This window comes from Eumetopias jubatus, unplaced genomic scaffold, assembly GCF_037043125.1.
Source record: "Eumetopias jubatus isolate StellerSeaLion01/CBP00866 unplaced genomic scaffold, mEumJub1_p1.0 scaffold_12, whole genome shotgun sequence".
Classification (NCBI taxonomy): Eukaryota; Metazoa; Chordata; class Mammalia; order Carnivora; family Otariidae; genus Eumetopias; species Eumetopias jubatus.
The window spans coordinates 27,547,377-27,605,433 of NW_028274818.1; the positions used below are offsets into that span (position 1 = coordinate 27,547,377).

General features: G+C 44.2%; 3 protein-coding genes across 6 annotated transcripts; all 3 read left to right on the forward strand.

The window, feature by feature from the left end:
• Positions 1–1,360: 1,360 nt before the first annotated feature.
• Positions 1,361–31,264, forward strand: KLHL12 (kelch like family member 12). 4 transcript variants are annotated; one of them, XM_028120258.2, is made up of 13 exons: positions 1,437–1,520; positions 2,788–2,795; positions 4,040–4,274; positions 8,734–8,887; positions 9,968–10,185; positions 16,522–16,671; positions 18,119–18,233; positions 25,723–25,829; positions 26,932–27,127; positions 28,217–28,375; positions 28,902–29,000; positions 29,348–29,534; positions 29,717–31,264. In XM_028120258.2, exons 1-13 carry the CDS (start codon positions 1,452–1,454, stop codon positions 29,841–29,843), a joined length of 1,824 nt encoding a protein of 607 aa, XP_027976059.1. In that variant the 5' UTR covers positions 1,437–1,451; the 3' UTR covers positions 29,844–31,264. The 4 variants fall into 4 exon arrangements, with proteins under 4 accessions (XP_027976056.1, XP_027976058.1, XP_027976059.1 ...); XM_028120255.2 differs by lacking the exons at positions 1,437–1,520; positions 2,788–2,795 and adding an exon at positions 1,361–1,381; XM_028120256.2 differs by lacking the exons at positions 1,437–1,520; positions 2,788–2,795 and adding an exon at positions 2,036–2,209.
• Positions 31,265–33,722: 2,458 nt separating this feature from the next.
• RABIF (RAB interacting factor) lies at positions 33,723–42,218 on the forward strand. Its single transcript, XM_028120278.2, has 2 exons — positions 33,723–33,907; positions 41,803–42,218. Exons 1-2 carry the CDS (start codon positions 33,782–33,784, stop codon positions 42,046–42,048), a joined length of 372 nt encoding a protein of 123 aa, XP_027976079.2. The 5' UTR covers positions 33,723–33,781; the 3' UTR covers positions 42,049–42,218.
• Positions 42,219–49,192: 6,974 nt separating this feature from the next.
• Positions 49,193–56,820, forward strand: LOC114222003 (tubulin alpha-1C chain). Its single transcript, XM_028120326.1, has 5 exons — positions 49,193–49,283; positions 50,973–51,195; positions 52,338–52,486; positions 54,274–54,954; positions 56,428–56,820. Exons 1-5 carry the CDS (start codon positions 49,281–49,283, stop codon positions 56,719–56,721), a joined length of 1,350 nt encoding a protein of 449 aa, XP_027976127.1. The 5' UTR covers positions 49,193–49,280; the 3' UTR covers positions 56,722–56,820.
• Positions 56,821–58,057: the final 1,237 nt, after the last annotated feature.

Here is a 58,057-nt window from a genome sequence, read left to right on the forward strand (position 1 = left end):
ACTTCATGATATTGTATTGTATGGATGTTCCACACTTCCTGAAGCAGTTCCCTACTAATGGACGTTAAGTTTGTTTTCAATCTAATCTACAGACAACCTGGTGCACACATCATTTTACATGTGCGTGAGTATATATAAGGGATAAATTTATGAAAATCACTCAGTTAAAGTTATCTTCAGTCATCATTTTGGTTCACTTTTCCCAAATACCCCCAATAGAACTTGTGTCAATCCCGCTTGCCCACACAATGCGTAAATCAGGGATACTTTAAGATCATTTATTTGTGAGACAGCATGTGCACTCAAGCAAGAAGCAGCAGGGGTGGGGGGGGAGGGGCTTGGCAGATGGAGAGAATCTTCAGGCAGGCTCCCTGCTGAGCACCAAACCCGAGGTGGAGCTCATTCTCACGATTCATGAGATCACTACTTAAGCCAAAACCAAGAGTTGGATGCTTAACTGACTGAGCCACCCAGGTGGCCCAATCAGGGATACTTTTAGATCAGAGAAAGATGATATGAAAGATGGAAACACTATGTAAAATTAGATTGCTACCCACTTGGTTATCATTTTATTATCCATAAATCAAAGGTCCTGCAAAGGAAAACATTACAGTGGTTCTCCCTTCTCCACAATTTCAGTTAGCAGTAGTCATTGCTGTCTGGAACCAGATGATCCCCGGACACATTGCCAGGCCAGTTGGTAGCCTAACACTGTCATAGTGTCTACATCATTCCCTTCACTTCATCCCATCATGTAGGCATGTTATCATCTCACATCATCAGGAGAAGGGTGGATACAGTACAATAATTTTAGAGAGAGAGAGAGAGAGACCACATTCACACAACTTTTATTTTAGTGTATTGGTATAGTCTGTTTTATTATTGTTGATTTCCTACTATGCCTAACTTAACGATTAAACTTCATGATACGTATGTATAGGAAAAAAAACATAGCATAAATAGGGTATTCAGTATTACTCATTTATCCATGGTTTCAGGCATCCCCTGGAGGCCTTGGAACATATCCCCCCTGGATAAGGGGGAAGTACTGTATCATCAAAAATAGTTTGGACATTCACGGAAGTTGATAGTTCCTCATTCCCCTCTGAACCACTAAGATAAGTGTGCCAAAATCAATTAGAAGCACAATTCCTAAACTTAACACTCAGCACCCGCGAGCTGGTGAAAAGTCAGCAGAAGAGAAAGAGGGGAAATGATGACTACTGGGACTTCCCATACGATCCTTCGCAATTTCCTTCACAGCGTCCAACTTCTAGTGACCACAAGTTCCTTCCACTACATTGTCCTGCACGGCAAGAAGTAGAGGAGTAACCACCTCAAGGGTGATGATGGGCCCCATTATGATGCACAGAATGCTGAGGTCAGTGGATCGCAGGGCTCAGAGGATTCTCCCCACAGCCATGGTCCGCGGGAAAAGGCCGTTGTGGACAATGGACGTAAAGAAATTTGAAGCCCCCATGGGCTTTCTCGATGAGAGAGGGTTCCTGAATACTCGCCAGGTAAAACATACTTCCTGCAACCAGCTCCTTAGTTTAGAAATATGGAATCCAGGGCGCCTGGGTGGCTCAGTTGGTTAAGCGACTGCCTTCGGCTCAGGTCATGATCCCGGAGTCCGGGGATCGAGTCCCACATCGGGCTCCCTGCTCGGTAGGGAGTCTGCATCTCCCTCTGACCCTCCCCCCTCTCATGTGCTCTCTTTCTTTCATTCTTTCTCTCAAATAAATAAATTAAAAAAAAAATCTTAAAAAAAAAAAGGTGGAATCCGGTCAATCTGCTGGATCTCGGGAGACTGGGGCAGAATCTGGTCTCAGCCAATCACGCGGCAAGAGAACTGTACACCCCGCCCCTCCCTGCCGGACCCCACTGTGCCCCACCTTTTCCCTCTACCTTTCTCTAAGTGGGCGGAAGCCCGGCACCCCGGTACCTGTAGGTCACGTGACGCCTCCTCCCCACGTGACGCAGCTCGCGGCAGGGAGGAGGGCGGGCCTCGAGTTGCATTACGTCATCACGTCGCGCGGCCCAGGAGGCGAGATCCTGGAAGACCACGGTGACGGCTCCAAAGCCTTCGGGTCGGGGCGGCGGCGGCGGCGCTTGGGCTCCTCCTGAGCCGCCTGCTGGCCCCGCGCCCCACCCAGTTCCCACGGGCGGGGAACAGGCCCGGCGTGGCTGAGTGGGCCCGCGAGCGGAGGTGAGTCGCAGGAGGCGGTGGCAGGCAGCTCTGCTCTTTCCTTCCTAGCTCCCGACTCCCGGTTACGGCCCTTCCCCCATCCATCGACTCCCTCTGGTGTGGAACGCAGAGACGCCGGTGAGCGGAGGGAGGCTTGCGGGGCCGGGGGCGCTCCTGGCCTGGAGCGCCCTCCTCTCATCCCCTCTCTGATTGCGCCCCTCCAGGATCTCCACCTGGAGCTGCCCGCGCTGTTCCCGGTGTTGTCAGGAGGGGAGACTGTCTTTCCTTCTCCCACCTGGAATTTAGTCTTTCTAGAATTTGACACCTTTCCGCTCTCGCCCCCTCCCTGAATCTTCCGTGGTGGAACCCCTCTGCTCAGATGTTAACGGAAGTTCCAAAAATGTGAGAGTGAAAGATAGGGCTGAGATTTTGCTTTATGAGGCAGGAGTCCCCAAGGAGGAAGACTACACTGAATTAAGGTTACTGTCGGTTTTGACACTGAAACTGTAAAACCCAGCCCTAGGCTCAGCCCTGTGGTAACTCCTCAGAAAATCTTCACAGTAAATGGGCATCTGTTCAGACTTTTCTTACATCTTCAGAATTGGAAGTAAATAGACTTAAGGAAAATCTTTTTGAAAAACGTCATATGCTTTGGTGAATCACCTATTCTGTAAAATGGATCTTGCCGGTTGTTGGAAAGATTATATCTAGAGTGCTTATAAAATAATAATGCTAACTGTATATAGAAGTAGATGAGAATTTAGGATCTCGTTTGTGCTCTTCAAAAATTCCGGTTGTGAGTTGTGGACTCTTGAAGATCATTGTTTGATTTTTTTCCCCCTTAGATTATTTCAGAAAGTTATAGATTCCAAATAAGACTTTCTTAATAACCATCCCATTTCATTCCCCAGAAGTTGTCCTTGAAACAAACAAAAAAACACTAAAGCCTGTCAATAATCAAGAGAGTAAAAAGTACATTGGGTTTTTTTAATATGTAATGTATTACTGAGTTTTTTTAATTGATGCATACAAGTGAACTTAGCAAGTGACTGGCTATGGCAGTAAAATCAGTAGTGGAGTTTTAATAGGTTTCTATCCTCATAATCAGGCTCTTGGTTTCAGTGTAGAAGAATTACTACTGGATGTTTGCTACTAATGTAGAGTAGGAAGACCCTTAAAGAGCTTCAATAACTTAATCATAGGTAAGCTTGCAGTGTTTCCATTATTCAGGGTAGGTATCGGGTCCTCATTTGAAATGTCATTTTTAAGAAGAAATCCAGATATATTTGGAAGTCATAATAATTATTTGCTTACTTGTTTAGAAAAAAGTTCATTTTCACTGACTCTGGCCTTTATTGCTCTAAGTTGAATACACAATTTTTCTTTTCTTACATTTGATTTCTAAACATTTAAGGTACACCTGCTAGGATAGGAAAAAATACATAAAACAGAATCCTATCCTCTAAATACCTACTTAATCTACTTATGGATATTAAGTAATAGTGATGTCACACCTTTAGGAAATTTTGTCTTTTCATTTTATCATTTGAGACTGTGACAGCGTTGTGAACATATGCAAGGTATGTATGGGTTTTTTTCTATTTACAGTACAGTTGAGTATTGATTATAATAAATGTCAAGTGGCAGGGGCACTCGATATTGGAATTTGGAGGAAGAGATTGTTTTTACTTGGGTTTGTGGTTAGATTGTTGTGGTTAAGACCAGTAATAGGAGTACTCTCTACTTGGGTTTGGGTCTGAGGAAGCCTCCTTATTTGTGTAGGTAATTGAATATGTTTAATTTTCCTCGTCCTTCAGGTGTGCTCTGGGTTTTTTTCTCTTGTACTTGCAGAATCCAAGGACCCCTTTTCATTCTTTCTCCATATTGCTTGATGGGAGGCATTATGGCCCCCAAAGACATAATGACAAATACTCACGCTAAATCCATCCTCAATTCAATGAACTCTCTCCGGAAGAGCAATACCCTCTGTGATGTGACTTTGAGAGTAGAGCAGAAAGACTTCCCTGCCCATCGGATTGTGCTAGCTGCCTGTAGCGATTACTTCTGCGCCATGTTCACCAGTGAGGTAAGTGGTAATTTAATGCCTCACAAATGAAATTCACACTTGTAACCTTGTAGTTGTCTCATTTCATTGAATAAAATAGTAAAAGTTTGATGTAATGGTGAATTTCTATAGTACGGTGGTTCAGCGGACAGACTCTGGTCAAAATCTGCCTTTAGACTATGTCTTAGTTTCCTCATCTCTAAATTAGGGGTACTAGCAATTGCAGTCACATATGGTTATTGTGACAGTTATTTGAGAAAATCACATGTGAAGTGTTTAGAACAGTGTCTGGCCTGTGGTAAAACACAAATGTCAGCTACTGGATTTACTTATTTTTAAAATTTGTTTTCCTGTTTTGTTTTTTTTCCTTCTAAAGTTTAAGATTTTAAAGTGAATTCTAGGAGGATAAGGGGGAGAGAAGGAAAGGAGAGTAGGATTCAGTCCTCATCCAACTCCACCTAATAATATATGAAGAAAATCAACATTCATTCTGCCAGTGTAGATTTAGAGTAATTTCAAATGAGAGGAGGAGGACTTAATAAATGACTTCGTGACTGTATAGGTATATGCAGTATAACTTGGAAAAAGATGCTGACTGTGGAGTATAAGCAGTTAAAGGGAATAAGGAAAAGGTTGACTTGACAAGAAAAAAGGTGCATATAGGTATTAAGAAAGACTGCTTGAGGGGCGCCTGGGTGGCTCAGTCGTTAAGCGTCTGCCTTCGGCTCAGGTCGTGATCCCAGGGTCCTGGGATCGAGCCCCGCATCGGGCTCCCGGCTCAGCGGGGAGCCTGCTTCTCCCTCTGCCTCTTCCCTACCTCTCCTTGTGCGGCTCTCTCTCCCCCTCTCTCTTTCTCTGTCAAATATATAAGTAAAATATTTTAGAAAGAGAGAGAAGAATGAAAGAGACTCCTTTAGGGGCGCTTGGGTGGCTCAGCTGGTTGTGTCCAACTCTTGGTTTCAGCTCAGGTTGTGATATCATGGGTGTGAGATGGAGTCGGCCTCCCCTCCTGCTCTTCTCCACTCAGCCGGGAGTCTGCTTGAAGAATCTCTCCTTCTGCCCCTCCCCTCCTCAAATAAATAAATAAATAAATCTTTTTTTAAAAGACTGCTTTAGTAATTGGCAGAATACTTAAAATGAAGAGTAAGGCTGTTGAATGTATTGTGAAGTGCTCTTAGAAAGCCAAACAGCAGAGAGCACTGCAGCTTTTTTATTTTTCAAAAATCTCAAGTCTGATTTTTAAAATTTAAATCAATTATCTTGAATTTTTTTTCAAGGTTTGGTTATTTTAGAGTGAAAGAGTGCAAGAGCAGGGTGCAGGGGGCAGGTAAAGGTAGAGGGAGAAGGGAAGCCTGAGCATGGAGCCTGTCACAGGGCTCGATCTCACAACCCTGAGATCATGACCTGAGCCAAAATCAAGAAATCAGGAGTTGGATGCTTAACCTATGAGCCACCCAGGCTCTTGAATTTTTTTAAGCTTGAGTGAGAGTACACCAATGTGTATTATATCATGTATCTCTGCTTATACATATGCCTGAAATATCTCATTATGTTAACGTTATTTTTAAAAAACGCTATTTTCAAAAAAAATTTTTTAAGAGAGCACACAAGCAGGGATGGGGGAGGGGGCAGAGGGACGGAGAGAGAGAATCTTAAGCAGGCTACATGTCTAGCGGGGAGGCCGACACAGGGCTCAATCTCACGGCCCTGAGATCATGACCTGAGCCGAAATCAATAGTCGTAGGCTTAACTGACTGAGTCACCCAGGCGCTCCTTTAAAAATTAGAAAGGGGGGGGGTACCTGGGTGGCTCAGTCGGTTAAGTGTCTGCCTTAGGCTCAGGTCATGATCCCAGGGTCCTGGGATCGAGCCCTACGTCAGGCTCCCTGCCCTGAGGGGAGCCTGCTTCTCCCTCTCCCCGCTGCTCATGCGCACGCTCTTTCTCTCAATAAAATCTTAAAAAAAATTTTTTTTTAACCATCAGTATTTAGTTAATCTCATCACCTTAGTGAAGATTTTGCCATTGGATCTGAATAGGAGAGTGATGGCTGTATGTCCTTCACCGTAGGGTTAGATGTTACCATCTCATTTTACAAATGAAGAAACAAAGTCTCAGATGTTAAATGACTCGCCTTAGGTCACATGGCTTATAAATGCTAAAGATGGGGTTTATTCCTAAATTTTCTGACTCTAAACCTGAACAATATATGCCATATTTGAAAATCTATGAATATATGCTGTATTGCTTTATACAAATCTTACTTGCTTTATACAAATTTAATTAACTGTGCTTCTTCAGCCTCTGATATGTAGATTTTTTATATTCTATAATTTCAAAGCCAAAATAGTTTATGATGCTCTGAGCCAATGCTCGGTCACATGGCTGGTAGGAAAAACATGGAAACCTGACAGATCATTCCTGCTAATTCAGGCTAATTTTAAAATGCTCTTGTGTAATATAACATCACAGATCATGTCCTATATCGTCCTCCAGAAAAAGTATCTGCCCAAGAGCATCAGAAGCAGTTGGCATTTAACTGGGTAAGGAAGGTTCTCTCAGCAGCTGCTGAGCATGAAGTACTAATGGATCAGGACTGCTGACTACTAATTATATATTGTACATCCTGTTCTTTGTCAGCTTGAGGAAAATTAGTCTGTCTTTACTCTCTCTGCACATTGAAATTGGTATAGAGTTCTATAAAAGAATTCTTTTTTCTCATCAGGGATTATGTTATAGTCTTTCTTTAAAAACTGGTATTAGGCAAGAAAATGCCAGATGGTTTTGTCTTTATTTTTAAGAGTAATTGATACAAAGGAGAGGGTCCAGAGATCTGGGTCCTAGGCTCAGTTCTCTTAGCAATGCTGCATGAACCATGACAACCATCTAACTTCACTGGGTTGATCTTTAAAATAAAGTAGTTGAACTACATGGTTTCATTATTTTCTTCTGGCCCTGAAACGCTCCTCGAATGTGGTCCAACGGAAAGATCATTTGAGTGAGACGAAAGGACCTGAGTTTTAGCTAGTACCTGAGGTTTAACTAGTACCTTGGTTAGGTCGCATAACTTCTTTGAATGGGAATAATGCCAGACCTCTAAATCCTTACCAGATTGCTGTGAGAATTAGGTGAAATAATAGTAGATAAGAAGCACTTGGAAAAATTGTAAAGCAAATATAAATGTGAAATGATACTATAAATTGCTCTGAGTCAATAAATAGTGAAATATTTTCATATTTAAAAAATAGTTATTTGATGAGAATATGGTTTGTTGAATAAGAAATTTCTGGAATAGATGTACTTATATATTTCTGTTTGCAAATATTTTTACTATGTGCAATGTTAATAAAACACTTTTCCAAAATGATGTACTAGTGACATTTTTAATGTTAGGGATTGATTTTGTTATTGGCCTTGGTAGAGAATACTTTTTTATTATTATTTTGGGCTGATGGAGAAATCAAAACTGATAAAGACATTTAGTTTATAATGAAAGTGCACTGGAGTTTTGTGAATAATTTGAATTTCTAACTAAGGTTCAGATGTAATAAAATTTTCATAAGGCAGTCAATTTTCAGGTAGTTTACTGTCCTGTAAAACTGAAGATTTCTACTCTTAGTCAACAGTTTTCTATGATTGTCTGGCCTCTTCGATACCCATTACTCTAAGGATATATTCTGGACTAAGTAGGCCACTAACAATTCAGTAATCCCGAAATAGACTCGATCCATTATTTTGAAAAAGTATCAAACAGAGGTGCCTGGGTGGCTCAGTCATTAAGTGTCTGCCTTCGGTTCAGGTCGCGATCTTACAGTCCTGGGATCAAGCCCCGCATCGGGCTCCCTGATCGGCGGGAACCCTGCTTCTCCCTCTCTCACTCCTCCTGCTTGTGTTCCCTCTCTCAGTGTCTCTCTCTGTCAAATAAATAAATAAAATCTTAAAAAAAAAAAGTATCAAACTAGTTATGTTCAGTGTCACAGTAGAAGGCCCCTTAAGATGACTTGCATGTTTTCGTCGTTACCAAATGTAGTCTAAGGACAAATAGAACAATACTGAGTAATCTTGGAGGGTCTGGAGCTGTAAGCCATAGGGTCCTCTACAAGCATGAAATTTCGTTGAAATTTTGTGTTTTATCTTAAAAGCTGAGGGACACCAGCAGCATGTTCACGGAATTTTTGCATTTATTCTGTAATAGATCTGTGTTTTATTATGAAAGCAGAGTTTTAAATTATTCACTGGTACCATTGATATTCCAAGGTGTCACCTCATTGTGTGCTCTTGGGTTACATACGGCTGCCCCCAATTTGAAAAGCTACAAATATATGCCATATTTGCTTTATACAAATCAAACAAATTAGACCATAATTTTTTAAAGCTGTGTATTCAGTTAATATTAACATCCCTTCAAGCTCTTGGATATGAGATTCTGCCTTCATCTCGTGGAATTATAACCACCATTATTTCATACCCTTTGAATTTTCAGCTTTCAGAGAAGGGGAAACCTTATGTTGATATTCAAGGTTTAACTGCTTCTACCATGGAAATTCTGTTGGACTTTGTGTACACTGAAACCGTACATGTGACAGTGGAGAACGTGCAGGAACTGCTCCCTGCAGCCTGTCTGCTCCAGCTGAAAGGTACGGATGTTAAAGTTGCTGTCGTGCCAAGGTAGCCTTGGAAGTGTTTAAAATTAATGATGTAAACTTAATCCTAAAAATTATGGAGACAGACCATGGGCACTCACGTTTACTGCTTGTGGCACAGAAGATCAGATTTCAATCACAGTATCAAAGAGCCTCTCCACATGTGAGTGTTTGGCTCTTCAGAAGAGAGCATTTGCACCTTTTATGTTTTTTAAAAAATGGAAGAGGGGATTATAGACGCATTTTCTTACATATATGTACACTGTAACTCTACAGGGAAACACAGGAGACTGATATTATTCATAGGCTACATGGAAAGGAACTAGATGGCCAGGTGGATAGGGAGGCTGGGGGATTATCCATGGCAAACCCTTTTGTACTTTTAATTTTTCAGCCATGTAAATTATCTGTTGAAAATTTAAATTGACATACAAAAATGAAAGTATATAATGTTTTCACGAGATTAAATATTGCTGTTCCCAGCCCGTCTTTCTTAACTTGCTCTGATGTTTCTATGATTTTCAGTTTTTCGAAACACATGGTTGAAAATTTTCACTTTTTAATACATGATTGAAAACAGTGTGAAGCTTTTGCATTAGTGCACAGCTGTAACATTAGATTCATACTCTGAACTTGTCAATTAGAGAAATAAGAGATTGGTGTTAGTGTCTTTTACTTTTCCTTCATAGGAGTCTTTCAGTAAGTTTGCATATGGAGTAGAAATTAGGTACATTATGTTAAATTGTGATTGATTTTATAAAAGCTTGATTCCCAAGAGTTTTATAGGCATTTTTGTTTAATTGTGCCAGTGTCCATCGAAACAATTTGTCTTGCTATACTTATTTTAAAGCTGAAACAGAGACATAGTTGTAAAGGCCTTCTTTGAAGGTCACATAGCACATAAGACAGAAATTGCATTTGAATTCCTTAAGCATAAAATTTCTAATCTGATCACCAGCTGTTGAGCCAGGATTCCTCTGTTACCGTGTAGAGAAGACATCTTGATCCAAGAATGTAGACCAGTTCACACCTGGTCAAGTACTCTGAAGTGTTCATTGTCTGTGTTTGTCCTAGGTGTGAAGCAAGCCTGCTGTGAGTTCTTAGAAAGTCAGTTGGACCCCTCCAATTGCCTGGGTATCAGGGATTTTGCTGAAACTCACAATTGTGTTGACCTGATGCAAGCAGCTGAGGTTTTTAGCCAGAAGCATTTTCCTGAAGTGGTACAGCATGAAGAATTCATTCTTCTAAGTCAAGGAGAGGTGGAAAAGTTAATCAAGTGTGATGAAATTCAGGTACAAATTTGGCTTGGTATTCGGGTTTCTTTAAGACTGGGCCATTACAGAACCTGGGAAAAACAAGGTGGAATTACTGTCTTTTTGTAGCAGGGCATCTTAATCAAGTGTCAGTATTGGCTCCAAAGGTTTCACTCAGTGCCCTGAAATTATATGCCAAATTTATTTGCACTTTTATGGGAGGGAGTTAGCCACCTTCCTCAGTGTATGATCGCAAAGGTTAAGAGTCACTTTTTTTTTTTTTATGTTTCTCTGATGTCTTACAACTATTTTTTTTTAAAGATTTTATTTATTTATTTGCCAGAGAGAGAGAGAGAGAGAGAGAGCAAAAGCAGGGGGAGCAGCAGGCAAAGGGAGAAGCAGGTTCCCCGCTGAGCAGGGAGCCTCATGTGGGACTCGATCCCAGGACCCTGGGATCACAACCCAAGCCAAAGGCAGATGCTTAACCAGCTGAGCCACCCAGGTGTCACAAGAGTCACTATTAAAGAGAGTGTGGAATAAGCAGAAATTGGAAATAAAGTAGATTTCTGTAGAACACTTCTCTATTACTCATTCACTCATTTTACAAACATTTATTGAGAATTTCTACTATACAGCAGTAGATATTCTCAATGAACTATATGTACCAGATGCTATGGACCCAAAAGTGAGTAAGATACATTTGTTTTCAGTAATTCACAGTGTGTAGTGGTAGAGACAGACAAAAAGACAAAACTTAAGAGAGTATAATGAGAATAATGAACTTATTCAAAGTGAAGAAATTAGAAAAAAGAATTAAACCTTTTAAGTTAAAATTAGATCAAAAAGGAAGTGGATCAGAAAGGAAGTGGAAAAAAACGGTGGCGATCATAAGCAGGAGGCAGATGGTAAGTGCCTAATGGGGTTATGAGGGAGTGGGAAGAAGGGACATACGAACTCCCCTTGAGGGAGTTGTTTTTCACCTAGCAGAGGGGAAACTACCGGTGGGCGGGCAAGGGTTCAGTGACTTACCCCAGCAAGAAGGATCTTAGTCAATCCTAATGCTAAATCATAGTGCCAATAGTTTAGCAGAGTTTTTATTGAATAGAAATCTGTAGTTAGGCTGACAATTGGAGTGAGAAGTCCAATATGGGGGTATAGATGTCTTTGAAGCCCAAGGCATTAATTTCCAGTGGTCGAATTCTCTGGTTAGTAGCTCCTAGAAAATACCTAGCAGAGCCAAGTGGTAGGATAAAAGTCCATCTGTTAGGTTTTGTTTCCTCGAGTCAGGAGAAATCCGATTCTCTAGGAAGGCTAAGAGTTCATTTTTTCCTCTCACCCTCCTTAGATAATAATAAAAAATGAGGGCGCCTGGGTGGCTCAGTTGGTTAAAGCGACTGCCTTCGGCTCGGGTCATGATCCTGGAGTCCTGGGATTGAGTCCCAGGGAGCCTGCTTCTCCCTCTGACCCTCTTCCCTCTCGTGCTCTCTATCTCTCATTCTCTCTCTCTCAAATAAATAAATAAAATCTTTAAAAAAAAAAAATGAACTTTGAATTAGTGGATTCCCAGAAGTTAATGGCACCTCATTTTAATATTAAAAAGAATCAAAGTCTGATGAATTTTCTAAGTGCTATAGAAGGAATTTGCTAAAGAAATCCTATAATACACATTTGTAAATGCAATGATAACTAATTTATTTTATTAAAACTAGGATTTTTATGCAATACAGTCTTCAGAATGTTTATCAAAATTTTAGCCAACTTTTTCTTTTTGTCTTTCCCTACTGACTTTTTTTTTTTTGAAGATTTTTATTTATTTGACACACAGAAAGAGAGATAACAAGCAGGCAGGCAGGCAGAGGGAGAAGCAGGCTCCCTGCTAAGCATGGAGCCCGATGTGGGGCTGGATCCCAAGACACTGGGATCATGACCTGAGCTGAAGGTAGACGCTTAACTGGCTGAGCCACCCAGGTACCCCTCCCTACTGACTTTCTGAGGGAAAATTGATTAGGGCACCTTGGTGACGTTGTTTCCAACTAAAGAGGAATCATTTTACAGTTTGACATGGTGTCATGTTAGTACAGAGAAGCTGCTGTTACAAATGTTACTGAGCCAAGTATTTGCTAACGTTTTGTTCTCACTCTTGCTGTGGTAGGACATTGTGTCCATGCACTGGAATGCCAGGTATAGACAAATGGCACATTCCTCAGACTTGGGAAACTGGTAACTTGCTAGAATATCTTGATTTTTCTTGATTTATCCATACATTAGAAAATATAGTAAATAGAATGAGTACTATAGATTTGAAGTTCACTGCACATAATAATAAAAGAGGTAAAACTCAGCATTTACTGTTGGTTTCTTTATTAAATATTTATTGGGCGCTTAATGGTGTGTCCAGAACAGTTCCATGTACCAGCAATCCGATTGTAGACAAAAAAGATAAAAATCCCTGTACCCTGGACTTCTCATTTTAATTGTACTATTCTTGGTATATCTTATCTAATGTAGTTCTCAAAAGTGTCTCCATTTTTTCAGAGGAAGAAACTGAGGCTTTGAGGATACCCATCATACCAGAGCTAGTAAGTGGTAGAACCAGGCCTCATATCTGGGCCAACTGGCTCCAGATTGTTCTGTTCCAAGAAACTATGAGCAGGTTGCCTAGTTAGTTTTTCATTGACCAAATCAGCAAGCAGTTACAGCAATCATTTATTTTAGAACTATGTAAACTTTGGAATAAAATTAAATGGAACAGGGAGAGCAAAAGACTAACTTTTTTATTCAGAAACTGAGACGACAAGAGTTTAAGAACTCTTTTGTCTTCCTTCAGCCTCTGTCAAGACTTGTCTTTTTTTCTGGAAAGACAGCAAATGGCACATTTTTTTCCTCTTCCGTATACCAGCCAGAAAGAGGAACCAGATGTTTGACTCCCCAACTAATACTTCCTCTGAATTATATAAAACGATAGTATTTAACACAATGGGAAACAGTATATTGTACTGGTTAAAACAACATGGGCCTTAGGGGCACCTCGGTGGCTCGGTTGGTTAAGCGGCTGCCTTCGGCTCAGGTCGTGATCCCAGGGTCCTGGGATCAAGCCCCACGTCCGGCTCCCTGCTCAGTGGAGAGCCTGCTTCTCCCTCTCCCTCTGCCTGCCACTCTGCCTACTTGTGCTCTCTATGTCTCTGTCAAATAAATAAATAAAATCATAAAAAACAAACAAACATGGGCTTTAGAATCATCCTGGGATTTATTTTGGCCGTGTGACACATGTTAACCTGACCACTAATCTTTGGTTTCCTCTTCTGTAGATAATAGTCATGCTTAGTGCATAGGGCCATTCTGCTCATTAAATTATCAGTGCCTGATACATGAAATAGTTCTCTGTGAAAATTTATTAGGGGGAAATTTTTCTCCATAGTGAAGCATTAATGTAGGGCTTTTTTCCTCCCAGTTTAGCTGTTTCTCTGCAGTGCTAATTTATTCTGTCTTCAGTAAGATCAGGGATCTCTGCTCATCATTGAAAAACCCCGTTATAAATTGATAAATCTAATTTAAACCTAAAATATATCAGAGCCTAGCGTGTAGCTGTTTACAACTATGAGCTTGTCATTCTTATCTTTAAAAAAAATTTTTTTAAATTGTGGACAGCCTTCTGCACACTCCTCTGCATCTAATCCATCAGTAGGCTGGGTTAGTGTGACCTCCCGTAAAATTTGTTGCATAAATTTCTGTCACCACTGCCATAGTCTAAGCACCCATCGCTTTTTTTTTTTTTTTTTTAATTTTATTTACTTGACAGAGAGAAAGAGAGCACAAGCAGGGGGAGTGGGAGAAGCAGACTCCCCGCTGAGCAGGGAGCCTGATGCAGGGCCTGATCCCAGGACCCTGGGGATCACGATCTAAGCCGAAGGCAGACGCCCAATCAACTGAGCCACCCAGGCGCCCCGAAGCACCCATCACCTTTGGCCTAATGTACCAGAGGAGCCTCTAACTGGTATCCCAGCTCTTGGTCCTTCTACACTGTTCTACCCATGGTAGTCAGGGTAATCTTTAAAACATCAGTATGATCATATCACAAGCTTGGTTGAAACCTTTTAGTGGTTTCCCATTGCTGTTAGAGTAAATTCCAGTCTTCTAATGCTCTCTCTGAGCTGGCCCTTGGTTACCTCTTCAGCTTGATCTTTTACCATTCTTCCCCTTTCTCATTCATTCTACTACACCAGCCTGTAGTCTGTTCGTTTTTGCTCTAGGACAGTGCTGTCCAGTAGACCATCATGTGAAGATGGGGAGGATTGATAGTTATGCCGTCCGGTTTGCTAATCACCTGCTTTGTGTGGCTGTTGAGCACTTGAAATGTGGCTAGTGTGACTGAGAAGCTGAGTTTTTAATTTCACTTAATTTTAATTAATGTAAACATACATAGCCATACATGGCTAGTGGCTACCATATTGGACAATACAGCTCTAGGGTTTTTTCATGTGCTCTTTTTGCCTTGGAGTACTTTGTCACTCTTCCTGGCTAAGTGCTACTCATCCATCAGATTGAAATGTATTTCTTCTACAGGGAGGCCTTTTCTGACCCATCAATCTGAATTAGAACATCTCATGTTATTCTGTCTCATAGCCCCTGTACTTTTCCTACATGGTATATAATGACAAAGTGGGATTGTTCATTTTACTGTTATCTCCCCACATAAAAGCAAAGTTCATGTCTAATTTGTTACCAGTGTATAACCAGCTTCCAGCCCTGGGCCTGGCACTTAGTAGGTGTTTGGTAAATCCAATGAATGAATGTTCTGAAACATTTTCTCTATTTTCAGTTCTTGGGAAAAGTTCACAGAATGATGTCTTTATCTAGGCACTGTCACATTCTGAAAGGTATCTCAGAACAGATACACTCCCCAAATGATTAATTATATATATTGTCTCAAAGCACAGTGCCTGATAAATGGTAATTGTTCAGATGCTAATTAACAATTATTTGGAAACTGCAGTATTATAGCATAATGATGTAAGAGAAGTTCCTGCCTCACAGGCTTGGATGGAGGAGTTGGGGAGCAATCCTGGAGGTCATTAGACAGCACTTAATGAACACAAGTTATTTTTTTTATTTTTTACTTTTTTTGCTTTGCTAATAATAAAATTTTTAATTAATTAATTTGTTTTATTATGTTAGTCACCATACAGTACATGATTAGTTTTTGATGTAGTGTTCCATGATTCATTGTTTACATATAACACCCAGCGTTATATGCAATACACGCCCTCCTTAATACTTATCACCGGGCAAGCCCATCCCCCCACCCCCCCTCCCCTCTAAAACCCTCAGTTTGTTTCTCAGAGTCCATAGTCTCTCATGGTTCGTCTCCTCCAATTTCCACCCCCCCTTCATTTTTCCCTTCCTTCTCCTAATGTCCTCCGTGCTATCCCTTATGTTCCACAAATAAGTGAAACCATATGATAATTGACTTTCTCTGCTTGACTTATTTCACTTAGCATAATCTCCTCCAGTCCCATCCATGTTGGCACAAAAGTTGGGTATTCATCCTTTCTGAATGGCTGAGTAATATTCCATTGAATGTATGGACCACATCTTCTTTATCCATTCATCTGTTGAAGGGCATCTCGGCTCCTTCCACAGTTTGGCTATTGTGGACATTGCTGCTATGAACACTGGGGTGCATGTGGCCCTTCTTTTCACTACATCTGTATCTTTGGGGTAAATGCCCAGTAGTGCAATTGCTGGGTCATAGGGTAGCTCTGTTTTTAACTTTTTGAGGAACCTCCGCAGTGTTTTCCAAAGTAGCTGTACCAACTTGCATTCTCACCAACAGTGTAAGAGGGTTCCCCTTTCTCCACGTTCTCTCCAACATTTGTTGTTTCTTTCCTTGAACACAAGTTATTTTTAGAGCCAATTTTGGGGGTGCCTGCCTGGTTCAGTTGGTAGAGCAAGCAACTCTCGATCTCAGGGTCGTGAGTTCATGCCCCACATTGAGCATAGAGCTTACTTGAAAAAAAAAAAAAAGCCAGTTTTGAATAGGGCAACGGATTCCTCCTCCCCCTGTAAAGTTTCAGAAATGGCCAGAAAAAAAATTCAGGAATGGAAAAACTTCTGAAGTAAAAGCCAACTTGTGACTAATGGTTTATTAGGCACTATCTCAGATTTTTTACCCAATTTTACTGCAGCTCTTTGGCTGGTCTTAGTGAGTTGTGTGGGCAAGGGTTGTTTTCCCAAGAGCTTAGCTATTTCTGGAAGGGAGGAAATAATCGTGTAGGGGATGGGGAACAGGGAGGAGAAAGTAAGCACAGTTACTTTCTGAGATTGTGAGATAATTGGAAAAGCAGAGTTCCATGCTGTGTAATTATACACTTATAGGTGGATTCTGAAGAACCCGTCTTTGAAGCTGTCATCAACTGGGTGAAGCATGCCAAGAAGGAACGAGAAGAATCCTTGCCTGACCTGCTACAGTACGTCCGGATGCCCCTGCTGACCCCCAGGTACATCACAGACGTAATAGATGCTGAGGTAAGGCATGCAAAACACACAGGATCCAAAACCTTGAATATCTCTTGGAACTTAGTATTGTGTACTCAAAATTGGTTATTTTAATATAGGCACAGAGCCTCCCAAGTTAGCCTGTCTAGGAATGCCAGAGAGGAGAGAGGGTGGTGCTAGGTAGTCTCCACACAATTGCTTGGCAAGTCAGCCTTCTGGAAATGGAAATCTGTGGTTTAATTTTCTGTTTTCTTGTCTTGTTGTTTTATATGCCCCTATGTGTTTTACATAAGCAACATGAGATGATAAATGTCCCCTTCTCCATCAAACATAAGTTGTTCCAGATTGCCCTGAAAAAGATGCTTTGCTTATCAAGTCTATTTTTGACCTCTCGTGATATCAATGTGAAAGTAGTTTGATGCATTTTAATACCAATTTGGGTTATACTGTGTTTATTTATAAAAGTGTTTTTCCAACCCAGGTTCTTTGTGTGTGGTATGTTTTCATAATTTTTACCATGTATATCACCGATTCACCCTGACCATACTTTGGGCGAATACTGCTGTTTAACGTATAGGTAAAGCCCAGGTCAGTGAATGCATTCCTTCTTTTGACCCAGTCCCAGACCTCTTGGGGAGTTAACTACATACAGTTTTCCAGGTCATATTAGAAAAGTTGCAGGCTGGTTAGTGTCACGTGTCAAACTTTTTCTCATATTTGTAATTTCTAACAACTCATACAGCCATCGTGTCTGTTCTTTATGTTGTGATTCATAATGCAGACTCTGGGGTCCAACCCAGGAGACTGAAATCCCAAATTCACCACTCACCCTGCAGTGAGGGAGTCTGGCCTCACTCGCCTTCTCCCTCTGAGCTCTTCTGGAGGTCCTCATTGGTTGAGCCCAGCCAGAAGCCAGAGAGCCTAGGGACCCTACGACATACTTCGTGTAGGCCAGTCTCCTAAGCCAGCGAGCGGAGTGGAGAAAGATGGGGAGTGAATCTAGGGATGTGATGGAGAGCTGCCCAGTACAGAGTTCCCTCAGGAGGAGACAGAGGCATCGTGACAGTGCTGTGAACCTTGGGGGAATTATTTCAGACAAAACTTACTTCTTCCTATCATCCCAGGAATTAACAGAAGCCTTTTGGTTTTCCCTTAAAATTTTTATTAGCTATTTCCTACTTGTGTTTGTGTAATCACTGGAAGGATGTACAAACAAAAATAGTTAATGCCTAGTGCTGAGGTGGATAGAGAATACTTCTCAGTATATCTTTTTATGTCATTTGATTTTTGAACCATGTAATATTGTCTATTAAAAAATTGTTTTCTTAATTTGTGGAAACCCACTGCATAGTTATTACCAGCAGCCCTTCTGGAACTGGTTTTCTAGATCAAAAAGTTCCTTCTTACGTGTGCCATTTATACTCGTATATTAAAGACATGGCCCCTGTGGCTCACTCTGCTCTCTGCTGTGTTTCAGCCTTTCATCCGCTGTAGTTTACAGTGCAGGGATCTAGTTGATGAAGCAAAGAAGTTTCATCTGAGGCCTGAACTGCGAAGTCAGATGCAGGGACCCAGGACGAGGGCTCGTCTAGGTAAGCTGGCATCTCGGCAGAAGGAAGGGATGTATGTCAACTTCCCCTTGCTAGGTGGCATGATGTAGTTGAAAAGAACATTCTGTAAGTACAAAGACCCGTTTCAGACCTGTTTTTAATCTTTTAGTAATAGTGCCATCTTGGACAAGTCACTTCACCACCCTGAGCTCTCCTACAAACCAAGGATACCTTCCCTATCTATTTCACATAACTGTTTAGAGGATTAAATGGAATAGAGTATGTAAAAACACATTCTAAATTGTCAAGTATTAGGCAGTGTAAGTTATAATTTTATTTTACTGGGGCGCCTGGGTGGCTCAGTCCTTAAGCGTCTGCCTTCGGCTCAGGTCATGATCCCAGGGTCTGGGATCGAGCCCCCCATTGGGCTCCCTGCTCTGCGGGAGGCCTGCTTCTCCCCTGCTTCTCCCTCTCCCCCTGCTTGTGTTCCCTCTCTCGCCGTGTCTCTCTCTGTCAAATAAATAAAATCTTAAAAATGAAATGAAATAAAATGAGGATACTAATGTCTTATTTCAGTCGGTTGCTGTGGAGATTAAATGGCATGGTACGTATAAGATGCCTGGTGCTGTGGCTGACAGGTAGTAAGTACACAGATACTCCCTCACTTCCGTTTCCTGCCCTCCCTATTCCACTATTGTAGGTTATAAATGATCTATGGGGTGCTGTTTTCTTTTTGTTATTGTCTGCTTTTATCTAACTGTGGACTCATGTATATGAAGGTGTTGATAATTAAGCTGTTTACTGATCGCTTTAAGTAGAATGATGATTTGTCCCCTGTTACATTTTTTTAATGGCGTAAGTACTATATGTCAATGTACGTCAGTGTAGAAATGCTAGAAATACAGAGAAGATCTCGAGAGATTAGAATATGATTCTACATTCCCTTAGAGTTGTGAGATTATTTTTCAGAAGTTCCAGTAAAAGAAATCCTGAAGCTGTCTCCAACTAGATTCTTATTTTAGCATCTCCTTGTCAGTGCCTTAGAAGTAAATTGTTCCTACCATCATGTCTTCTACCATTTCTCTTCACAGAGATTGCTAAACCAGCTACCAGGATAATGATTCTTCTGCATACAGCATTAGACAATTAAATTTACAGCTACATAAAAATAGCATGCCAAATAATGGGTGGGGATTCTTAGTTATTTACCTTTTACCCATTACTTTTTCACAGAAGATATAGTGGAAATTGCCATTTCTAATTTGTCACAGTCTCCTTTTCTGAGCTAAAGATCAATACATGTGGAAATGTAGTCTCTGAAACCTGTGGTGTTAGCAGTCCTGCAGGCTGTCTGCTATAGTCCTCTAACAGCACACCACAGTCCACACGCACTCCTCCCCCCAGTAATGACAATGGCATTGTCAAGATGCCTCGGTTCTACTAATGTGGTTTTTCGTACTGTTTTTTTCAGGTGTTTTGACTGACATACTTTCTTTATGATAAAGAGAAAACCTAACTTAACAAGTTCCCCCCCGCCCCCAATTCATTGGCAGAGAACAAACAGGTTTCCTTCTAGTCATTCCTTTCACTAGCTCTTTTCACATTAGTTTGTTAGAGTAGTGGTCCCCAACTTAGGGTCTGAAGACATTGAAACATTTAGGAGTTCTCCCAGGAGAGGAACACTTTCTAGGCACAAAGTAATAGAAGAAATCACAAAGGAAAAGGTCAGTGTATTTGACCAAATAAAAATCATGCATAACATCGTAAGACAAATAGGAAAGTAGATTTGCTACAGCCACGGCAAAGAGTTAAACTCATTTGTATATAAGGAGCTCATAATAAAAATACATGAGAGACACTGAAGACTTGAGTGTATAGTTTACGGAGGAGGGAGTACAATTGACTACTAAATATAAAGGGAAATTCAACCTAATTACTAATAGTCTTATTAGTAATAAAGTAAGAATTAAAACAATGAATACAATTTTTTGTCTACCAAAGCACCAGAGATTAGAAAACAATATCCAGCTATAGAGAGTGGAATGAATTGGCGACTTTATAGTGTTGATAGCAATATAAATTGGTTTAAACCTCAGAAAGTCATCTTATAATGTGTGTGTGTGTGTATATATATATATATGCATATATATATATTTTAAGATTTTATTTATTTATTTGACAGAGACAGCGAGAGAAGGAACACAAACGGGGAGTGGAAGAGGGAGAAGCCGGCTTCCAGGCACCCTCTTATAATGTATATTAAAAGATTTTTTTTTAAAGTTCATGTTCTGGGGCGCCTGGGTGGCTCAGTCCTTAAGCGTCTGCCTTCGGCCCAGGGTCCTGGGATTGAGCCCCGCATTGGGCTCCCTGCTCAGCAGGAAGCCTGTTTCTCCCTCTCCCACCACCCCTGCTTGTGTTCCCTCTCACTATATCTGTCTCTGTCAAATAAATAAAATCTTAAAAAAATAAAAAGTTCATGTTCTTCACCCCAGCAACCCTCCCATTTCTGTCTTAAGAAAATAACTGGGATTGGGTGCCTGGGTGGCTCAGTTGGTTAAGCGACTGCCTTCGGCTCAGGTCATGATCCTGGGGTCCCGGGATCGAGTCCCATATCGGGCTCCCTGCTCGGCGGGGAGTCTGCTTCTCCCTCTGACCCTCTTCCCTCTCGTGCTCTCTATCTCTCATTCTCTCTCTCTCAAATAAATAAATAAAATCTTTAAAAAAAAAAAAAAAAGAAAATAACTGGGATTTCATATTCAAGCATATTTATCACAGGACTATATGTGATTGTTTATAGTCCCAAATTACAAACACCTGAAATACCTAAGAATAATAAAATTTTGTATTAAAAGATTTTGTTAATATCTTGGAAAAATTAAATATAAAACAGGTGGGGGGGCAACTCTTGATCTCAGGGTTGTGAGTTCAAGCCCCACATTGGTGTGGATGTAGAGATTACTTAAAAAATAAAATCATAAAAAAATAAAAAATAAAAATGGTACAATAAATATGGTCCCATTTATGTTTTACAAATATTTAGAAACAAGGCTGGAAGGGAATAATCTCTTATATTTTGATGTGTCTTCATGTTGTGGAATTATGGGTAAACATTTTTCACAATACTTGTCTGTATTTTCTAAGTTCTTTTAGCAGTAAGCATGTATTTTACTTATGTTTTATAATCACAAGAAATACAATTTCTTTTTTTTTTTTTAAAGATTTTATTTATTTATTTGACACAGACAGAGAGCAGGACCACAAGCAGGGGGAGTGGGAGAGGGAGAAGCAGGCTTCCCACTGAGCAGGGAGCCCGATGTGGGATTCGATCCCAGGACTCTGGGATCATGACCTGAGCCGAAGGCAGCCGCTTAACGACTGAGCCACACAGGCGCCCAAGAAATACAATTTCTAAATCTTTTTAACCAATGGGGGTTAATATGCAAGTAAGGATGACAATTATACTAATCCTCGAGTTATTTCTCAAATTTTCTAAAAAAAAAAAAAATGGCTTTCGTGCTAGACAAAGCTAAATAAAGACATCAGAATTGGGGCGCCTGGGTGTGGCTCAGTCATTAAGCGTCTGCCTTCGGCTCAGGTCATGATCCCAGGGTCCTGGGATCGAGCCCCGCATCGGGCTCCCTGCTCAACAGGAAGCCTGCTTCTCCCTCTCCCACTCACCCGGCTTGTGTTCCCTCTCTCACTGTGTCTCTCTCTGTCAAATAAATAAATGAAATCTTTAAAAAAATAATAATAATAGAAGTGCCTGGGTGGCTCAGTTGTTAAGCGTCTGCCTTCAGCTCAGGTCATGATCTCAGGGTCCTGGGATCGAGCCCCACGTCGGGCTCCCTGCTCTGCGGGAAGGCTGCTTCACCCTCTCCCACTCCCCCTGCGTGTGTTCTTTCTCTCACTATGTCTCTGTGAAATAAGTAAAATCTTTAAAAAAAAACAAACAACTGTGTTCTACCCCTAATTCTAAAAAGAATAATAATAAATAAATAAAATCTTTAAAAAAAATCAGAATTGACTAAAATATCTGTTCATTGTGAAAACAGTGGTGTTCTCATACTTATCCAAAGCTCTATTGGCACTTATATGTAACTCCAGCAGCAATGGGGAAGTTAGTAGCTAGTCTTTGAGAACACAAGGTCTCTCTTGGGAAAGTAATGAAAAGAGTCCTTCGTGGCAAAGAAATTTCAGAACCAATGGTCTAGGGCCCCGGGCATTTAGAACCATAAAATAATTGAGTGACTCACACTGAGACCTTTGTCCCTGTCCCACTGTAGACATAGAGTTACCAGAATGTTTACTGAGAAACTTTGAAATAAGAGGAAGTGCTGTCAGTTTTCTGGGTTTTGTAGCATAATCTAAATATTTCCTTTTTTTTTTTTTTTATGTCCCCATCTTTCAAAAGCTGCCTGAGTGCAATCACATTATCAAGAAAGAGTGTTTTTTTTTCCCTAGGTTTTTTGTTGTTGTCATTTTTTGTTTCTGGGAATTACATAAAGCAACAGAAATTACAGCTGAAAATCAGTGGAAATTTTTTAAATGTGCAAAGCATATAAAGTACCTCTCAGTTGCAGAGTATTTTCATTGTCTTAGCCATACAGATATCATTCACTAGCATCACTTTTTTTTTTAAAAAGAGAGGGCGCCTGGGTGGCTCAGTCGTTAAGCGTCTGCCTTCAGCTTAGGTCATGATCTCAGGGTCCTGGGATCGAGTCCCACATCGGGCTCCTTGCTCCACAGGAAGCCTGCTTCTCCCTCTCCCACTCCCCCTGCTTGTGTTCCTGCTCTCGCTGTCTCTCTCTCTGTCAAATAAATAAATAAAATCTTTAAAAAATAAATAAATAAATAAAAAATAAAAAGAGTTAGATCTATTATTTTTTTTTTATTTTGGGGGGAGGGCAGAGGGAGAGAATTAATCTTAAGCATGCTCCAAACACAGCATGGAGCCTGACAAAGGGCTCAATCTCAGAACCCTGAGACCATGGCCTGAGCCAAAATCAAGAGTCAGACACTTAACCAGCTGAGCCACCCAGGCGTGCCCTAGCATATTTGTCTATAAAGGGAAATGTGTTTGGGTAGGATTGCTTGACTTCTCTATTCAAGTTAAAGGGAGAGAAGAGATGCTGTAAGAAAGGGACAAATAGGGGAATAATACTCCCAAGGAAGAAGCAAATACTTTGTGGTCGTGGCCTCTCCCAGCTTGAAGGAATTTTATGCACAAATAAGCATAGTATGAAAGGACCCTTTGTTCAAATGCTTTGCTTTTCTAAAAGGAACTGACACCTGAGACCTTACTGGCTCACCTTGGAAAAGGGTCCACTTATTTTATTTGGCAAGTACAGAAGACAGATGCCCTCTTTAATGAGGTTAAACTTAAGGGTTCATGTTCAAACACACAGAAACAATAATATAATGATTCCCCATACCCATCATCCAGTTTCAACAATTATCAACTCATGGCCTATTTTGAAGCACATCTAGGGCATATAATTCCATCCATATATATTATGCTTTCTTTTTTTTTAATAAAGATTTTTATTGAGAGAGAGAGAGAATGGTAGAGAGCATGAGAGGGAAGAAGGTCAGAGGGAGAAGCAGACTCCCTGCTGAGCAGGGAGCCCGATGGGGGACTCAATCCTGGGACTCCAGGATCATGACCTGAGCCAAAGGCAGTCGCTTAACCAACTGAGCCACTCAGGCGCCCTATATTATGCTTTCATGTGTATCTCTGAAAGATAAGGAGCTTTTTAAAAATGCATCTAAAATGCCATTATCACTCTTCAAAGAAAACCCACAACCAGTTATTTATTTTCATCAGATATCAAGGACATGTTCATATTTCCCCAGGTTTTGTTTTTGAATACTTACGTTGCCCCAGTCGTGATCCAGATAAGGTCCATACGTTGCATTGAGTTCCTATCTCTCTTTAGTCTGTTTTAATCCATGGGTTTTTCCCTTCTACTTTTGTATTCCCTTGCAATTTATTTGTTGAAGAAACCAGGCTGTTTGACTTGTTAGAATTTCCCATATTCTGGATTTTGCTGATTGCATCCATGTAGTGTCATTTAGTATGTTCTTCTGTCCCCTGAATTGCCTATAAACTGGTGGTTAGACTAGTGACTTGGTTAGTTTCAAGATTCGGGTTCATTTTTTTTTTTTAGCAAGAACACGTCATCGGTGATGGTGGTGTACTTCCTATTGAGCATTATAAAGTAGTAGTTTTGCTTTTCCCTAGTGATTAGAGTAGCCATTGATTATAATTTTCAGAGCCATTATTCATGGGGGGGCATCTGTGTTTTTGTCAGTTTAAAGGTACTCCATTTGCTCTTTCAAGTCCAGTTACTTATGAGATCACTTTGATCTCCTCAATGCCCTTCTAGTAATTGAATTGTACAAAATGCTCCAATCTCTCCATGAGCTCTAGTAGAGCACATGTACGGAGGGTTTTCTCAAAAGACTTTGCTCTTTGGAAAGAGGCAAAGGAGGAGTTTTTTTTTTTTTTTTTTTTAAGATTTTATTTATTTATTTGACAGAGACACAGCGAGAGGGAACACAAGCAGGGGGAGTGGGAGAGGGAGAAGCAGGCTTCCCGCGGAGCAGGGAGCCCGATGCGGGGCCCAATCCCAGGACCCTGGGATCATGACCTGAGCCAAAGGCAGACGCTTAACAACTGAGCCACCCAGGCGCCCCAAGGAGGAGATATTTTATCGCAAGAAGGCCTTATGGGAGAGGGGAAGATATAAAGGCCATCAAAATACCTTCTTTGGGAAAATAGTAGAAGAAAAGTCTTGTTAAAAGCCTACTGTTATGATTACCTGGCAGTTGTGATGAATTGGCAGGGAGCGTGGTCATAAAGTTGGCTAAATTGGAAAAATTTAAAGAGATTTTTAAAAATTTATCACTTGGGGGCGCCTGGGTGGCTCAGTCTGTTACGCAGCTGCCTTCAGCTCAGGTCATGATCCCAGGGTCCTGGGATGGAGCCCCGCATCAGGCTTCCTGCTCAGCGGAGAGCCTGCTTCTCCCCTTCTTTCTGCCTGCCTTTCTGCCTACTTGTGCTCTGTCTCTCTCTGTCAAATAAATAAAATCTTTAAAAAAAAATCTATCACTTGGTTCTTAAACCATAACTTCTAGCTTTCTTGAGACAACGTTAGGAGAATGTTCTTTCCCCATTACAAAAAACTCTCATTTTGAGTTTTAAAGGCTGAGAAGGGACGGGAGTTCCTTTAGCCCCCTACCTTCACTGAGAACCTCACTTATGTCAACCAGAGTCATCTAGATAGGTTGGAATGGTGCGGTGTGTTCAAGTTTGCCTTCTGGAGTTTTAATGTCTTGAAATTTAAGATACAGGTCCTCAAGAGCTAGAGCCTCAGGAAGAAATTATTTCCTGTTAGGCAGCTTATGATGAATGTCCTATTTCAGATTGCTTCTCTGTGCCACATAAAACAAAATCCTAGGACTGTTTCTACTTACGTTTCCCCTGGGGTGGTGAAGTAACCTATCTGTCTTTTTCTCTCTTTGTCCTCAGGAGCCAATGAAGTGCTTCTGGTGGTTGGGGGCTTCGGAAGCCAGCAGTCTCCCATCGATGTGGTAGAGAAATATGACCCCAAGACTCAGGAGTGGAGCTTTTTGCCAGTAAGTAGTGGTGGAACCAGTCATGGGGAAAGATTTTAAAGGTCTTCAGTCCCTAACTCTAGATCATAACTAATCCAGCCCTAAAAGTAGCAAAGCCTAGTAACTGCATGATGCTCCTCATAATGGTGTCATGCACATAGTCAGTTCTAGATCAGTCAATCAGTCAGTAGATATTTACCATTTAGGTAGAAGATCAGACTTCAGAAATATCAAAGGCCCTGTGTCAAATTAAACTTACCTGGCCCACCACTATTTGGGCACCTTCCTGAGCTGTCTGTGTAATTCCCAGCATGCTCTATTATCACACTCTATTAAACTGAACTCAGGGTTAAATTATTGAGTAATAATTATTCAATAATTCATATAATAAATTGAAATAATTTAATAATAAATTGAACTAGTGTTCACTTGAAGTCTGAAGTTTGTATCTCCCTTCATGTGTCTTTTTAGTGCTGGATGAACAATAATAATTCTGAGAAAACATGGAAATTGTTTTTAAGATTTATTTATTTGAGAGAGAGAGGGATCGCGTGGGGGCAGGAGTAGAGGGAAAGGGAGAAAGAGAGAAGCAGATTCCCCATTGAACTCAGAGCCCAACTCAGGGCTTGATCCCACCACCCTGAGATCATGACTTGAACTGAAATCAAGAGTCAGACGCTCAACCGACTGAGCTACCCAGGTACCGCAGAAACCATGGAAATCTTTTAATCTATCCTCCTAACTTTTAGGATCCCTGGCCCTCTGATTAGCACTTTGGGGATACTTTTCTGCCTTATAGAAGGATATTAGTCTTTAGCCCTGGAATAGATAGACTAGAAAGGAATCAGATACTGGATAATGGAAAGACATTAAACTTTTTGGAAGCCTTGGAAAGAGGCAAATGTCCAGAAGGGTTGCATCTTTAAAAGCATTATATAAGCAAGAGGGTATTCATTCAGTAGGCGGTTGGAGATCACTTGAGGGTGAACCACCGTCTCAAGAAGGGTTCATGGTGACAAGTGAAGGAGAGGAATGTAGATAAAAACAGGAAGGTTAGCAAAAGGTAAAGTCTAAGACTTGCATGCCTGAAACGACTTGTACCTCTTCTCTCCTAAATCTATAGAGCATCACTCGTAAGAGACGTTATGTGGCTTCAGTGTCCCTACATGATCGGATCTATGTGATTGGTGGCTATGATGGCCGTTCCCGCCTCAGTTCAGTGGAATGTCTAGACTATACAGCAGATGAGGATGGAGTCTGGTATTCTGTAGCCCCTATGAATGTCCGACGAGGCCTTGCTGGAGCCACCACCCTGGGAGGTATGCTTGGTGTGCAGGGCAGTGTTTCCATTTTGTTGTGGCTGGATCAGGGTTCATACCTCTCCTGTTATCTTGCAGGAGAGTGAAATGTGGAGGATACTGGTAAGGTTAAATATTCCTTTTTGCTTTTGGAAATATTAATGTTACTTACCAAAGCTTTTCAATATTAATGGATATTTCAACACTGACAACAGAGTTGGTAAATCATGTTACAGTGTGCTGAGTGGAGAACTGGCACTAGTTGTGTTTTTTTTTCCAACTCCAGCTAGTCTTTGAGGATTCTATCTGACCCCATTCTTTTTAGGGGTCTGTCTGTCTTTTTTTTTTTTTTTTTTTTTTTTTAAGATTTTGTTTATTTATTTGAGAGAGAGTGCGTGCGTGAGTGGGGGAAGGGGCAGTGGGAGAAGCAGACTCCCTGCTGAGCAGGGAGCCCGTCTCAGGGGCTCAATCCCAGGACCCTGAGATCATGACCTAAACCGAAAGTTAGACACTTTTTTTTTTTTAAGATTTTATTTATTTATTTTGACAGAGAGAGACACAGCGAGAAAGGGAACACAAGCAGGGGTAGTGGGAGAGGGAGAAGCAGGCTTCCCGCTGAGCAGGGAGCCCGATGCGGGGCTCGATCCCAGGACCCTGGGCCGAAGGCAGACGCTTAACAACTAACGACTGAGCCACCCAGGTGCCCCTAGATGCCTTTTTTTTTTTTTTTCTTTAAGATTATTATTTTAGAGGGAGTGCACACGCTAGCAGAGGTGTTGCGGGGGGTAGGAGCAGAGGGAGAGGATCTCCAGCAGACTCCCTGCTGAGCATGGAGCCTGACATGGAGCCCGATCCCACGATCCTCCTGAGATCATGACCTGTGCCAAAATCAAGAGTCGGGCACTCAACCGACTGAGCCAGCCAGGCGCCCCATCTTTTGAGGTGTCTTAACTGTGATGTCTTCCTTATCTATACTCAGGTAATTGACTTACCCATGAAAAACACTTTTTGTTCCCAAACATTTGAAGTACTTGTGGGGAATTTGTAAAGAGAAGAGTTATTAGAAATCTCTCATCCTCTAATAGTCTATGATTCATTCATTCTGAGCAGATATGATCTATGTGTCTGGAGGCTTTGATGGAAGCAGGCGTCATACCAGTATGGAGCGATATGACCCAAACATTGACCAGTGGAGCATGCTGGGAGATATGCAGACAGCCCGGGAGGGCGCTGGACTAGTTGTGGCCAGCGGAGTCATCTACTGTCTAGGTATTCGGTCTCGGAGGCAGAGATGGGAGGGAACTTAATAGGCGGCAACCTCTGGGTGATTCCTTTTATAAAAAAAAAAGTTCATAGACTTTTTTCAACTAAAATCATAGTCTATCCTCGTATCTTTTCTGTTAGCTAGGATTATCTTTTTTGTGGAAGCAGAAAATAGGGTACTGTCAGATTTCTCTTTGGATTATTGAAACTCCTTTAAAAAAAAAAAGAATTTATTTATTTGACAGAGAGAGAGAGACAGGAGAGAGGGAACACAAGCAGGGGGAGTGGGAGAGGGAGAGGCAGGCTTCCCGCGGAGCAGGGAGCCTGATGCAGGGCTCGATCCCAGGACCCTGGGATCATGGCCTAAACCGAAGGCAGATGCCCAACGAATGAGCCACCCAGGCGCCTCTGGATTACTGAAACTCTTAAGAACTAAAACTAAAAGAATTAATTGAAACACTCAAGAGAAAGGCAGCCTGGGAATGCGCATGAGGATTTCCCATTCTTTCTGAAACGGTCTCTCTTTTTTCAGGAGGATATGATGGCCTGAATATCTTAAATTCAGTTGAGAAATATGATCCCCACACAGGACACTGGACTAATGTTACACCAATGGCCACCAAGCGCTCTGGTAAGACCAGTCATATCTAAGGGAGAGGACAGTGGACCGTGCTGACAAATCTTTATATATGCAGTGGTGCTGCAGTCAAAAATAGGGGATCAACAAATCAGAGTTGTAGTTCTTTCCTCACTGTACACTTATAGTAAAAGGAGTGAGGTTCCATTTTCCTCTTTGCCTGTCTTTTCTCTAAATATAGTGATAATAAAGACAACTAGATTATTCTAGGGCTGTCTGGCCCTAGTCTGCATCCCTCAGCTACCTTAGAATTCAGCTAGCCATCAGTGATCATGTTTTGTTTTTCAATTTCTGATCCTAAGCTTAGTAGTATTCACTTGCTATGCCCTTTTTCCCTCCAGGTGCAGGAGTAGCCCTGCTGAATGACCATATTTATGTGGTGGGGGGATTTGATGGTACAGCCCACCTTTCTTCTGTTGAAGCATACAACATTCGCACTGATTCCTGGACAACTGTCACTAGTATGACCACTCCACGATGCTATGTAGGGGCAACGGTGCTTCGGGGGAGACTTTATGCTATTGCAGGGTAAGGATTTGGAAGCCACACTAGAGTCATCATGCATCCAGGACCACATGATCCAATCGGAAGTTTTGGATCAAGACTGCCTTCGGGTTGGGGGAGACATCTCCAGTGGCAACCTTTAATGTAGGGACTGTATGGAAAGAAATAGAAAGTTCATTTTCTTCTTTTGCTTCTTCCCCACTCAGATATGATGGGAATTCCCTGCTGAGTAGCATTGAGTGCTATGACCCTATCATCGACAACTGGGAAGTAGTGACATCCATGGGAACCCAGCGCTGTGATGCTGGCGTGTGTGTTCTTCGAGAGAAGTGACCATTGTTGGAGCACCATCCAGGGCTAGTGACCAGTCCACGGGACAGTTTATGGGAGAGTCGAGGATCCTTTCCAGAATATCTTATTTCTCACTGTGCACACAGGGTGATTAATCAAAGCACCGGTGCAGTGATGATTGTACTTATTTGATACGCACTGCGCCTTGCGCTGGGTGTTATCCCTGAGGAGGGTGGGTAACAGACACTCAAGGGAAGACCGTGCACACTGAATGGATCTGAGAGGCCAGATCACCTCTCCTTCTGGTCTAGAGAGCACTCTCATGTGCTCAGGAGAATCTCTCTATCTGCTGTGCCTCATGTATTGCAGAGAAGGAAGGTGAGTGTGACCTACTAGATGTGGGCGGTATCCAGCATAAATGATTGGAAGGATACGAACTTGAGTCAGCTGGGTAAAATCCAAGTCTTGTTTTCCAGGAATATCTTTCCTAGTCTACAGTAGCTAGGTGCAACACAGTTCCATTCTGGAGGATAACAAAGGGAAAAGCCCCCTGTCAAAATTTTGGGGGGCTTGGGGAGAGACCTGGCACTCCCTTAAGGGACAGGGTTGGTGTATCAGAACTGGGTTTGGAGTAAGGGAAGGCAACAGAATTTGATGGAATGTGAGTGAACCTAGAACACCACTAAAGTATAACCTGGAGGACTTAAAGGGGGTATTATTGGAAGGATCTTTTTATTTCCCCATGGTCTTTCTGAACTACAATGGTGCGCATCTTGGCACTGGAGACTGACAGAATAAGAGTGAACAAATGTTGGGCTGAGCAGACATGGAATAAATGTGGGAGTTCGGTATGCCTGGGAACAAACTAGAAGTACCTGTGATTTTACAGTCGTCTTATTTCCTGCCCAGGGCTCAGCTATCCATGGCATGGTTTGCCTTGAGTGGGCGAGAGACTATCTTTCTGTGTTGAATCAAATACTACTACACTAGTATACTTCATTACTATTTATTTGGGGATGGGGTGGGGGTGTCAGCAGCCTAAAAGTGCAGCTACTTGATTACTGCTCCATTCTTTTAAGGGCACCCTTCTGCTGAGGAGTGCTTATTACTGCTGTGTTTGGTACAATTAATCCTTTTCCTACTATAAGATTCCCTCACCTGTCCTTAGAGTGGATTTTATTCATCCAGGACAGAATAATCAAGGACAACCAAAATCCTTTTGTTAGTTCCAGTACTTGCTATCACCATTTCTGAGCCACCATTCAAGTTTCCCCTGTGTTTTGGAGTGAAATTCTTGGTTTTGTGGGTATTGGGAGTGTTGGGGATGTGATAACCTAAACAAGGATGCACTTTCCCTTTATTCCAAAATTTCATTTTTTCCTCTTTCCCTGAGTTGTATTGACCTCAAGAGTTCATTTCCTTTGTATTTTTTTAAGAAAATATTAAAAATCAATTGTCTCAAATGCCTGTAAGAGAGTTCATGGCTAACCAGCACTGTCTTGCAGATATTTGGGGGGAGCAGGCCTAGCAATCAGCTGTATGTCCTGTCTCTTCTCCCCGTTCACCTTATGTGTTAGCCAACTAGCTCTGCTACACATAGGTAAGAGGTAGCCCCTTTACCCTTGCAGAGATTCTCATCAGTAAAATATTTATATAAAATTGCATATTTATTGACTCCTTTCACACTTGGAATTTACTTGAATGCCAAATAGAATAAAGACTCAATCTTGAGCTCATTTAATACTCACTTGACTTTCAGGGTTTTAGTCACTCCAGTCCTATTTCTGTTTGCTTAGATTTATATAAACAGCTATGCAGAAGGCCTGCAAAACTGCAAAAAATCCTGTATTTCCAGAGCAAAGCGACTGGGGAGCCCAAGAGGAAGTTATTTTCTCTAAAGGAGCCTGCCAACTTTTCCTCAGCAGATGGATTGTGCCTGCTGATCAAACCACAGCTATGAAACATGTGACTCGTCCTATCAGGAAGAGATGCAGGGCAGGCAGAGAAGTGGGGAGTAAAGAACTGATGGTTATCTTTACTGCTGATTTTTCCGAGTTTCAGACCAAATTCCCAAATAGTTCTTCATGTGGCAGCCACAACTGAATATTCTGCAGAAAACTGAAACTCTTGCTCTCTCTCCACTCTTGCCAGTCTTACGCACTTTGCTCATGCACATGCACAGAGGTACCCCTAATTTGGGGGTTCCTCTTGTTTTTCTAGTTCTCTCAGATGGCAGCCAGCCACTTAGTTATCCAGTCTCAGAGGTCTGTCATTTATCTTGTGTCATCCCCATTACAATACAGACATCCAATTCATTTCTGCCTTCTACATAATTTTATCTTTAAGAGTTCCGAATACATTCCTGTGTTTGTATTCCCTCCGCTGCCACCCGGTTCAGGCCTGTAGCTCTTGCCCAGACTCACGGAGTAATAGCTTCCTGACAGCTCTACCTCTACTCTTCCTTTTTCCAGTCTAGCCCCTCCGTTTTGTCATCAGTGTTCTTCCAGAAGTACAAGTAGGATCATTACAATACCTAATATACAGCAAATATTCAGTGAATATCAAAGTTATTTCTGGCCTAAAATTCTATAGATTCCCATTGCCCATATTATAAAGTTCAAATTCCTTCACATGACTTTAGGCCCATGGTGCTCTGGGCCCGCTCTACCATTCTGATCCTGCCTCCCTCTACTCTCCTCTCTCAGCTTAAGTATAATGTGTTCAGTGGACTGCTAACCATTCTTAAATTTGTTCTCACCTTTGTTCAGGTATTCTACGGTTTTTCTATCTGAAATCTTGCTTTTCAGACAAAATCCTAGTCACACTCTGATGCTTAATTCAAATGTCACCTAGGTAAAGCCTTTTCTGACTCTCCAGCTGGGGATTATTCCCTAATCCTGGCTTCTATTTACTTTGTTCCCAGGGTTGTCTTTATAATATGTCATTGGTTTGGGGTATGTCTTCCTGTTTAGACTGTGTTCTCAAATATAGGGTGCCTATTATTGTATGCTCGGGGTTTAGTTATATTACACTAAATGTTGAATTACTGAAGGACAAAGAGGAAAAAGAAAAACATGCAAATGGGGGTGAGGAGTAGATTAGACATTACCTAATCAGGTAGCTTAGTTCCCCTTCATATTCCCTTTCCCTTGCCATTTCAGGATATCCATGGCCTAATGCACTAGAACTGATAAGCTAGAGATCTATGGACTAATCAAATGGAACTGGAAAGTGTAGTGTAATGACCCCAAGAGCAGTGGCTTTAAAGCCATGCCTGGATCTGTGGACCCTGGAAAGTAACCTTTCTGATCTTCACCTTCCTCAGTTGTGCACTGGGAGTAATTAGTGACAACCCCATAAGGAAATCATGATGATTCAATAGGTTTGTTTCTAAAGCATTTCAACACGGTGTTTTGCCACGTAGTAAATGGTCACTATGATCAGAACAGAGACCGGCAATTAAAGTTTCCAGGCATCTTTTCCCAACACCAAAAAGGTACATGTCCCTCTAAGTAGTCTCTTACTGAAGAAACTAATGTGGATAAAACTTGCTGATGTGTAGTGTGACCCAGATTCCTTCACAGTGCCTCCAGAAACGTCCCCGTTCGTTTATAAGACTAAATTCAAATCTCAGTAAACTAAAAGGTATGGTCAACTTTCGGGAATTATCTACCCGGGTTTTACTGAATAGTAAGGGAAGGCTAGTGACCAGGTGAGTATGAAGAGAGGATTTGTTCACGTCCCAGGAAGTGAGTGACCCTGTCACAAAGGCAGCGGACACCTAACCACTCAGATTAAGCAATGAATGAGGCGCTTGCGCAGGAGAATCCGGAGCGGGGGAAGCGGACGCTTGCGCAGAGGGGGAGTGACCGCGCGTTCCCCGCCCCGTCTCTGAAAGCCGCGCCAGCGCAGTTCCGAAAAGAGCCCGCAAAGACAGCGCCTGCGCGGTCGTGGCCGAGGAAACTGTGGCAGTACCGGCGATGGAACCAGCCGAGCCGCTGAACGACTTAGTGTCAGCCGAGGGCCGAAACCGGAAGGCGGTGCTGTGCCAACGCTGTGGCTCCCGGGTGCTGCAGCCAGGGACCGCTCTGTTCTCCCGCCGACAGGTAGGGAGGCAGGTTGGAGGCGGCTCTTACCCGCACGCCTTCACAGGGGGCCGCGGAGGCTGGAGTCCGGGTCCCCGCGCGCGTTTCCGGAGACCGCGCCCCTCGTCGCGGCCCGGCTCCGCCCGAGGCTGCCCTCGCCGGAGTTGCGCGGCCGGAGTGCAGCCCGGGGCCGGTCTCCCGGGCCGGCCAGACCCCCGGACCTAGGCCCGCGCTAGGTGTGGACGCTGCTGTTCCGCGTGCGGTGCAGGGCTGAGCCGAGCCCGCCGCCTTCCGAGGGCCCGGCGCCCCGGGACGCCCGCAGCTCTTGCAGCTCCACGCTGCGGAGCGGCCCGATGGCGCCCGTGTACCTGGACTCGCGGCCCGCATCACACTGCACCCGCCGGTCTCCCTTCTGTTGGGCGCCACTCCGCCCCAGAAGGAGCTCCAGAAACAACTTTGGTGTAGGGGATGTGACAGATGACTCCCGTAACCCACGCTTTACCAAGGTACTGGGTGGAACGCAGTTTCTCAAACGAATCCTATTTCAAGTGGGATGGACACATCAAGTCCTGAAACTCAATTTTGAAGGAAGATTTAATTTCTATTTTAATCTTTTCTTCAAGTTACAGATTTTAATCTCCTTCCTACATCACCCCAAAGGGGAAAGTTGAAAACAATTTTTTATTTTGGTAAATTTTTATTCAGATGTAACATACCCACAGGAAAGTGTAAAGTATAATCTCATTTCAGCTATGTGCATAGCCTATCACTCAGAATTGTCCCTAAAAATATGCTCTGCCCTCATGACCTATTACATTGGGAGTTAGGTTTCAACATAAGAATTTGGGGGGAAACACATTCAGTCTATAACAGGGTGCTATGGCACCTAGTAGGTAGAAGCCAGGAATGCTGCTGCAAAGCATAAGACACCAACCCCCACTGCCCCTGGCCCCACAACAAAGAATTCTCCATCCCAAAATTGTCAGTAGTACCAAGATTGAGAAACCATGGCCTAAAGACTACAGAGCACATTTCACATCTATAATCTCAGTTGATCTTACGATATTGTTAGTATTTGCTGTTTATACCACTAGCCTATGAGGTCCTGTATCCTGCCCACCTGTGTATCTCCTACACTTAAGACTGTGCACATAAGTAAGATCTTAATTTAAATAAATTAGTGAACAAAGCTATTAGCCCAGTGTAAATAATGGGTTAGCATGGAGAGAATGGATTAGTATGTCACTGTTGGTGCAGCATGTGTTCTTTGTAAGCCCTATAACTTTTTTTTTTTAAGATTTTATTTATTTGACACAGAGGTTGGGGGAGAGAAGCACAAGCAGGGGGAGCGGCAGGCAGAGGGAGAAGCAGGCTCCCCACTGAGCAAGGAGCCCACCGTGGGGCTCAGTCCCAGGACCCTGGGATCACGACCCGAGCTGAAGGCAGCCGCTTAACCGACTGAGCCACCCAAGTGCCCCTATAACTGGTTTGGTTTTACATATAAAATGTTCATACTGTTGAACTTGGGAGTTCTTGAAATCTTAGCTAAAGTTGATGACAGAGGAAATTATAATGAAGCTGAATAGAGATGGAGGGAACAGCAGTGTGATGTTTCACAGTTGTTAGAAAAAGTATGGTGTTTAAAGAACTGAAAAGTTCAACTTGGCCAGAACACAGGATGTATTAAAACTGGCAAGAAACGAAGCCAGAGGGAGTTAAGGTGATTGGAATAGAGGAGGTGAGGGAGCTCTGGGGATGATTCATCCCCTTGGGGGGTAGAAGCTCACAAGTCGGGGTAGGATGTGGAATCACAAAGGAGACTGAGCCAGGTGCCAGTCAGCTGTGGAAGTGCAGATGACACCTCAGATGACAGTGAGGGATCACCAGATGGCAGAAACCTTAAAGAAGCAGAGGTGGATGTGAGGATGTAGGAGTAATAATTTGGAAGCAAGGAGAGCACTGGTTCCTGTTCCCGATCCTGAAGTAGGTGGAGTGTCAGAGAATGGGCAGCACTGGGGAGCCAGTGGTGGTGTCCTCGGCAAAGAGCCTTACTTCAATGAAGACAAAGAGGAAAGGGAAACCCTCACCAAAGTTTGAGAATGTAGGAAACAGTGATGATGTTATCACAGAAGAGAGTAATTGATGTTTTACATTTTTTGGAGGGCGAGATTCGTGGCAGGAGTGGGCAGTGGAAGATTAACTCATAGGAGAAAGTATAGAGCAGTGTTTGGTGAAGAATATGAGAGCAGAGGACCTGAGGGCACACCCAAGAGCACTTTCTTCTGAGGCAAAACATGTCCTTAATCTTCGACCCAGCCAGTACACTGTGGGACCTCTATCCCAGGGAAATGAAGACTTAACGTTTACACAAAAATCTGTACATGAACATTCATTGCACCTTTATTCATACTGTCCCCCAACTGGAAACAGCTCAGGTGTCCTTCAACAGGGGAATGACTAAACAGACTGTGGTACGGCCATCCACTGGAATGAGCTTCAGTGGAGTGAGCTATTGATACATACAACTTGGACGAATCTCCAGGGAATTATGCTGAGTAACAAAAGCCAGTCCCCAAATATTACATACTGATTCCATTTCTGTGCCATTTTTGAGTTTTAGAAATGGAGAGCAGATGAGTGATTGCCGGGGTTAGGAACTGGGGGCTGGGGGCTTTGGTAAGTGTGGTTATAAAAGTGACGTGAGGGATCCTCCTGGTGGTGGAACTGTTCAGTGTCTTGACTGTGGTGGCAGATACATGAACTTACTAGGGGTGAAATTGACAGAACTGTATACACACACATTACACAAAGAAATGAGTCCAAGTAAACTGGGGAAATCTGAATAAAATCAGTGGAGTGTATCAGTGTTGATGTCCTGTTTGTGATATTATACTCTGGTTTTGCAAAATATTACCATCAGGGAAAACTCTGTTACCAAACACAGGGTACATGGAATTTCTGTATTGTTTCTTAATATAGAACTAATTAGCATATTAGTTGTATTATTTCTTCACTACATGTGAACCTTCAGTTACCTCAATAAAACTTTAAAACTGGGACTCCTGGGTGGCTCAGTCGTTAAGCGTCTGCCTTCGGCTCAGGTCATGATCCCAGGGTCCTGGGATCGAGCCCTGCATCGGGCTCCCCGCTCTGCGGGAAGCCTGCTTCTCCCTCTCCCCCTGCTGTGTTCCCTCTCTCGCTGTGTATCTCTCTCTGTCATATAAATAAATAAAATCTTTAAAAAAACTTTAAAACTGATTAAACATTTTATTTATTTATTTTTAAAGATTTTATTTATTTATTTGGCAGAGACACAGTGAGAGAGGGAACGTGAGCAGGGGGAGTGGGAGAGGGAGAAGCAGACTCCCCGCGGAGCAGGGAGCCCGATGCGGGGCTTGATCCCAGGACCCTGGGATCATGACCTGAGCTGAAGGCAGACGCTCAACGACTGAGCCACCCAGGCGCCCCTGACTAAACATTTTAAAAATCAGGACATTATGCTAAGTGAAATAAGCTAGTCACAAAAAGACAAATACTGTATGACTCCACTCATATGAGGTACCAAGTGTAGTCAAATTCATAGAGAAAGAAAGCACGGTGGTGGTTGCAAGGGACTGGAAAATGGGGAGTTAGTGTTTAATGGGTACCAAGTTTGGGAAGATGAAAAAATTCTAGAGATGGATGGTGGTGATGGTGGTGATGGTTGCATCACAACATACATATATTTATTTAATGCCACTAAACCACACACTTAAACCACACACTTAAAAATTATTTAAATGGTAAGTTTTAGTGGAACCTGGGTGGGTCAGTCGGTTGAGCATCTGAGTCTTGATTTTGGCTCAGGTTGTGAACTCCGGGTCCTGGGATCGCTACCCCCCCCCCCCAACATCAGCCTCCACACTCGGCGGCGAGCCTGCTTGAGGATTCTCTCTCTACCTCTCCCTCTGCCTCTTCCCCTGCTCACACACACACTCTCTCTCTCAAATAAATACAATCTTTTTCAAAAATGGTAAGTTTTATGGTATGCATATATAGTTGACCACAAAAAATTAGGAATTAGAATGGAACATGCATTTCAACTATGTTAGGCAATATTCTCGTTCTCTATTGCTGTGTAACAAGAGCACCCAAGAAATGGTGATTTAAAACATTAACATTTATTTTGCTCACAATCTGGGGAGTTGACTGGGCCTAGCTAGACAGTTCTCATTTGGGGTCTTTCGTGTGCAGGCAGAAGGGTTATCTGAAACGCTCTCTCCCTCATGTGTCTGCCTGTGGACTGTGAAGACTCAAACACCTGAGCACCGGGACAGGCTCCGGGGGCATCTCCACCTGGTGGCCTCAGGAGCCGCAATTCTTACATAGACGCTGAAGGCTCCCAGAGCAAGTGGTCCCACAGAAACCGGCAAAAGTGGCCTGGCCTTTTCTAACCTAACCTGTCACCTCCACTGCACTTGAATCATCAGGGGCTAGCACAGGGGCCTGTCCAGGCTCAGGGAGAGAGGCATGGACTCCACCCCCTGGTGGAAGGATTGTCAAAGAATTTGTGCACATTTTAAAACCATCACAAATACAGAAGGGAGAAAATTTCAAAAAAGTTACCACAAGTTTGCTCTGTATTGTAACAGTTTTTATTTTCATCCATATTGTAGCATGCTTGCCAAGTTTTCTACCATGAGAATGGGTTTTTACAAAGAGAAAATATTTTTAAAAGGGTGTTGACAGTTTTTGTTTTTCTTACCCAAAGATTTTATTTAAGAGATGCCTTCGGCTCAGGTCATGATCCCTGTGTCCTGGGATCAAGTCCCCCATCAGGCTCCTTGCTCAGCAGGGAGCCTGCTTCTCCCTCTGCCTGCCGCTCCCCCTGCTTGTGCTCTCTCTCTCTCTCTCTCTGACAAATAAATAATCTTTTTTTAAAAAAAGATTTTATTAGTGGGGCACCTGAGTGGCTCAGTCGTTAAGAGTCTGCCTTCGGCTCAGGTCATGGTCCCAGGATCCTGGGATCGAGCCCCACATCAGGCTCCCTGCTCAGCGGAAAGCCTGCTTCTCTCTCCCCCACTCCCCCTGCTTGTGTTCCCTCTCTCGCTGTCTCTCTGTCAAATAAATAAATAAAATCTTAAAAAAAAAAAAAAGATTTTATTTGTGAGAGAGAGCACACGAGCAGGGAGAGGGACAAGCAGACTCTCCACTGAGCAGGGAACCTGATGTGGACTCTATCCCAGAACCCCAGGATCATGACGTGAGCCAAAGGCAGACGCTTAACCAACTGAGCCATCCAGGTGCCCTTGTTAGCAGTTCTTGAAAAAGGAAAAGGAGGGCACCTGGGTGGCTCAGTTGGTTAAGCAACTGCCTTCGGCTCAGGTCATGATCCTGGAGTCCCGGGATCGAGTCCCACATCGGGCTCCCTGCTCGGCAGGGAGTCTGCTTCTCCCTCTGACCCTCTTCCCTCTCGTGCTCTCTATCTCTCATTCTCTCTCTCTCTCAAACAAATAAATAAAATCTTTAAAAAAAAAAAAAAGAAAAAAAGGAAAAGGAGTTCCACTGACAGTCTCACTGAGTTGGTATTCTCCATCCCTATGAGGAGATGCTCCAGGATTAGGGTACTGGTTGGGGTCGTGAGCAGTTAACCCACCTGGTCAGGGATGTAACTGGCAACTTTGGCCCCCAACCAGCTAAGTTAGCAGCCTCAAGTTAGATAGTAATTTCTTGATTTCCACCCCATTGTTTATCTAGAAAGCCTAATTGTATTCCAAATGTTAGATCCCAAAACTTGACCCTGCAATAGCCCTGGGCACTACAGAGAATGGGTTAAGAGCCATACAGATACACGTACAATGTACATATATATGTCTAGCCTTGTGGATCTGACTTACAGGATTTAAATAAAAATGGGAATGTTGAGAAAGAGAGGGAACAGTATCCAGTCTGACCCCTTGAATGAATGGTTAATAGTATTTCCCTTAAATCACTACTCAAAAAAGGGACTGCAGAGGTGGTGTTTTGCATTATAAAAGCAAAACAAAACAAAACACAGTGGGAGGGAAGCTCTGATGTTCCTTTCTTAGACACTTCTTAAAGGCTAATGTTTAAAAAGTCTTTGATTTTTCTCCCCTTAAAGTTTCACTTGCCTTATGTTTAGTTAAGATGATTTCACACCTACACTGTAGGCCAGAAATACTTGTAGGAAATCCACAGAGAGATACGGCTAGGTTTGGAATCCAGGTTTCCTGGTCCCTGAATTTTGATTCCTCTCTGCTTCTGCCTGTTCCCATTTTCACTTAGGGTAAAACAAAGCAATGGGGATTCATTTAAACATTAGATGAGGTGAAAAGGGTGACTGGAATGACAATATAACAGGAGGAGGGACTGTCCTATTTTGTGATGTCCTCAGATGATGTCTCAGGTGACACCACATAGGGTAGTGCACAGATACCTGTTTTACTAAGCCAAGTGCTGGGAAGATGGGGAGTAGAATGTTCTGGATCAGTGCTCTCTCCTCCCTATTAGGGACAGCCACTGGCCAGAATCTGGCCCAGAGTTCAGAAGTGCAAACTCCAGGGTATTTAATACGTACTAGCAGCTTTGTGATTCCCTAATCGTCTAGTTCAGGAAGAGGCTTGCTCATCCCTACCAAAGCATTTGCCTCTTTTGGACTGATGTCAGTCCAGTTTTTTTTTTTTTTAATTAAAAAAAAAGGTTTTTGCTTTTATTCTGCTTGCTAATGTCAGACTAGCACATTGAGGCCATCCTATTTTATTAGAGTTTGGGGACGCAGTGGAAGTGTACCCTGGGGTGGAAAATAAGTGTACTGGCAGCAGCAATAACAATGAGGGGCAGAGGGGTAACAAGCTTTGCTGGCATCATATCTTCGAGTACGCTGGGGCAGCCAAAGGTGCGTAAACTAACCATAGGGAAGAAATTAAGGGTGTGTATGTGTGTGAGGCTTTGTCCTGATGATTGGGAAGGCATGTTGATTAGGGGGTACAGGGATCCTCGGGATGATATTCCAAATTCTAGAACTAGATTTTCCTTTTTAATGCTCTTTTTGTAAGATAAATCCAGCATATACGTAACACTGATAGACTAGAGCAAAGCCAGATATCCTGTATTTATTCTTTTGATAAATATTTGAGTTCCTGCTCTATATCCGTTATTCTTGGTGCTGGGGTTATAGTAGTGAACAGGAAAGGTAAGCTCCTTGCTTTCTTGGGGCTTACATTCTAGTGGAGGGAGACCCATGGTAAATAACTAAGCCAATAAATTACTAATTTCAGAGAATGTTAAGAAAGAGGTAGTGGCATAAGGAAGCTTTCGGGGGTGACGAATATGCTTGTCATCTTGCTGGGAATGGTTTATCGGTATTTGCATGGGCCAAAATGTATCAAATTGTACACTTTAAATATATGCAGTGTATGTGTCGATTACATCTCAGGAAAGGCATTTTAAAAAACAAAACAGTGGGCAGTATGGGAATCTTACTCAGATTGGTCAGAGAAGGCCTCCTGAAGAGGTTGCATTTGAGCTGAATACATGAAGCAGCCAGCTTTGCCAAGATCTGAGGGCAGAGTACACTCACCCTGTCGGAAGGAGGCAAGAAGGCCAGTGTGGCTGCAGCAGAATGACCTAGACGGAGATGAGGAACAGGCAGGGCCTTACAGACCACGATAAGGACAGCAGCGAAGCCACATGACAACAGCGCGGTACCTCTTTCGTGTGTCTTAAGAACCTGGGCATGGACTAGAGGCAACAGAGAAGCCACCCAGCATTCTGGTCTATAACTTAGTGTTAGGGCTGCTCATCTCGTTTGCATTCCAAGAAACTCCAGGGAGCAATGTAAAGTATAAGCAGAATGGGGGTGATGATGTGACTGGGCCAGTCAGCCTGCGTGTTCTTTGTGTTCTCTTCCACTGCAGCTTTTCCTTCCCTCCATGAGAAAGAAGCCAGCTCTGGCTGATGGCAGCAATCCTGATGGCGATCTCCTCCAGGAGCACTGGCTGGTTGATGACATGTTCATCTTTGAGAACGTGGGCTTCACCAAGGACGTGGGCAACATCAAGTTTCTGGTGTGCGCAGACTGTGAAATCGGACCAATTGGCTGGCATTGCCTAGATGACAAGAACAGTTTCTACGTGGCCTTGGAACGGGTTTCCCATGAGTAACTGAGGGGAGGGGGACGCAGCTCCACCCCCAACTATAAAAGCTACTCCCCTCAAGAACTGGCCTTTAACCTGGTGTAACCGCTCTGCGGCCACCTTCTCTGTACTAATGTAAATGATGAGTATCGACATGTCCGGTTGAACATGCATAGGGCTAATCCCGTTTCCTTAAAGCCTCGAGTGCATGCCTCTTACGTAGCTCACTTTGCGTCGCCCCATCTCCTAATCTCCCTTTTCCCCCAGTTGCAGGACACTGGAACAAGTCTACAAATCTGCTCTCATCCCTGGCATCCTGCCTGGGCTCTCTGACCCTGGGCTCCCTTGTTTCTTGCTCTGTAGGAGCAGCATTCAGCCTTTCAGCCAAGATGACGCATGACAGCTGATGCTCGTGCTAATAGTGCAAACTCCACCTTTTTGTCTCATTCAAGAAAGCATAGAAGTGTCTGAGTGATTTTGTTGTATGACTAACTTTATCTGCAGTCATCTATTCTTTTTAAAAGTGTAGCATTTACAGACTTCGGTATTTAAACTACTAATAAGAAACACGTTACTTCAGACACACCTGTAATACCAGGTTTGAGAGCCGAGCCTCTAGGTTTATAGTGACTTTTTATTGTGAAGATGAATATATCCCCTTTTCCCTTCAAATCTTGCTGTGGTTTCTCTTTACATTGGAAGTAAGTTGAAATTCAGATTTTCAGCCCTATCTGGCAGCCACCCCAGGAAAACTCAGTGCTGGTTTCGACGCAGAGTGGGGGATATGGGCAACAGGAGGGACAGACCCTTGCCACGTTATACATGACTTTACAGGTGTGTCTTATCTGCGCGAGTGGCTCTTCCTTTGTTCTTAGGAAAGACTTCTCCAATGGATAGTGTTATCATTTGCCGAACCTACTAAGCATGGCCCTCAGAGTTGTGGTTCAGTTGGAATCCCCGTACCAACTGAGCGCACAGACTTCCTGTCCAAATGCCACTGTCACTATGGCTGTGGGGCCGTTCTAACAGTTCAATGTTAGCAAACTTATTCACCCTTCAATATGATTGTCACTTGTTCTCTCATTTCTCTTCTGAAGTGACGCAACATCTTAGGAATCTCTATGACCAGGTCTCAGGTGTCCTCCCATAGGCCCTACCTCTAAGATTGAGGAGACCCTAAAATTGAAATAAGGACTAAAGAGAAACCCTACAATCTACAGCCCATCCTTCTGTATCTGTTTTCTGCTTGCTTCTGCCTTCTTTCTCCCCAGAACTTTTCTAAGGGCTCCCCAACTAAAGTGTAGGCCTTGGACATGGTTTTGCAACCAACCTACTCTAGAAAGGTGGCTTCCTTCCCCAGTCATGGCCTCGGTGAGCTCTAGCTGAAAATGAGAGAACTGTTCTCTAGACAGTCAGATGTCCATGGTCATGGCATTTGCAGAAAAACAACTGTGAGAATTATCCACTCAGGTCAGAAGGAACAAAACCAAGTAGATGCCTCTAGGGGCATGTGGCCCCTCCTATCACAAGCCAAAACATACACAAAGCATTTTTTTTTTAATTAGACTTTGACTTTTTTTCCTTTTTTAATCACAGAATAGTACACATTCATTGCAGATAAATACAAAAATGGGTATAAACATTTTTTTAATCATTCATTTCCACCATCCAGAGATTGCCTCTGGTAATGTGGTGAAACTCCGGTTCTCGGTGTTTTTCTATATGTATATATAAACATATACGGTTTTTAAAAAGAAATACTATATCATACTGTGCTCTTTTATAGCTTGATTTTTCCATTTGACAAAATACTTCCCACGTTAACAGATAACCATCTATGGACACCCTTGTTTTTAGTATTCCATTGTATTTCTGTATTATAATTTATTTAAACAATCTACTATTAGATTGCCTCCAGTTTCTTATAAACAATGTGATGTAACGTGCAACTTTATAGTTAAATCTGTATACACATTCTTAATTATTTCCTACGTTATTAGAAGTAGAATTGCAGGGTATGCATGTTTTCATGGATTTGCTCCATTGACACATATTCTTCAAAAACAGCTGTGCTAATTTCACCCTCCTCCAGCAGTGTAGAAGAGCACTCATCTCTCTGAAACCTTCCTAACACTGGGTATTTATTATCATTCAAAGAGTATTTTGCCACTTTAATAGAAAAAGTATCTCATTGTTTTAATTTGCATTTATTTTGTTTAATGAAATTTTTATATACCTATTGGTCATTTGTATTTTTTTTTTAAAGAATTGCCAAACATTGTTGCCCCAGTAGCCAAAAATTATCAAGTTGTTATTCTGCCTTTGCAGTTTAATTTGAAATAAAGGCATTTAAACAGTAGAAGTTAGATTCCTGTATGTCCTTGGGAAGAATATGCAATTTGAAAAAGCAGAGGAGAGCAGAAACCTGAACCTTAGGGTTTCTCTTGAGGTCTTTCAACGAATTAATCATTTAGTGTCTGCTATAAAATGAGGATGTCACCTCTTTGTTCCCCTTACGCATAATAGGCTCTCACAGGCTCTCAATAAAGACTTGTGAAATCATTAACTGCTTTGTCATAGGTAGAAAGAAGTAGCCCATGAGTATAGAAACCTGCTGCTATGAGTACAGAAACCTGCAGTTGCTGTTAGGGAGAGCAATTGATTTTTCCAAGGCCTCACTGTTTCTACAAAATTCTTTTTAACACAGAATCAGAGGTGGATACCGGTGTACTGACATTTTACATATTGTTACTATGCCGTGTGTGAACCTATTCAAGTAACTCCAATGTGTAACTAATGAGAACTTCTGTTCCTGATAATGGTGGATAGGTAATTTTGGATGACCATCCCACTGAGGGCAACTAGAAAGGCTGGACAAAATATTTTAAAAATCCAAAGGCATCAGAGAGCTAACGTGTTTGAAGAATTACTGGACCAGGACCACTGAGAAGATTGAGGCCCTGAGAAGTGGGCTCAGTATTACAGGCCACTCTTCTGTTGGGGGCATTTGCAATGTGGAGGGGGGCAGGTCAGACAGAGGCTGGTGGGTGACTGTGACAGCCTTCCAGAAGTAGGGGTCTGGGCCTGTCAAAGAGTGGTAGACCTGGTAAATGTTTGTCACATTGGGTTGAGGCGCTCGGTCTTTTGCACCCCAAGAAGAGGGGTGAGCCAGAAGTAGGAAATAGAAAGGCTCTCTTAAGGGATTGCAGCTTGGCTTCCAATGATACCAGTCTGTGAAATTAGATTAAGTTGATCCCAAAGTGGTAATTTCCCCAAACTCTTGGCATAAGCAAACAAAAACGCACTCTGGAGAAAAATGTCATCATCCTAAACTTTGACTTTTTTTTTTTAAGATTTTATTTCTTTATTTGACAGAGAGAGAGACAGCGAGAGAGGGAACACAAGCAGAGGGAGTGGGAGAGGGAGAAGCAGGCTTCCCGGGGAGCAGGGAGCCCGATGCGGGGCTCGATCCCAGGACCCTGGGACCGTGACCTGAGCCAAAGGCAGACGCTTAACAACTGAGCCACCCAGGCGCCCCCTTTGATTTGTTTCTACAGTAACTTTGCTAATACAATATCGTGAATACAATAAAATGGAGCCAAGCATCTGAGACAAGATGTAAAGAAAACCAGTGAAACAAGAGCCGCAGATAGTGGAGCTATCAAACACAGACAATAAAATAACCTTACTCTATTCAAGGAGATAAACGAGTTCTGGGAATTTGAACAGATACCTGGACATGTGGAAAAAATACCAATTCTAGAATTTTAAAAAATCCAATAACCAAAATAATTCAGTGGAAGTTTTTTGTTTTTTTTTTAAGATTTTATTTCTTTAAGAGAGAGAGTGAGCAAGAGTGAGAAGGAGCGGGGGAGGGGGAGAGGGAGAAGCAGAACCCCCGCGGAGCAGGGAGCCTGATGCAGGGCTCGGTCCCAGGACCCTGGGATCATGACCAGAGTCGAAGGCAGATGCTTAACTGACAGAGTCACCCAGGCGTCCCTAGAATGAATTATATTTCTGATGCAGTGAATAATAGTGGGTTAGAGGTTAGGTACTGCACTGTTTGTTTGTTTGTTTTCCCCAAAGCTTTTTGATAAAGACCATGAAAACAGACGTGGTACAGGATCATGCACAGAGTACATCTATGTGGTCATGACCACGTCTAAGTCTTCATAGGGTAAGAAAATAAAGGTGTTAACTTCAGTATTGTGAATCTTTCCATTGTGACCAAGGTGTTCTTGTGTTTGGAGAATTAAATTCCTGGAATATGTCTAAATGTGTTTAAATGTCAGAATTTAAGGTTAAGTGAGAGAAGTATCCACTATATTCACTCAACTCTATTGGAACTTAGAAATCATTTAGCCTTGTGTAGAAACAATGTGTTATCCATGATGAGTAATTAGTAGCCCGTGACACAAAACTATGTGTACCCAGAGCACAATATTACAATCAATGGTTCTAATTTCTTCATGTCAGGAACAAGTCCTCTGCTACAATTAGAGCAGGGTCCCTCCAAAATCCAGACCTGGTGACCCCAGACATCCTATTTCAGGTTGGGGGCCAGGATGAACCATGACCTGGGGGGACTGGTGAGGAGACAGAATGTGGGCTAGGGACACTTATGGTCCTAAGGAAGTGAGGGGAGAGTAATCAACTCCCATAAGTTTATACATCCCTTCCCTACTTTGTCCTAAATGGATTCTGGTATGAGATGCGAAATAGGGATTGGGTGGAGAGGAGGTTCCATCCTAGGGAGCAGTTGCCCCAGTAACAGGGTAGATGAATGTCAAGATAAGACAATGGTGAGGGGAGTGAGCTCATGCACACACCCAACTTTGGCAACTTTGCTAGAGTGACCATCAGTTGTTAAATAATTCGGTCATTTGAAAACCAGGTACTACCTCTACAATGTTGGCACTGACTCAAGAATGAATAGCTCAGGTATGGCCCTGGTGTCTCCCTGTCTACCTTCATTCTTCACCAGTGGATGAACAGGATATTCTTGTTCCCACAAAGCCTCTCCATCTTCTTTGCCCCTCCCTCGCCCAGTCGGACTGTGGTTGTCTTTTCAATTCAGTGTTATTTGATTCTTTGTGGCAAGGCAGGATAGGGAGCAAGTACCCATAGAGAAAGGATGCAGACTTATCAGGAATCTTTAGATTGCTTGAAACCTAGAGGTAACTATGACCTTTCTCTCCGAACTTTGGTATATCTTAAATTCCTGAAGAACTGTGTGAAAATGGCACATCTGCAATGGCACTAAGCTTGAGATCAGTGGAGTGATATAGAGAAAAAGATGATGAAAGTTAGAAAAAGAATCTAAGCTTTGCAGCCGTCTAGATAATAGAAATAAATCCAAACACCTTATAAGAGAGCTACTATCAATCTGTGCTCTATAAAGAAGCATATCGTCGAGAGAGGTTGGTTTGTGTCATTTCCACAAATAACACAGGATTATTGTTGCAAATATAGTTATATTTGGTGTAGAGCCCACTCACTCTATTCAGTAAAGAAACGGAAGGACATTTTGAACAGGCAGACACTACCAGCTGGTGGGATGAATGCCTAAATAGGACCAGGCAAGGAAGAGATGATGGTGTTGAGTTTATGACTTTTTGAGTTTATGGCCAGATAGCTTCATTTTAATCACTGATATGCCCATATTCAGTAAGATGTAACATTTGAGTTGTTTTGCTTGGGCCTGTGACAATGAATAACCACATCTTAGCTTTGTATATACAAGGGTTTTCAAAGTACTTATTTGAATGTTCACCCACACTCTCTCACCTTATCCCTTGACCAGAGATAACCACTTTAAAGCTGGCAGCCTCATAAAACACAAGGGTTGAGATCAAAGAACACTCTTCAGAGTTTGAAGTTAACCTCTGCACCCTGAATTTAAACCACCAAGCCACCTAGACAAGTATTTAGTTTCAAAATATTTTAAATATTTCAGAATACTTTTGAATAACATGTCTAAAGTCTTGTGGAAAAACAGGTGCAGGAATCCAGGGGGCAGCTGATCTGATGTCACATTGGTGAATGACACAGTAACTTTGAGTCTTCCTGGGTTGTATCAACAGAAAGTCATTATAGCTGCAGATTTTCCTAAAGCAACAATTCAAATCTCCAGGCCTGACTGGCATAATCTGGGTGCAGTCACCTTTCCAATGGGAAGTGAGAACAGGAGATGACAGATGCCTTGGATTCCTTTGGAATGTGCTGAACAAATATTAAGGTAATCATTGTGGGGTGTCCAGTCATTTAATAAAACCAAATGCCAATTAACCCTCCCAAACTAGGAAATGGTTTAATTTGTGTTGCTTAGGGATTTAGAAGTAAAACCTCATCTCAGACAGCTAAGAAACCACCACCGGAAAAAAAAAAATACACAGGTAACATCTATGAACTGCCGAAAATACTGCTTGGCACATCACTCTTCTAGTCAAGAGCCCACAAAGGTGCCCCATAGCCAGTGGAATTGTGTGCAAACTCTTCAAAGTAACATCTATGTTCACCCTACAAGTCCTCTTCAATCGCCTTAGCAGCCTGTGCCCCGTGCTCTCTTGCAATCTGAGTCACCTGATCTGAAGCTCTTGCCCCAGTCAAAGGGAAGTAAATTTCAATTACCCGCGCCTGGAATGCTCTCTCCCACACCTGCCTGTCCCCCTCCCCCACCCTAGCCGCATTTTTGTCTCTCCCCAGAAGTTCCCAGTACCTGGTTCTCATCACAGCATCTTTCCTTCTCTAGCGGTTGAGGATTTCAAGTCTGCGCCACCGTCCAAGGTTTATGCACTTTTCGAACTAGATCCGCCATGTTACCCGTATAATGAGCCTAAAGCAACGACGGAACAATGGTGTTTCTCCAAAGCGCCAACCTCTCAGACCTGGCACACCTCCAGCAGAGGGCAAGAGGGTCGAGCTGACCTGGAGGGCTCGGACCCTGGAGGCTTTCCCTCCCTTTGGCTTTACAAACTGCCCAATGACCGGCTACGGCGGGGATATTTCATAAGCGCCCGCCCAATAGCGGAGAGGGGGGCGGGCCTCGGTGGGAATCTGGCCCAATGAGAGACGCGGAGGGGGCGGGCCCCGTCCGGCTGCGGCCCAATGGGAGCCCCGCTGGGAGGCATGGCCGGCAGCTGGGCGGGGCTATATAAGCCCCAACTAGAGGGCCTGCACCGGGATTCGTGGTGTTGCTGGAGACTCGTAACGCGTCTGCAGTCAACGACCCTCCGCAAACGTCACCTGTCGGAACAACCATGGTGAGAGGGAGCTGGGGGGCACTGGCGGAGTCCACGATGAGGGCGGTACTGCGCGGGAGAGCGTGCTGGGGGCACCCGAGGGTCCCCGGTAAGGGCCAGCTGCGCGGGAAGGAGGGGAGCCCGGGGCGCCGGGCAGTCCAGGGTGTGTGCGAAAGGTTGCGCGGGGCTTCTTGGGGGGTTTGGGCGGTCACGGTGACCACGGTGTGGGGGGCTGTGCGGAAGGCCGGGAACGCCCGCCGCGTCCGAGCGCTGCTTTTCTGAGCCCCTGGCCCGGGAGAGGCGGATGCGAGCTGGAGAAGTTCTGCGCGCTGCAGCTGCGGACGGGAGAGGTGGCGCCGCGGCGCGGGACCGGCGGGGCGCCCAGCGTGGCGGGGTGCGTCCCACACTGCGCGCAGCCTGGGGCCCCCAACCCCGGTCCGGTTGTGCAGCGCGCTCCGGAGTCGGGAGCCTGGACCCGCCCCAGTTTTCTCCCGCGGCGGTCCGGGACAAAGAGGCGCCCGCCCCCAGCCGCAGTCCCCGCCCCCGGGTGAAGTCACACTCCCGCGCTGGAGGCCGGACCTGGGCCGCTCTGCAAACTCCGGCAGGTTTCTCCAGTTCTGAACTGTTCCTCTGAATGCCTTTGTCTTGCGCGGCCGGACTCCCGGCCAGACGTCAGAGGTGCACGACCTTGACCCATCCCCGGTCAGGCACGTCCGTGAGCTCCTAGTGTCTAAGGAGGAATATCCTTTACTCCACTTCTCTCCTCTTCTGATGCCCAAGCCCGTGAAGTCTCTCAGTGAAACCGGAGAGCTCGGGGTGTGTCAGGCCTCAGGGCCTCCCAGGAATCATTAGATCCCCGCCTGTGTCCTGAGCCCCTGTACAGGCTCTGAGGCTGTCTTGAAGGATAGCTCCTAAAATTGCTAAACTGTTGGCGATTGTCTTAGAAGACTCCTTCTGCATCTGGGAAGTGTGCCGCCCTTTCACACGGATCCTCTAGACTGTGGGTTGGGGGTGAAGGACGAGAAGCCAAGAGGGTCTTTCCATTGTAGGAGTTACCTCAGGAGAGCTGAAAGGGCCAGGGTGAGTCTTCTGGCTCCATTGTGACCATCGAGCAGTACTTATTTGGATTGACTGTGTAGTGCAGTGGGCAAGGACAAGTGTCCAGAGTCAGGGCCTATCCCCTCAAAAGGGGAGGTTGCGGGTGAGCTTTCAAAGTAGCTCTAACTCCAGAGCCACTGCCTCTGTTAACCCACAAACCTGAACTTTGTCTTCTGCCCCTTCAGAGTGTAGAGGACACAGAGTCCCCACCGTGGGAGACCCCTTCCCCTAGGGGTCCAGTGCTGGAGGCTCCATCTTGGTGTGCAGGACTCTGAGCTTCCCTGAACCACCCCAGCCAGCACACAGGGCACTAGGCAGTGGGATTTGGCTGCTTGGTATCGGCTTTCTCTAGTTCCTGCCCCTGAAGACCTGGGCTTTAGCCACCTTCATTCTCGAGCCCTCAGTAAATGAAAAAGAAAACGAGGTCATTTGGCTTAAAGTGTGGGAAGGTCTGGAAAGGGAACCCGGTCTTTAGGTTTTGGAACATGTAACTCACTGTCAGGCCTCAGTCTCCAGGGAGGAAAGATAAAAGGGTGCTTCCGGGGCCTTTTCAAGGCCCACTTGCTTCCCTTCTCCATTCACACCCCATCATCTCTCTGCTTCCCCCAACAGCGTGAGTGTATCTCCATCCATGTGGGCCAGGCGGGCGTGCAGATGGGCAATGCCTGCTGGGAGCTCTACTGCTTGGAGCACAACATCCAGCCCAATGGCACCATGCCCAGTGACAAGGCGCTGGGCAGCAGTGATGACTCCTTCAACACCTTCTTCAGTGAGACCGGGGCTGGCAAGCATGTGCCCCGGGCTGTCTTTGTGGACCTGGAGCCTGCTGTCATAGGTGAGTAGGCGGGGGTTCCCCTCTCCAGCCTGTATTTTTTGCCAGCCCCAAAGTCAGTGCGGAGCCCTGCTTAAGGAAAAGCTCTTGGAATGCAGGCAGCCCCCTGCCAAGAACAACACTGAAGTCTGTTGCTTTTGTCTAGACTCTTGACTTCAGGAGGGGTCCTGAGGGCTTCCTGTGCTGAGACGGATATCACTCAGGATATCAGTCAAACCGCTCTGCCCAGAAACTGCCAGATGTTTGAGTCAGGGGTCAGACCCAGAATGAAGACTGCAGAAAAGCATGGATATAGAAGCAGAAACTTTAAACTTCCTTTTTCCTACGCGCACACTCTTGAGGATAACATTGCCTAAGGAACTGGGCACTGAGAACATTCTTAATGGCTCCCTGCTCAGCCTTAACTGAAAGGGGCCCCTTAATTGTATGCGGACCTATGTGAACGTGGCTGTTGCTGGCTCCTAGGGCGTTCTCTGCTTCCTCCTTTCTGCATCTGGATCGCCTCAGTTTCCTGTTCCTGAAAACTTTACCCCTCTCCCCATCTTTCTTTCTCTTTCTTTCTTTCTTTTTTTCCTTTCTTTTCTTTCTTTTTTTCTTTCTTTCTTTAAGATTTTACTTATTTGAAAGAGAGCACGAGTGGGGGGGAGGGGCAGAAGGAGAGGGAGAAGCAGGCTCCCTACTGAGCAGGGTACCCAGTGCGGGACTCCATCCCAGGACCCTGAGATCCTGACCTGAGCCAAAGTCAGACGCTTAACCAACTGAGCCACCCAGGCGCTCCGCCATCTCCCCATCTTTCCAAAGATAGTTTTGTAGATGTAAACTGTGGACTGGGTTTTCTGCATCAGTCTATGTTCTAGTCCCAATCAAAAGTGAAGTGAGATTCCCCTAGACCCCCTCTGATTCCTCACCAAGTAGAGGTGGCTGTGAGGGAAGGCACTGTTGAAGGGGCCCCCTGACTTACCCCCTCTCAGGCCCAGGGAGGACTAACTGGACTTTGGAAGTGGCTCTCTGGAAGGCTGTTGGCCATCCATGCTCCCTTTCGCAGTTATACCTCGGGGAGCTTAGCAGCCTAGGTCCTAGCGCCTGTGTCCACGTGGGGGATGAGACCAGCCTCTCTCACCTTTGCCCTCTTTCTTCCCCTCAAGATGGGGTAAGAACTGGCATTTATAGGCAGCTCTTCCACCCTGAGCAGCTGATATCTGGCAAGGAAGATGCTGCCAACAACTATGCCCGAGGCCACTACACTGTGGGGAAGGAGATCATCGATCTTGTGCTGGAGCGAATCCGAAAACTGGTGAGCGGACCAAGTGCCCTTGACGCCTTCAGGAGATCCGTGTGTCCTGACTCTCTCTTCCTGGCCTGGGAGGCCGGACGTGTGTGGGAGAAGGGGAAACCACAGATCTGTGGCTGTGACCGGCGCCCATAGTGTCCTGATGGCTCCTTTGGCTTGTCTGTCTCCTCCACTTCCCCTAGGGGGAGCTGTGTGTCCTGGGTGTGGATCTAGGGTTAGAAGCCTGAATAACCAGTTCTGCCCTGAGTCTGTGGACTCAGGCTCCTGCCCTGCTGGTTCCTAGCTTTGCCAGGTCTAATTGTCCAATCCAAGCCTTCTTTGAGCTTTGATCCCTCTCTTCCCCCAGCAGGTAGGTGGAAGCTGCCTTGGCAGGTCAGCTTGTTAGACTCCTAAGCAGAACTTTACACCTGGGAGAGGCTCCTGCTTACTGGTTAGTTTTTAACCACTTCCCAGTTTACTCCATCCCTTGCCTGAGGCACTGAGAACCAGGAGCGAGGCCAACTAGGAGCCCGTACTTTGGCACTGGTCCTCTAGAGGGATTGTCCAGACCTACTCTGTGCTGCTCACTAGTTCAGACTGAGGACTTGCCATTCAGTGACTTGAGGAATGGGATTCTGTGCTTGCAAAAACAAAGTACCCACTGGGCTTATGATTTTCTTTTTTCTTTTCCTTTTTTTTTATTTTTTTAAGATTTTATTTATTTATGAGAGAGAGAGAGAGAGAGAGAGGTCACGAGCAGGGGGGAGGGGTAGAGGGAGAAGCAAACACGCTGTTTAGCAGGGAGCCAGATGCGGAGCTCAATCCCAGGATCCTGGGATCATGACCTGAGCCGAAGGCAGACACTTTACCGACTGAGGCACCCAGGTGTCCTAGAATTTTCGTAAGCGGTTTTCGGTGGGGGGGTTGGTGTTTTGTTTTTTGGGTTTTCTGTTTGTTTGTTTGTTTGGGGGGGTATTTTGGTTTTTTTAGTTATCAATTTGCATCAAGTTTGCTTTTCCTTTAATTGATTTTTATTGAGATAAAATTGCCATAGCATTAGTTTCAGGTGTAGCACATGGTGATTTGATATATGGATATATCACAAATAAATGCAGAATTTTTATATCGTTACTCCCCGTGCATCTGGTCTAGACTGACGCTCTTCTCGTCCAAGGACCGGCTCCATCAGAAGTCAGCGGGGGTCCTTGTTAAACCCGCAGGTCCCTGGGTTCCAGTCTGACGTGGGGGCCCTGAGAATCTCTATGTTCAACAAGATGCCCCCACTACCTCCCCCCCACCTCCCACTCTGCTGCAACCAGGGGGCAAAGCTACAAAGTTGAGAGGGCCCAGCTGTCTGACGACAGCCTTCCGTCCCACCTGACCCTCCTCTCCGCTCCGCTCCCACCATCCCTCACTTGCCGCTTCACGCACACAGCAGTGCTCTTCGAGGTCATCTGTGCCCTAGAACTCCAAACCCCTGGAGGTAGTCTCTTCTCACCTCTACAGAGGCGAAGCAAGAGAGCATGAGAGAACTTTCTGGAGTCACGGAAATTTCTGTATCTTGATTAGTTTGGTAATATAGGTATATACACTTGTCAAACTGTTCATTGTCCATGCAATAAAATGTATACACTTTAAGTACAAATTGTGCTTAAAAGTTTTATTTTGCTTTGTTTTCTAAATCCAGAAGTGAATACAGTTGTAGTTGGGTTACAGTAGCTTTGCAGACAGGAGAGGTTTCCATTAGGAGAAGAGGGCTGGGGGCTGGGGGTGGGTCATCTGCATCCTAACAGTGTTCTCTCCTACCCCAGACAGACCAGTGCACCGGGCTTCAGGGTTTCCTGATCTTCCATAGCTTTGGGGGTGGCACTGGCTCAGGCTTCACCTCCCTGTTGATGGAGCGGCTTTCTGTGGACTATGGCAAGAAGTCCAAGTTGGAATTTGCCATCTACCCCGCCCCCCAAGTATCCACAGCGGTTGTGGAGCCCTACAACTCCATCCTGACCACCCACACCACCCTGGAGCACTCGGACTGTGCCTTCATGGTGGACAACGAGGCCATCTATGACATCTGCCGCCGCAACCTGGACATTGAGCGCCCCACCTACACCAACCTCAACCGCCTCATCGGCCAGATCGTGTCCTCCATCACGGCCTCCCTGCGCTTCGACGGGGCCCTCAACGTGGACCTCACAGAGTTCCAGACGAACCTGGTGCCCTATCCCCGCATCCACTTCCCCCTGGTGACCTACTCCCCCATCGTCTCAGCTGAGAAGGCCTACCATGAGCAGCTGTCGGTGGCAGAGATCACCAACGCCTGCTTTGAGCCCTCCAACCAGATGGTCAAGTGTGACCCCCGTCACGGCAAATACATGGCCTGCTGCATGCTCTACCGCGGAGAAGTGGTGCCCAAGGATGTGAATGCTGCCATTGCCACTATCAAGACCAAGCGTACCATCCAGTTTGTGGACTGGTGTCCCACAGGTTTCAAGGCAAGTTAGGAATGCAGTTGCGGGAGGTGGGGGAGGGGAGGCGGTAAGCATGTGGCCTCTGTACGCGCTGAGAGGAGAGATTCCCACAGAGCCACAGGCGGGACGACAGAAGCCCTAGGGATGGGGAGAATCGGGCAAATAACAGCTTTTTTATTCTACTCGAAAGCTTGCCTGTATGAAAGGAAAAGTAGGTTTCATGTCTCTCAGCCTGGCAAATGGGCGCTCCCTAGGTTTGCCAGCCCGGCTGGGACCATTCACCTGTGCCAGGGACATACCCACCCAATATGGCTCCTGCTCGGAAGGGAGTGCTTTTGGAAGCGCAGAAAGGCCTTCCGTTCAGATAATGGGCAAGACATGGATCAGAGGGTCTAGGGACACAGCCCCTTCCTTTTGAAGTAATGAGGAAGAATTTGTTTATGCCCCTTTCTTTTCTCTCTCCACATTCCCAGAGGGTACTGGGCATGCGACCTAGTTTAAGTTTTACGGGTTTTGTTCCAGGGTGAAATTAGAAAGATTAAAGGTGGCAGCTGTGGCATTTCGGAAACCCACAGCTTCCCTGCCTGGTGACGCTGTTACAGATGTGACACTACGGGGGGGGGGGGGGCGTCGCAGGGACTTCAGTCAAAGCCAACAGCCGTGTGCTCGACTGAGGAGCTGTCCCGTAGCTCAACTAGAAGCCAGGGAGAGGAAGTCTGGAAGGCGGATTCTTCTAGCTCCATATTAGGAAATCTTCAGCTACTCGAAGAAAGGCTGCCTTCAGGAAGTAGTAAGCTTGCTGTCCGTAGAGGCAGTAAGGGGGAAGTTGACTTTTTTTTTTTCTTTAACACTGAATATGAAATGTATATTCTGAATAGAGCAACGTTTAAAGTAGATTAAGTCTAGATCCAACTGGAGATCTTCACAAGATTTTATATTTTTTAAGCTATTTTGTAAACTATAGGAAGGTGGGGAGATTAGTATAATTAACACCTATATACCCATTACCCAGATTCAGCATCTGACTCTGCTAGGTTTCCTTTATGTTTGCTTTGCTGACCCATTTAAACTCATTTACAGCTATTTACGACCCACCAGTGTGTTGTTTAATAATCCTCTCCAAAATAAGAATACCTAAGTCAGTATTTGAACTTTCCCAATTTCCACAAATGTCTTTTATATCCGTTTTGCAAAGTCAGGATATAATCCAGGCCCAGGCATTGTATTTGTCTCTTCAATCTTCTAATGTAAAGCATCCACCCTTTTTCTTGATGGTGACTTTGAAGGAACTAGTCTTAGTGTCTTGAAAGTCCCACATTCCGGATTTGTTTGTTTCCTTACGGTGGTTAACTTGTTCCCTTACCCCTGTGTTCCTTACAGGCTGGCAAATGCCAAACACCAGGGGACTGCCCCTCTCCCAGCTTTGGGAATCCTTCCACACACCCCTTCCCGGGAACCCAGAACCAGGGGCTTACACTATTTGCCATTTTTTCTTAGGTTGGCATTAACTACCAGCCCCCCACAGTGGTGCCCGGGGGCGACCTGGCCAAGGTGCAGCGGGCCGTGTGCATGCTGAGCAACACCACAGCCATCGCCGAGGCCTGGGCCCGCCTCGACCACAAGTTTGACCTGATGTATGCCAAACGGGCCTTTGTGCACTGGTACGTGGGCGAGGGCATGGAGGAAGGGGAGTTCTCCGAGGCCCGAGAGGACCTGGCTGCCCTGGAGAAGGATTATGAAGAAGTGGGAACAGAGTCTATGGACGGTGAGGATGAGAGTGAGGAGTTCTAGGGGGTCCTGGCGTCTGCGACGTCCGCTCTCCCCCTAGTTTTGTATTTCTCATTCCACTGTTTCCCTAACCCCCCACAAATACAACCAGTGTCTCAAGCGATGTGGAGCTCTGTGATGTGGAGTTCTGCCCAGGCATGGGCCTTCGCTAACTTTCCAACTTCCTTGTCGTCCTTCTGAGTCAAGGGGCAGGGTGCCCTCTGGATTCGCTGGTTCCGGCCGGGGGTACATAACGGGGGATGGAGCAGACCACCCTGACAACCATGCAGGGGCTCAGGACCGGGACTGTGGTGCTTTGACATCCTGGGGTGGTTCCCTGTGTGTACCCCGCTTATCCCCAACCCACCTCAAGGAAGGGTAAGCCTTCTAGAGGTTCTGGCGAAAGCTTGCTGGAAGTTTGCCCCTAGCCTTCTGGGACAGAAAGCCCGTCTGGGTTTCAATGCTAGGAAGGAGTCAAGTGGTGTTTTGGTTTTGTTTTGTTTTGTTTTTTTGTTTTTAACCTATCCTCCCTCCTCATGGCCAACAGAGGGCAGTAGAGGTTGAAGCCACATGAATTCACAGGCCAATCTGCGGCAGCCATCTTACAACTTAGGGCTCTAGCCCCATACCATATAAAGTAAAGGCACAGGGTCCAAGAACCGGGATTCCAAAAGACCAAGGGTCTTTAGCCTGGGGCTCTTGAACATCTGAAATACTTTTTAAAGTGCCTATGAGCCTTTTAGGCAAAAAAAAAAAAAAAAGTCTATATTTTTTTATTTTTTTAGGGGTCCCTGATGAGAAAGGTATTATAGTTCTAGGACCTAGCCACATACGGTCTTAGAGATCAGTGTATTGGTCAGTAAAAGGACCTGGCAGGACCTAAGGAGTAAACTGGTTGGTCCCTTCCAGCATGGCCCAGGTTCAAGGAGGTCTCTCTTTAATGTGCTCGAAAAGCCCCTCAGCCAGACAGAAATGTATTCTCTGTAGAGATGGGAAATCTCCATGGGACCAGGCTCTGCCCCTGGCAAGGCCAGAACAGAACAGAACCCAGCCCAGCCCGCACCAGAAGGGTAGGGCCTATACTCTTGGCCTGAATCTACCTGCTTTGATTTTTTTCGGACACTGAGTTCTAGCCTATTACTCAGGATGGGGGGGTCTCTGCTTTTTTTAGGCACCAGTGAGCCTTGGGGCTACCTGGATGTGTCCCCAGTGACCTTGCTTTGGGTTCAGGGGACAAGTTTCTTAATGTTAACCTACGAACTGATTCCCAATATCTATGAGCCTTGCTTGTTTAGTGTCCTAGAGCTCATTAACACAGTGCTCAGATCCATAGACTTTGACCCCTACCTGTTAAGCTGCA

Bases quoted from the DNA above. Each gene is read 5' to 3' on its own strand.
- RABIF (XM_028120278.2), top strand. From the start codon at position 33,782: ATGGAACCAGCCGAGCCGCTGAACGACTTAGTGTCAGCCGAGGGCCGA. The intron at 33,908-41,802 runs GTAGGGAGGCAG...CTTCCACTGCAG, and splicing joins CTCTGTTCTCCCGCCGACAG to CTTTTCCTTCCCTCCATGAG.
- LOC114222003 (XM_028120326.1), top strand. The intron at 51,196-52,337 runs GTGAGTAGGCGG...CTTCCCCTCAAG, and splicing joins CCTGGAGCCTGCTGTCATAG to ATGGGGTAAGAACTGGCATT. The intron at 52,487-54,273 runs GTGAGCGGACCA...CTCCTACCCCAG, and splicing joins TGGAGCGAATCCGAAAACTG to ACAGACCAGTGCACCGGGCT.
- KLHL12 (XM_028120258.2), top strand. From the start codon at position 1,452: ATGGACGTAAAGAAATTTGAAGCCCCCATGGGCTTTCTCGATGAGAGA. The intron at 8,888-9,967 runs GTACGGATGTTA...TGTTTGTCCTAG, and splicing joins CTGTCTGCTCCAGCTGAAAG to GTGTGAAGCAAGCCTGCTGT. The intron at 25,830-26,931 runs GTAAGTAGTGGT...CTAAATCTATAG, and splicing joins AGGAGTGGAGCTTTTTGCCA to AGCATCACTCGTAAGAGACG.